This window comes from Hemiscyllium ocellatum, chromosome 31 (genome assembly GCF_020745735.1).
Source record: "Hemiscyllium ocellatum isolate sHemOce1 chromosome 31, sHemOce1.pat.X.cur, whole genome shotgun sequence".
Classification (NCBI taxonomy): Eukaryota; Metazoa; Chordata; class Chondrichthyes; order Orectolobiformes; family Hemiscylliidae; genus Hemiscyllium; species Hemiscyllium ocellatum.
The window spans coordinates 4,637,560-4,709,648 of record NC_083431.1 but is presented as its reverse complement, the minus strand read 5'-3'; the positions used below and the strand labels follow the sequence as shown (position 1 = coordinate 4,709,648).

At 48.5% G+C, this 72,089-nt stretch overlaps 1 protein-coding gene and 1 long non-coding RNA gene across 2 annotated transcripts; one reads left to right on the top strand and one right to left on the bottom strand.

Annotated features, from left to right (window-relative positions):
• Window positions 1–12,072: 12,072 nt before the first annotated feature.
• eral1 (Era-like 12S mitochondrial rRNA chaperone 1) lies at window positions 12,073–31,944 on the top strand. The gene is made up of 11 exons (XM_060847930.1): window positions 12,073–12,188; window positions 17,464–17,622; window positions 22,125–22,252; window positions 23,444–23,521; window positions 24,463–24,509; window positions 24,594–24,655; window positions 24,748–24,860; window positions 25,843–26,301; window positions 26,990–27,139; window positions 28,374–28,454; window positions 30,528–31,944. Exons 1-11 carry the CDS (start codon window positions 12,113–12,115, stop codon window positions 30,648–30,650), a joined length of 1,476 nt encoding a protein of 491 aa, XP_060703913.1. The 5' UTR covers window positions 12,073–12,112; the 3' UTR covers window positions 30,651–31,944.
• A 14,519-nt stretch (window positions 31,945–46,463) lies between these two features.
• Window positions 46,464–50,204, bottom strand: LOC132830546 (uncharacterized). Its single transcript, XR_009646385.1, has 3 exons — window positions 50,108–50,204; window positions 49,959–50,020; window positions 46,464–47,131 (listed from the first exon to the last, which is right to left on the bottom strand). It is a non-coding gene; the product is annotated as an uncharacterized LOC132830546 (long non-coding RNA).
• Window positions 50,205–72,089: the final 21,885 nt, after the last annotated feature.

Below are 72,089 nucleotides of genomic sequence, written 5' to 3'. Positions count from 1 at the left end.
CATCACCACCTGAGGAAAAAGGCTTTCATTGGCCACCCTATCTAACCCTCTGATTATCCTATATGTGCAAATTAAGTCACCTCTCAACTTTCTCTCGAATGAAAACAAACTCGTGTTCCTCAGACTTTCCTCATAAGACCGTCACTCCAAACCAGGCAACATCCTGATAAATCTCCTCTGAACTCTTTCCAAAGCTTCCACCTTTCTACAATGCAGTGACCAAAACTGTACACAATACTCCAAGTGCAGCCACATCAGAGTTTTATACAGCTGCAGCATGACCTCATGGCTCCAAAACTCAATCCCTCTAACCAATAAAAGCCAACACACTGTATGCTTTCAGAACAGCCCTTTCAACCTGGGTGGCAACTTTCAGGGATCTATGTACATGGACACAAGATTTCTCTGCTCATCTACACCACCAAGAATTAGCCCAGTACTCTGTATTCCTGTTGCTCCTTCCAAAGTGAATCACCTCACACTTTTCCGCATTAAACTCCATTTGCCACCTCTCAGCCCAGCCCTGCAGCTTATCTATGTCTCTCTGTAACCTACAATATCCTTCGTCACTATCCACAACTCCACCGACCTTAGTGTCCTCTGCAAATTTACTAACCCACCCTTCTATGCCCTCATCCAGGTCATTTATAAAAATGACAAACAGCAGTGGCCCCCAAACTGATCCTTGTTGTACACCACTAATAACTGAACTCCAGGATGAACATTTCCCATCAACCACCACCCTCTGCCTTCTTTCAGCTAGCCAATTTCTGATCCAAACCGCTAAATCACCCTCGATTCCATACCTCTGTATTTTGTGCAATAGCCTCCCATGGGGAACCTTATCAAACCCTTTCCTGAAACCCATATACACCACATCAACTGCTTTACCCTCATCCACCTGTTTGGTCACCTTCTCAAAGATCTCAATAATGTTTGAGAGGCACGACCTACCCTTCACAAAACTGCGTTGACTATCCTGAATCATTTTATTCCTATCAAGATGATTATAAATCCTATCTCTTATAACCTTTTCCAACACTTTAGCCACAACCGAAGTTAGGCTCACCAATCTATAATTAGCAGGGTTGTCTCAACTCCCCTTGTTGAACAAATATAATGCCTTTAACAATACTAAGACACCCCAAGCTGTTACATGGAAGCATTCAAATACATCACCTGGGAGCAGATGTCCCTCAAACCTACTCTGTGCTTCAATAAAATGATGGCTGGTTGTTTGTGTTTCAAGTTCCACCTTCCCATTTACATCCAAGAACTTTAGATTCACCTTCTGAACAATATATCTACCATTGCCTTGAAAATATTCAATGATTCCCTCCATCACTTTCTGAAGCAAAGGCTTCCAAAGTGAAAATCCTCTGAATGGAAAAATTTTGAAAGGGTGACCCCTGATTTTAAACCAGTGCTCCCTCCCTTTAGACTCCCCTGAAAAGGGAGCATCTGAATACAGGAAAGAGATGGAATGCTTGCTGGTGTGGGCCAAAGAGAACAATCTACCCCTCGATGTCAGCACAGTGAAGGAGCTGGTCATTGACTTCAGGAAGCAGAGTGGAGGGCACGCCCCTGTCTATCAGTAGTGCTGAGGTGGAGATGGTTGAGAGTGTCACGTTGCTAGGAGTGACGGTCACCAACAATCTGTCCTGGTCCACCCACATTGATGCTGAACTCAAGAAAATGCAACAATGCATCTACTTCCTCAGGAGGCGAAGGAAATTCAGCACGTCTGTCAAGGGGGGAGACAATGGGATTATCAAGTGGTATTACCACTGGACTATGAATCCAGAGACCGAGTTAATGTTCTGGGGACCTGGGTTGAAATCCTGCCATGGCAGATGGTGGACTTCAAGTTCAATAAAAATTCTCGAATTAAAAACCTGCTGATTGTGAAGTTATTGTTGATTGTTGGAAAAACCCATCTGGGTCACGAATGTCCTTTATGGAAGGAAACTGCCCTCCTTACCTGGTCTGGCCTACATGTGACTCCAGACTCTCAGCGATGTGGTTGACTTTTATCTGCCCTCTGGGCAATTCAGGATGGCCAATGATGCCATCATCCCATGAATGAACAAAAAAGAACCTCTTACCAATTTTTGGAGATGCACCAGAGGAAGCATTCTATTCGGCTGCATCTCAGCCTGGTACCGGCAACAGCTCTGTCCAGGGCCGTAACAAACTACAGAGAGTGTGAACACAGCCCAGACCATCATGGAAGCCAACCTTCCATCTACTGACTCCATCTCCACCTCCCACTGCCTCGGGAAGGCAGCCAACATCATCAAAGACCCCTCCCACCCCGGTTGTAATCTCTTGAACTTCTTCCATCAAGCAAAAGATACAAAACCTTAATCACCTGTACCAACAGATTCAGGAGTAGCTTCTTCCAGGCTGTTAGCAGACTGCAGAACAGACCTCTCCAATTTCAGATTTAATGTTGATCTCACTCCTTGAGCACCTTCCCTGAAGCTGTAACCTGATATTCCTTGCTCTGTTCTATTACTCTAATACAAATTGTATGGTAATGATCTGTCTGCACTGCAGGCAAAACAAACTTTCCACTGTACCTACATGTGGCAATAATAAATCAAATCAAAATCATTTCCACATCAACCTTGCCAAGACCATTCAGCACCATATCCACTTCCATCAACACACCTCTCACACTTTTGAATTCCAATTAAGACAAGTCCAGCCTGTATAACCTTTCCTCATGAGATTACTTTTTTTTAGATTAGATTACTTACAGTGTGGAAACAGGCCCTTCGGCCCAACAAGTCCACACCGACCCGCCGAAGCGCAACCCACCCATACCCCTATTACCTAACACTACGGACAATTTAGCATGGCCAATTCACCTGACCTGCACATCTTTGGACTGTGGGAGGAAACCGGAGCACCCGGAGGAAACCCACGCAGACACGGGGAGAATGTGCAAACTCCACACAGTCAGTTGCCTGAGTCGGGAATTGAACCCAGGTCTCTGGCGCTGTGAGGCAGCAGTGCTAACCACTGTGCTACCGTGCCGCCCAAATCCCTCCTTCCTGGTATCAATCTTGTAAACCTCCAGTGAACGACTCCCACCCTGTTCATATCCTTCTTCCAACAAAGGTACCAAAGCTGCACACAGTATTTAGGATGTGGTTCAACCAATGCCCTTTACAGCTGGATGAGAAGGTGTTCAATTCCTCTTGTGATGAAGGATAGGGTTCCAACAGCCTTCCTGATGACATGCTGTACTTGCATACCAGCTTTTAGTAATTCAGACAGTGGGACACCCAGATCCCTCTGCACCTCAGAATTCTGCAGTTCATCTCCTTTTAGATAATACTCTGCTTTTTAAAAAACTTTTCATGCCAAAGCGTACAATTTCACATTTCCCACATTATACATTGGGAGAGTCCAAATCTAGATGGCATGGGTTAAAGGTGAGAGGGCAAGGATATAAAAGGCAATGTTTTGAAGCATGTGATGCGTACGTGGAATGAGCTGCCTTGGTGGAGGCTGGTACAAATACAGCATTTAAAAGGTACATGGATAGATAGCATTTGGATGGATATAACTCAAATGCTGGCAAATGGGACTAGATTAATTTAGGATAGCTGGTCAGCATGGACGAGTTGGATGGAAGGGTCTGTTTCTGTATTCTCCAGCTCTATGAATCTATGTGTCATTATATCTGAGCAATGAAAGACCATGTTTGACTGACAGCCAGATTGATGCATGGAATCTATTCCCTTTTTATTTGGAGTCAGAAGGCTGGTACGGACTTGTTAGGTCAGGAAAAGCAGGATTGTGGGACAGAGCAGTTGGAAGTGGGAGGCCATGTGATGTGGTCTCCAGGAACATGTCCAACAAGAGTTGGGAACCTAGTTATAATGTAAGGAAAACAATCCGAAAAGCATCTAATTTAAAATCTTAAAATAGATAATGTTATGATTATTTTAGTCCGAAAATAACAGTCCACAAATTCGGGTGAGTCATACGTATTGTGAGAATTCAGCTCGAGTGGTTTATGCTCAGAGATTAAATCCTGTGATTGAAAGCAGCACCTCTCACTCACTCCCAGCACCTCTCACTCACTCCAAGCGCCACTCACTCACCCCCAGCACCACTCACTCACTCACCCCCAGCACCACTCACTCACTCACCCCCAGCACCACTCACTCACTCACTCCCAGCACCACTCACTCATCGCCAGCACCACTCTCATCCCCTGCACCACTTACTCACCCCCAGCACCACTTACTCACCCCCAGCACCATTCACTCACTCACCCCCCAGCACCATTCACTCACTCACCCCCAGCACCATTCACTTACTCACCCCCAGCACCACTCACTCACCCCCAGCACCATTCACTCACTCACCCCCAGCACCATTCACTCACTCACCCCCAGCACCACTCACTCACCCCCAGCACCACTTACTCACCCCCAGCACCACTTACTCACCCCCAGCACCACTCACTCACCCCCAGCACCATTCACTTACTCACCCCCAGCACCACTCACTCACTCACCCCCCAGCACCACTCACTCACTCACCCCCAGCACCACTCACTCACTCACCCCCAGCACCATTCACTCACTCACCCCCAGCACCACTCACTCACCCCCAGCACCACTCACTCACCCCCAGCACCACTCACTCACTCACCCCCAGCACCACTCACTCACTCACCCACTCCCAGCACCACTCACTCACTCACCCCCAGCACCATTCACTCACACCCCCAGCACCACTCACTTACTCACCCCCAGCACCACTCACTCACTCACCCCCAGCACCACTCACTCACCCCCAGCACCACTCACTTACTCACCCCCAGCACCACTCACTCACTCACCCCCAGCACCATTCACTCACTCACCCCCAGCACCACTCACTCACTCACCCCCAGCACCATTCACTCACTCACCCCCAGCACCACTCACTCACTCACCCCCAGCACCACTCACTCACTCACCCCCAGCACCATTCACTCACTCACCCCCAGCACCACTCACTCACCCCCAGCACCACTCACTCACTCACCCCCAGCACCACTCACTCACTCACCCCCAGCACCACTCACTCACCCCCAGCACCACTCACTCACTCACCCCCAGCACCACTCACTCACCCCCAGCACCACTCACTCACTCACCCCCAGCACCACTCACTCACTCACCCCCAGCACCATTCACTCACTCACCCCCAGCACCATTCACTCACCCCCAGCACCACTCACTCACTCACCCACTCCCAGCACCACTCACTCACTCACCCCCAGCACCACTCACTCACTCACCCCCAGCACCATTCACTCACCCACCCCCAGCACCACTCACTCACTCACCCCCAGCACCACTCACTCACCCCCAGCACCACTCACTCACCCCCAGCACCATTCACTCACTCACCCCCAGCACCACTCACTCACTCACCCCCAGCACCATTCACTCACTCACTCTCAGCACCACTCACTCACCCACTCCCTGCACCACTCACTCACCCACTCCCTGCACCACTCACTCACCCACTCCCTGCACCACTCACTCATCCCCTGCACCACTTACTCACTCACACCCAGCACCATTCACTTACTCACCCCCAGCACCATTCACTCACCCACTCTCAGCACCACTCACCCACCCACTCCCAGCACCACTCACTCACCCACTCCCTGCACCACTCACTCACCCACTCCCTGCACCACTCACTCATCCCCTGCACCACTCACTCATCCCCTGCACCACTCACTCACTCTCAGCACCTCTCACCATCTCCCAGCACCACTCACCCACTCCCAGCACCACTCACTCACACCCCAGCACCATTCACTCACTCAACCCCAGCACTACTCACTCACTCACTCACTCACCCCCAGCACCACTCACCCACCCCCCCACACCATTCACGCACTCACCCCCAGCACCATTCACTCACTCACCCCCAGCACCACTCACTCACTCACCCCCAGCACCACTCACTCACTCACCCCCAGCACCACTCACTCACCCCCAGCACCATTCACTCACCCACTCTCAGCACCACTCACCCACCCACTCCCAGCACCACTCACTCACCCACTCCCTGCACCACTCACTCACCCACTCCCTGCACCACTCACTCATCCCCTGCACCACTCACTCACTCTCAGCACCTCTCACCATCTCCCAGCACCACTCACCCACTCCCAGCACCACTCAACCTCTCCCAGCACCACTCACTCACTCCCAGCACCACTCACTCACTCCCAGCACCACTCACACACCCCCAGCACCATTCACTCACTCACTCCCAGCACCATTCACTCACTCACTCCCAGCACCATTCACTCACTCACTCCCAGCACCACTCACTCACCCACTCCCAGCACCACTCACTCACCCACTCCCAGCACCACTCACTCACCCACTCCCAGCACCACTCACTCATCCCCTGCACCACTCACTCACTCCCAGCACCTCTCACCATCTCCCAGCACCACTCACCCACTCCCAGCACCACTCACCCACTCCCAGCACCACTCACCCACTCCCAGCACCATTCACTCACTCACTCCCAGCACAACTCACCCCCAGCACCTCTCACTCACTCACCCCCAGCACCATTCACTCACTCACCCCCAGCACCATTCACTCACTCACCCACTCCCAGCACCACTCACTCGCTCACCCCCAGCACCATTCACTCACTCACTCCCAGCACCATTCACTCACTCACCCCCAGCACCATTCACTCACTCACCCGCAGCACCATTCACTCACTCACTCCCAGCACCATTCACTCACTCACCCGCAACAACATTCACTCACCCACTCCCAGCACCACTCACTCACCCATTCCCAGCACCACTCACTCACCCACTCCCAGCACCACTCACTCATCCCCTGCACCACTCACTCACTCCCAGCACCTCTCACCATCTCCCAGCACCACTCACCCACTCCCAGCACCACTCACCCCCAGCACCTCTCACCCACCCCCAGCACCTCTCACTCACTCACCCCCAGCACCATTCACTCACTCACCCCCAGCATCATTCACTCACCCACCCCCAGCACCATTCACTCACTCACCCCCAGCACCATTCACTCACTCACCCCCAACACCATTCACTCACTAACTCCCAGCACCACTCACCCACTCCCAGCACCACTCACCCACTCATCCACTGCCAGCACCACTCACCCACTCCCAGCACCACTCACCCACTCCCAGCACTACTCACCCACTCACTCACTCCCAGCACCACTCACTCACTCACTCCCAGCACCACTCACCCACTCCCAGCGCCACTCAGTCACTCTTTCCAACACTACTCACTCACTCCCAGCACCTCTCACTCACTCCCAGCACCATTCACTCACCCACTCTCAGCACCACTCACTCACCCCCAGCACCACTCACCCACCCCCAGCACCATTCACTCACTCACTCCCAGCACCACTCACTCACCCCCAGCACCACTCACCCACCCCCAGCACCATTCACTCACTCACTCCCAGCACCACTCACTCACCCCCAGCACCACTCACCCACCCCCAGCACCATTCACTCACTCACTCCCAGCACCTCTCACTCACTCCCAGCACCACACATTCACTCCCAACATTCTGTTCTCCTTTATATCGAGAGAGCTGACCATTGGTTTCTCGCTTGAGTTTCTCATGTTGCTGAGTCAGCAGTTTATTGCTTTGCTGCTGTTGGGTGTTCTGATGTTGTCTGCAGATCAAGTAAAAACGAAAACAGCTTGCATTTATAGCATCTCTAGCATATCCAACACTGAGGAGGTATTTCACAGGAGCGAAAAATTGACACAGTCACAACAGACAATCAACAGCGTGGTTGAACAGCTGGATTTGAAGGAGGTATCCAACAGGTGGAAGGTGATGCTGAGAGATGTAGGGTGGGTATTCCTGAGATTGAGGTAATTTAGAAAATACAAATTTTCTAATTTGTTTCCACCACTCATTGGGACCACAGTAAACCTGTCCTGTTGCTCATTCTCCTGCCTGGTCTCAGAACAATCCAACCAGACCCGAAATGTTAACTCCCGTTTCTCTCTTCATGGATGCTGCCAGACCTGCTGAGTATCTCCAGCAATTTCTGGTCGTGTTTCAGATTTCCAGCATCTGCAGTTCTTCATTTTATTCCTGTGTTCATTGGTACTCCCTGGCACGACTGGATTGCTCTCAGGTTTCCAGGTGTTCAGCTGAACTCCCGTCTGCATCCTCCATGGGCTGAGAAACCCCCATGTCCACCAGCTGATGGGTGACTCTGTAACTCACTGCCCCACTGAGATCGTAGGAGGGAGCTTGATGAACACAAAGAGAAGGGGATAGAAAGAAATATTGATTAATCAGAATAAATGATTTGGAGATGCCGGTGTTGGACTGGGGTGGACAAAGTTGAAAATCCCACAACACCAGGTTATAGTCCAACAGGTTATTTGGAAGCACTAGCTTTCATTACCAGTTGATGAAGGAGCAGTGCTCTGAAAGCTGTTGCTTCCAATTGAACCTGTTGGACTATAACCTGGTGTGTGATTTTTAAGCAGAATAAAGTAAGGGTGGGAGGGCCACCACTTCGGATAAATTGCCTGTTTCTGAAATATTCATTCTGATGCTGTTATAACAATGAAACCATTCAGAACGAGTTCCTTCCTGATGATGCGCTCAAAAGGAGCCCTGCGCCTGCCTTGTTCATGGTGAAGGTGTGACAATTCCCATTGGTTTTATAGCCTGGGAATATCCCACAGAACAAAATGTCATCTGTAAACAGCAAGCTCCCACACACACCAGTGTTCGAAGTGACTATCATTATGGTGGGCCAAATGGCCTCCCTCTGTGCCCTAACGATTGGGTACTGTCCCCTCAGGTTGGCACAGTGCCTCACAGCGCCAAGGACCCAGGTTCGAGCCCACCCTTCCACGACTAACTCTGTGGTGGTTTACATTTTCTCCCTGTTTGCTTCCGATTCCTCCCACAGTCCAAGATTTCTCGGTTGGGTGGATTGCTTGTGCTAAATTGCTCCTCTTAGCCGGGTCGGTGTGCACTCAATGGGCTGAATGGCCTGTTTCCACACTGTATGTCTTCTATGATTCCAACGATTCTGGGATTGTGGCCAGAGCAGGGTGGGAGAGGAGGAGGGTGGGGGGTGACAGAGGGCCTCCCAGGCCTGAATACTATTACTCCCTTCAGGTATGATGCCTGTTACCACCCCCCCCCCATCCCCCCCCCCCCACCCCGCCACACACACACACACACACACCGTGCCCCCTCTCAGATACATCCCTACTTCCTCAGAGCTGTGTGATATTCCCCCCTCCCCCCCAAGAACTGTGTGACATTCCCCCCCAGAGCTGTGTGACATTCCCCCCCAGAGCTGTGTGACATTCCCCTCTCCCCCCCAAGAACTGTGTGACATTCCCCCCCCAGAGCTGTGTGACATTCCCCCCTCCCCCCCAAGAACTGTGTGACATTCCCCCCCAGAGCTGTGTGACATTCCCCCCTTCCCCCCCAAGAGCTGTGTGACATTCCCCCCCCAGAGCTGTGTGACATTCCCCCCTCCCCCCCAAGAACTGTGTGACATTCCCCCCCCAGAGCTGTGTGACATTCCCCCCTCCCCCCCAAGAACTGTGTGACATTCCCCCCCCAGAGCTGTGTGACATTCCCCCCTTCCCCCCCAAGAACTGTGTGACATTCCCCCCCCAGAGCTGTGTGACATTCCCCCCTCCCCCCCAAGAGCTGTGTGACATCCCCCCCCCAGAGCTGTGTGACATTCCCCCCTTCCCCCCAAGAGCTGTGTGACATTCCCCCCCCAGAGCTGTGTGACATTCCCCCCTTCCCCCCCAAGAGCTGTGTGACATTCCCCCCCAAGAGCTGTGTGACATTCCCCCCCCAGAGCTGTGTGACATTCCCCCCTTCCCCCCCCAGAGCTGTGTGACATCCCCCCTTCCCCCCCAAGAGCTGTGTGACATCCCCCCCAGAGCTGTGTGACATTCCCCCCCCAGAGCTGTGTGACATTCCCCCCTCCCCCCCAAGAACTGTGTGACATTCCCCCCCAGAGCTGTGTGACATTCCCCCCTCCCCCCCAAGAACTGTGTGACATTCCCCCCCCAGAGCTGTGTGACATTCCCCCCTTCCCCCCAAGAACTGTGTGACATTCCCCCCCCCAGAGCTGTGTGACATTCCCCCCTTCCCCCCCAAGAGCTGTGTGACATTCCCCCCCCAGAGCTGTGTGACATTCCCCCCTTCCCCCCAAGAACTGTGTGACATTCCCCCCCAGAGCTGTGTGACATTCCCCCCTTCCCCCCCAAGAGCTGTGTGACATCCCCCCCCCAGAGCTGTGTGACATTCCCCCCTTCCCCCCAAGAGCTGTGTGACATTCCCCCCCCCAGAGCTGTGTGACATTCCCCCCCCCAGAGCTGTGTGACATTCCCCCCTCCCCCCCAAGAGCTGTGTGACATTCCCCCCCAGAGCTGTGTGACATTCCCCCCCAGAGCTGTGTGACATTCCCCTCTCCCCCCCAAGAACTGTGTGACATTCCCCCCCCAGAGCTGTGTGACATTCCCCCCTCCCCCCCAAGAACTGTGTGACATTCCCCCCCCAGAGCTGTGTGACATTCCCCCCTTCCCCCCCAAGAGCTGTGTGACATTCCCCCCCCAGAGCTGTGTGACATTCCCCCCTCCCCCCCAAGAACTGTGTGACATTCCCCCCCAGAGCTGTGTGACATTCCCCCCTCCCCCCCAAGAACTGTGTGACATTCCCCCCCCAGAGCTGTGTGACATTCCCCCCTTCCCCCCCAAGAACTGTGTGACATTCCCCCCCCAGAGCTGTGTGACATTCCCCCCTCCCCCCCAAGAGCTGTGTGACATCCCCCCCCCAGAGCTGTGTGACATTCCCCCCTTCCCCCCAAGAGCTGTGTGACATTCCCCCCCCCAGAGCTGTGTGACATTCCCCCCTTCCCCCCCAAGAGCTGTGTGACATTCCCCCCCCAGAGCTGTGTGACATTCCCCCCTTCCCCCCCAAGAGCTGTGTGACATTCCCCCCCCAGAGCTGTGTGACATTCCCCCCTTCCCCCCCCAGAGCTGTGTGACATCCCCCCTTCCCCCCCAAGAGCTGTGTGACATCCCCCCCAGAGCTGTGTGACATTCCCCCCCCAGAGCTGTGTGACATTCCCCCCTCCCCCCCAAGAACTGTGTGACATTCCCCCCCAGAGCTGTGTGACATTCCCCCCTCCCCCCCAAGAACTGTGTGACATTCCCCCCTTCCCCCCCCAGAGCTGTGTGACATCCCCCCTTCCCCCCCAAGAGCTGTGTGACATCCCCCCCAGAGCTGTGTGACATTCCCCCCCCCAGAGCTGTGTGACATTCCCCCCCCCAGAGCTGTGTGACATTCCCCCCTTCCCCCCCAAGAGCTGTGTGACATTCCCCCCCAAGAGCTGTGTGACATTCCCCCCCAGAGCTGTGTGACATTCCCCCCCAAGAGCTGTGTGACATTCCCCCCCAGAGCTGTGTGACATTCCCCCCCCAGAGCTGTGTGACATTCCCCCCTTCCCCCCCCAGAGCTGTGTGACATTCCCCCCCAGAGCTGTGTGACATTCCCCCCTCCCCCCCAAGAACTGTGTGACATTCCCCCCCCAGAGCTGTGTGACATTCCCCCCTTCCCCCCCCAGAGCTGTGTGACATTCCCCCCCAGAGCTGTGTGACATTCCCCCCTCCCCCCCAAGAACTGTGTGACATTCCCCCCCAGAGCTGTGTGACATTCCCCCCCCAGAGCTGTGTGACATTCCCCCCTTCCCCCCCAAGAGCTGTGTGACATTCCCCCCCAGAGCTGTGTGACATTCCCCCCTCCCCCCCAAGAACTGTGTGACATCCCCCCCCAGAGCTGTGTGACATTCCCCCCTCCCCCCCAAGAGCTGTGTGACATCCCCCCCTCAGTGTGGAGTGGCCCCGCCCCCAGTGATGGAGCTGCAGTACCTCCTCCCCTGCTGCAGATGGCGCTGTTGTACCCAGGGGTACCCCATCCCGGCATGCCGCGGTCCATTCCCACAATGCCCGGCGGGGTGTCATGGCGGCGGTGACGGAGTGACAGCCGGCGGCTCAATGGCTCGGATCTTGGGCAAGGCCTGGCTCAGCGTGGTGTGTGTAGGCCGCGGGCCCTGCACCGCCCGCCGAGCAGGTAAGTGCCGGGGACACAGGGCGGGGCTGCAGGGCCGATGTGCGGCCTGGGAATGGCGCAGGAGCAGGGCCCTGGCCCTCCGCCCTGTATGAGTACAGAGTCACAGAGATGTACAGCACGGAGACAGACCCTTCGGTCCAACCCGTCCATGCTGACCCGATATCCCAACCCAACCCAGTCCCACCTGCCAGCACCCGGCCCATATCCCTCCAAACCCTTCCTATTCATATACCCATCCTAATGCCTCTTAAACGCTGTAATTGTACCAGCCTCCACCACATCCTCTGGCAGCTCATTCCACACACGTACCACCCTCTGTGTGAAAAAGTTGCCCCTTAGGTCTCTTTTATATCTTTCCCCTCTCACCCTAAACCTATGCCCTCTAGTTCTGTACTCCCCCACCCCAGGGAAAAGACTTTGTCTATTTATCCTATCCATGCCCTTCATAATTTTGTAAATCTCTATAAGGTCACCCCTCAGCCTCCGACGCTCCAGGGAAAACAGCCCCAGCCTGTTCAGCCTCTCCCTGTAGCTCAGATCCCCCAACCCTGGCAACATCCTTGTAAATCTTTTCTGAACCCATTCAAGTGGTTCTGTTATGGTCCTGTTCGCCGAGCTGGGAATTTGTGTTGCAAACGCTTCGTCCTCTCTCTAGGTGACATCTTCAGTGCTTTGGAGCCTCCTGTGAAGCACTTCTGTGATCTTTCCTCTGGCATTTGTCGTGGTTTGAATCTGCTGCTTCCGGATGTCACCTAGACAGTGGACGAAATGTCTGCAACACAAACTCCCAGCTCGGCGAAAAGGACCACAACAACGAGCACCCGAGCTACAAATCTTCTCACAAACCTTGAACCTTTCAAGTTTCACAATATCTTTCCAATAAAAAGGAGACCAGAATTGCATGCAATATTCCAATAGTGGCCTAACCAATGTCCTGTACAGCCGCAACATGACCTCCCAACTCCTGTACTCAATACTCTGACCAATAAAGGAAAGCATACCAAATGCCTCCTTCACTATCCTATCTACCTGCGACTCCACTTTCTATGCGCGATGAACCTGCACTCCAAGGTCTCTTTGTTCAGCAACACTCCCTAGGACCTTACCATCAAGTGTATAAGTCCTGCTAAGATTTGCTTTCCCAAAATGCAGCACCTCGCGTTTATCTGAATTCAACTCCATCTGCCACTTCTCAGCCCATTGATCCATCTGATCAAGATCCTGATGCAATCTGAAGTAACCTCCTTCACTGTCCACTACACCTCCAATTTTGGTGTCATCTGCAAACTACTTATGCTCACATCCAAATCATTTATGTAAATGACAAAAAGTAGAGGACCCAGCATCAATCCTTGTGGCACTCCACTGGTCACAGGCCTCCAGTCTGAAAAACAACCCTCCACCACCACCCTCTGTCTTCTACCTTTGAGCCAGTTCTGTATCCAAATGGCTGGTTCTCCCTGTATTCCATGAGATCTAACCTTGGCGGCACAGTAGCTCAGTGGTTAGCGCTGCTGCCTCATAGCACCAGTGCCCTAGGTTCAATTCCAGCCTCGGGTGACTGTCTGTGTGGAGTTTGTACATTTTCCCTGTGTCTGTGTGTGTTTCCTCTGCGTGCTCCGTTTTCCTCCCACAGTCCAAAGATGCGCAGGTTAGGTGAATTGTCCATGCTAAATTGCCCACCGTGTTAGGTGCATTAGTCAGAAGGAAATGGGACTGGGTGGGTTACTCTTCGGAGGGTCAGTGTGGACTGGTTGGGCCAAAGGGCCTGTTTCCACACTATAGGGAATCTAATCTAATCAGTCTCCCATGGGGAACCTTGTCGAACGCCTTACTGAAATCCATACGGATCACGTCTACCGCTCTGCCCTCATCAATCCTCTTTGTTACTTCTTCAAAAAACTCAATCAAGTTTGTGAGGCATGATTTCCCATGCACAAAGCCATGTTGACTATCCCTAATCAGTCCTTGCCTTTCCAAATACATATACATCCTGTCCCTCAGGATTCCCTCCAGCAACTTGCCCACCGTTGACGTCAGGCTCACCGGTCTATAGTTCCCTGGCTTGTCCTTACCGCTCTTCTTAAACAGTGGCACCATGTTAATCAACTTCCAGCCTTCCAGCACCTCACCTGTGACTATCGATGATACAAATATCTCAGTAAGAGGCCCAGCAATCACTTCCTTAGCTTTCCACAGATTTCTAGGGTACACCCGATCAGATCCTAGGGAATTATCCACTTTTATGTGTCTCAAGACGTCCAGCACTTCCTCCTCTGTAATCTGGACATTTTTCAAGATGTTGCTGTCTATTTCCCTACAGTCTATATCTCACATGTCCTTTTCCACAGTAAGTACTGATGCAAAATACTCGTTTTGTATCTCCCCCAACTCCTGCGGCTCCACACAAAGGCCGACTTTGAGGGGCCCTATTCTCTCCCTAGTTATCCTTTTGTCCTTAATGTATTTGTAAAAACCCTTTGGATTCTCCTTAACTCTATTTACCAAAGCTAGCTCGTGTCCCCTTTTTGCCCTCCTGACTTTTCTCTTAAGTATACTCCTACTGCTTTTATATCTTCTAAGGATTCACTCGATCTATCCTGTCTGTACCTGATATATGCTTCCCTGTCACCCTGACAGGAATATACTTTCTCTGGACTCTCATTATCTCATTTCTGAAGGCTTCCTATTTTCCTGCCGTCCCTTTACCTGCCTCCAATCAGATTTTGAAAGTTCCTGCCTAATACCGTCAAAATTGCCCTTTCTTCAATTTAGAACTTCAACTTTTAGATCTGGTCTATCCTTTTCCATCACTATTTTAAAACAAATAGAATTATGGTTGCTGGGCCAAAGTGCTCCCCCACTGACACCTCAGTCACCTGCCCTGCCTTATTTCCCAAGAGTAGGTCAAGTTTTGCACCTTCCCTAGTAGGTACATCCACATACTGAATCAGAAAAGTTTCTTTTAAACACTTAACAAATTCCTCTCCATCTAAACCTTTAACACGATGGCAGTCCCAGTCTATGTTTGGAAAGTTAAAATCCCCTACCATAACCACCCTATTATTCTTACAGATAACTGAGATCTTACAAATTTGTTTCTCAATTTCCCTCTGACTATTATGGGTCTATAATACAATCCCAATAAGGTGATCATCCCTTTCTTATTTCTCAGCTCCACCCAAATAACTTCCCTGGATGTATTTCCAGGAATATCCTCCCTCAGCACAGCTGTAATGCTATCCCTCCTCTCTTGCCTCCCTTTCTATCCTTCCTGTAGCATTTGTATCCTGGAACATTGAGCTGCTAGTCCTGCCCATCCCTGAGCCATGTTTCTGTAATTGCTATGATATCCCAGTCCCACGTTCCTAACCATGTCCTGTTGTGTGTCTTTGGAACTCATTGCCCCAGAGAGCTGTGGGGGCAGAGTCCTTGTGTATATTTAAGGGTGAGCTCGGTTCTTGATCAGCCGGAAAATCAAGGGTTAGGGGGCAAGGGCAGAAAAGTGGACAAGAAGAGTGTTGGATCAGTCATGATCCGATTGGTGAGTGGAGCAGGCTTGGGGCTGAAAAACCTACTCCTGTTCTGCTTCCTTATGGTCCCTGTATATTTACTAAGTTAACCCGTATTCAGTAACCAATCATTTGCAATTATACAGCATTCATTACCTGGGATAACATCCCAAAGTTCTTCACGTGACTTTAATTCAACAAGTAAGTTGACACCAGGATAAAAAATATTGGATATAATATGCAGCAAATGCTGGAGATACATGGCAGGCATAGCAGCATCTATGGAGAGAACAGGTGACCAGATATTTGATCAGAAAGGTTTAAAGATCAGGAACAAGCTTTGGGGTGGGAATTTCAGAGATTCAATAATAATTCTCCATCACCCTTGCAGTTTTTCTTATTCATTGGGTGCATTTCCATGTTCAGGCTGGTATTTATTGTGTAGTCCAGGACTATACTCAGACTGCAGGATAGGATTGTGAACATATCGTCATGAAGAGTCATTCAGATGAGAGGATAAACTGGCAACTTGCTTGTGGCTCAGGTGTTGGAAGATTTCATGACACCCAAAACATAACTTGCAGTCCATGGCCACTTTTTCTCTCCTTTCAGCACTGCTCCCCCAGAATTATCACTGTCCTGCTACTGTTTTATATCCTATAACTGTAAATTGCAACTGTGCTTATGTGCTATATGCAATTTTGCAATGTAAAGTTTGGTTCTTTTTTAGGAGGTAATCAGCATTTGGTTGAAGCACCTTGTTTGCGGTTATCATTATTAAAAATAAATGCTGGCACTGTAGTTTGTAATCTGTCTTCATTAGACATTATGAAATTTTTTGCCGTGACCTAATCACATGGCCTTCATAAGATTCACACCCATTTTAGCAGCGACTGGAGTTATTTATTTTTCACAATCAGATTTTTAAAGCCAAAATGATAAATTTACCCTCAAATGATCAAATTATAAATTAATTCAAGGCTTTATCCCAAAGATGAACATGACTTGGATGAAGATTATGAACAGGTAGTTTTAAGTAATATATATATTTTTTAAAAATCAACTGTTACTTAAAATAAGTTGTGAATATGATCGCTGGTCATTTTTTTGGGGTTGAGAGATTCCCAAAATAAAGTCTATTGGACTAAATTATGGTGCATTCACCTGATTTAAATGTTGTTTCCAGCTTTGAGGTGCTTTATTGGGTGATGTCTACAATGAAACAGGCCTGAGAAAAGCTGTGACTTATAGAAGAAGCCATGTATTTAACTCAACAATCAGTGCAATGGGGCTTCAGTAATATCAGAGAGGACCAGTGGAGCATCGAATGCATTGGTTGATCTCCTTTCTAGCAAGATGCAGAATTTCTACAATTCTATTTGAAAGCATGTATGGGGAGCTGAAGTGGAAGTTTTATAGCTGAGTGGTTAATCCACACCATGTGATGAGATAAGATGAGCATGGGTTAACGATGGGGGAAGCTCTCGTGCCTGCCAGGTGACTTTGGTTGCAACCTTTTGTTATCAATCCAGTATTATGTTGTTTTGACAAAAGAACACAAAATACTGCAAGTACTCAGGTCAGCAACATCCATGCAGAGAAAAAGAACTGTTCATGTCAAGTGAGTTAACTTTAATCAAAATTCAAAGTTAGAAAATTAATAGGTTATATGCAAGTGAACAGGAGACACTTGGAGAAAGATGTGAAGGTTGACTGTTAGAGCTGTTCTTTGTAACATTGTCAGCTGCTTTTTTGATTCTTAGCATTTGCTTTTCTGCAAACTGACTGGCTTCCCAGAGTCACCCGCTCACTTGCTAGTCACCAGGGCCGTACTTCAGCTTTACGAAGTATCTATGGTGTTCCGAAACAAGAAACTGAGGATGTCGTTGGAGAATACCCACCTGCTGTCGCTGTGAGTAAAGGTGAGCTCTGTTACTTGTGCTGGGATTCTTTTTAAAGTTGGATGACCTGTACGTTTTTTATCCTACTCATCTAAATGGTTTTCCACAAGCAATTTTTATCAAATTGGGTATACCATGATTGACAAGTTTTAAACAACTGCAAACTCCCAAGGCCTGGTACAAATCCATCTTTTGAAGAATGGGAAAGACAGTAATGTATAATAAATTACAGACTGAGACCAGTATGATGCACGTTTTCCTGTTCTTGCACACTGCTCTCAGGGTATGGTGGCATGTCTGAAACTAGGACAAAGTGAGGAATACAAATGTTGGAGATCAGAGTCGAGAGTGGTGCCGGAAACGCACAGCCGGTTGGGCAGCAGCTGCGGAGCAGGAGAATCAAGGTTTCAATCGTTAAGTCCTTCATTGCTGATGACGGGCTTATGCTAGAACCATCTATTCTTCTACTGCTCAGATGCTGCCTGACCGGCTGTGCTTTCCCAGCACCACACTCTTCGACTCATACCTGAAACTAGTTTGCTTGCCATTGCCAATTTGTATAATTATGATCAACTTGCTCCGACAAGATCTTTACACAGCTCAGTTCTGAGAAAGTTAGCACTGCAACATGAGTCGTCTTATGCTGGGTCTAAGACTCTCTGGAGGTTTTACTCTGCCTCATGTTGGACTTGTAGTGGAATATTTGTCAATGTTCCTCACCATCTTTGCCTGCATCATGTTATGTATAAGTATTCATTAGAAGAAATATAAGTTGAAATATTTTGAGAAGTTCAAGAGTCTACACATTACCAGTGAGTTATTTTTTAAAGTAGTGATGTATGTGGTTTAGATTAGATTAGATTAGATTACTTACAGTGTGGAAACAGGCCCTTCGGCCCAACAAGTCCACACCGACCCGCCGAAGCGCAACCCACCCATTCCCCTACATTTACCCCTTTCCTAACACTACGGGCAATTTAGCATGGCCAATTCACCTGACCCGCACATCTTTGGACTGTGGGAGGAAACCGGAGCACCCGGAGGAAACCCACGCAGACACGGGGAGAACGTGTGGAGTTTGCACAGTCAGTCTCCTGGTGTTGGTGTATGTTTGCATCTTGGAACAAAGAGAGATTATTCACCTACAGAATGTGTTCTGTAATATATTTGTCATGACTGACATGTACCTCAACTGGTTTTTCTCCAAATCCTGTCATACACAGCCTGTCCATACCTTATACGTTACTAAACTCAGGACAATTCAAGCTTATTCGATCCAATTTGTCTTCATAATTTAACCTTCTCACCCCTGGTGTAATTGTGGTTTAAATGCACCCTCCCCTCCCCCTTAGTATAGTAATGGAGAGAGACAGGAGCAGACAGTATGGGTAAGTGATTAATTGAGGGAAGGGGAAATTCAAAAGCAATTAGGCAGGAACTGGGGTACCTAAGATGTTGTCTGGGCAATGTACAACAGAAATGTGGAGGTTGTTTAGGGAGCACTTGTTGACAGGTCTATCCCACTGAGGCAAGGAGGGGGTGGTAGGGTGAAAGAACCCAGGGTGACAAGGGATGTGGAACATCTAGCCAAGAGGAAGAAGGAAGCTTACTGAAGGTTGAGGAGGCAAGGATCAGACAGGACTCTAGAAGGTTACAAGGTAGTCAGGAAGGAACTGAAGAATGGACTTAGGAGAGGGAGAAGGGAGCATGAACAAACTTTAGCAGCAAGGGTTAACAAAATCCCTAAGGCATTCAACACTTGTATGAGAAACAAGAGGATGGCCAGAGTGAGGGTTGGACCAATCAGGGATAGCGGAAGTAACATCTGTGAGTCGGAGGAGGTAGGGAAGGTCCTTAATGAATACTTTGCTTCAGTTTTCACGACTGGGAGGGACCTTGGAGTTTGTGAGAGCAGTGTGAAACAGACCAGTATGATCGAACGGGTTGACGTTCAGAAGGAGGATGTGCTGGAAGTTTTCAAAAACATAAGGATGGATACATCCCCAGGGCCAGATGGGATTTACCCAAGGTTACTAAAGGAAGCAAGGGAAGAGATTGCTGCATCTTTGGCGATGATCTTTGCATCCTCACTGTCCACTGGAGGGTGGCAAGTGTTATTCCCTTGTTCACGAAAGGGAATAGGGATAATCTTGGGAACTACAGACCAATCAGCCTTAAGTCACTGGTGGACAAGTTATTGGAAAGGATTCTGAGAGACAGGGTTTATGAGTACTTGGAAAACCATGGCTTGATTAGAGATAGTCAGCATGGCTTTGAGAGGCAGGTCATGCCTCACCACCCTTATTAAATTCTTTGAGAATGTGACAAAACCCATTGATGAAGGTAGAGCAGTGGATGTGGTGTACATGGATTTTAGCAAGGTATTTGATAAGGCTCCCCATGGTAGGCTCATTCACATAGTAAGGAGGCATGGAATACAGGGAAATTTAGCTGTCCAGATAGAAAATTGGCTGGCCCAGAGAAGACAGGGTGATGGTAGATGAAAAGTATTCAGCCTGGAGCTTGGTGACCAGTGGGTGTTCCACAGGGATCTGTACTGGGACCTCTGCTCCTTGTGACTTTTATAATTGACTTGGATAAGGAAATGGAACATTGGGTTAGTAAGTTTGCTGATGACAGGAAGGTTGGTGGAGTGGTAAATAGTGTGGAGGGCTGTTGTGGGTTGCAACAGGACATTGACAGGATGCGGAACTGGGCTGATAAGTGGCAGACGGAGTTCCCACTGGAAAAGTGGGAAGTGATTTGCTACAGAAGGTCGAATTTGAATGCACAATACAGGGATAAAGGCAGGGTTTTTGGCAGCATGGAGGAACGGAGGGATCTTGGGGTCCATGTCTATAGTTCTCTCAAAGTTGTCACCCAAGGTGATTGGGTTGTTAAGAATGCATATGGTGTGCTGGCTTTCATGAGCAGGGGGATTGAGGTTATGCTGCAGCTCGATAGAGCCCTGGTTAGACCACACTTGGAATATTACGTTCAGTTCTGGTCGCCTCACTATTGGAAGGATGTGAAAACTTTAGAGAGGGTGCAGAGGGGATTTACCAGGAGCTGCCTGGACTGGAGGGCATGTCTTAGGAAGAAAGGTTGAGGAAGCTAGGGCTTTTCTCATTTGAGTGAAGAAGGATGAGAGGTGACTTGATAGAGGTGTACAAGATGATGAGGCATAGATAGAGTGGATAGCCAGAGACTTTATAGACAACAGGTGCAGGAGTAGGCCATTCGGCCCTTCAAGCCAGCACCACCATTCATTATGATCATGGCTGATCATCCACAATCAGTATCCTGTTCCTGCCTTATCCCCATAACCCTTCATTCCACTGTCTCTAAGAGCTCTATTCATCCTTTTCTTGCAAGTATCCAGAGACTGGGCCTCCACTGCCCTCTGGGGCAGAGCATTTCACACACCCATCACTCTCTGGGTGAAGAAGTTTCTCCTCATCTCTGTCCTAAATGGTCTACCCCGTATTTTTAAGCTGTGTCCTCTGGTTCGGCACTCACCCATCAGCGGAAACATGTTTCCTGCCTCCAGAGTGTCCAATAACCTTATATGTCTCAATCAGATTCCCTCTCAGTCTTCTAAACTCAAGGGTATACAAGCCCAGTCACTCCAATCTTTCAGCGTAAGATAGTCCTGCCATTCCAGGAAATGACCTCGTGAACCTACATTGCACTCCCTCAATAGCCAGAATGTCTTTCCTCAAATTTGGAGACCAAAACTGCGCACAGTACTCCAGGTGTGGGCTCACCAAGGCCCTGTACAGCTGCAGAAGAACTTCTTTGCTTCTATACTCAATTCCTCTTGTTATGAAGGCCAGCATGCTATTAGCCTTCTTCACTACCTGCTGCACCTGCATGCTTGCATTGTCTGGTGTACAAGAACACCTAAATCTAATTGTACTACCCCTTTACCTAACTTGACTCCATTTAGGTAGTAATCTGCCTTCCTGTTCTTGCCACCAGAGTGGATAACCACACATTTATCCACATTAAACTGCATCTGCCATGCATCCGTTCACTCACCTAACCTGTCCAGGTCACCCTGTAATCTCCTAACATCCTCCTCACATTTCACCCTGCCAGGGCAGAAATGGCTATCACAAGGGGGCATTTTAAGGTGATTGGAGGAAGGTTTAGGGTAGATGTCAGAGGCATGTCTTTACACAGAGTGGTGTGGAATCCCCTGCCAGCAGTGGTGGTAGAGTCAGATACATTAGGGATATGGAAGACAGTACAATGAAGGGGATGTAGGTTAGTTTGATCTTAGAGTAGGATAAAAGGCCAGCACAACCTCAAGGGCCGAAGGGCCTGTACTGTGCTGTTATGTTCTGTGTTCTCTGTACCCTTCCTGAGGCCTGTATGACTATTGAGCTGCAGTGTCCGATGCAGCTTTTGTCGATTGGCCTAAACAGTTTCTCTTCAGAGATTCATTCCTGACTCTGCCTGGCACTCTGCTCACAAGATTCCGTTTCCTGAATGATGAAAGCTGTGGTTCTGTCCTTCAGCTGAGCAGGATGACCTCCTGCTCCTTCAGCCAGACCAGCCTGGCAACCCCCGTGTGCTCCGGGTCGCCATCATCGGGGCTCCGAATGCTGGGAAATCCACCTTGTCCAACCAGCTGCTTCGCAGAAAGGTAATCACAGCTTACTGTTTGGAAGGAAGACTTGATGCTCTTGATTTGATCTGGATATTATCTGAAAATATTGGTAACATTTAGCAGGTCAGACAAGGACGAAACAGTTAATGTTTCAGGTCAATGACCTTGTATCAGGACTGGAAAACGTTACAGCTGAAACAGGTTCCTGTCAGTGGAATGGCAGGGAGGAGGTGAGGAAGAGTGGAGACCAGGGAAGAAGTCGGTAAGGCAGGATGGGGGCGATGGTAAGTGAACAGGAGTAACTGGACCTCGGACTGAAGTCCCCGTTACCTGCCCACCCTCCAGTGACACTGAGGAAGATTCTGAGCTTTCACTCGATGTAACTCGTGGCAGCAAGTGTTAGAATATAGATTAGATTCCCGACAGTGTGGAAACAGGCCCTTTGGCCCCACAAGTCGACACAGACCCTCTGAAGAGTAACCCACTCAGACCCATCTTCCTATGACTAATGTGGCTAACATTATGGGCAATTTAGCACGGTCAGTTCACCTAACCTGCACGTCTTTGAATTGTGGGAGGAAACCCACGCAGACATGAGGCGAATGTCTGTGTGGAGTCTGCACAGTCAGCCGAGGCTGGAATCGAACCTGGGTCCCTGGTGCTGCGAGGCAGCAGTGCTAACAACTGAGCCACTGTGTTACCCTGCTGGCATATTGTGAAATATTGAGACTCGGTGGCTCAGTAGTTAGCACTGCTGCCTCACAGCACCAAGGACCCGGGTTCGATTCCAGCCTCGGGGGACTGTCTATGTGGAGTTTGCACGTTCTCCCCGAGTCTGCGTGGGTTTCCTCTGCGTGCTCTGGTTTCCTCCCACAGGATGTACAGGTTAGGTGAATTGGCCGTGCTAAATTGCCCACAGTGTTAGGTGCATTAGTCAGAGGGAAATGGGTCTGGGTGGGTTACTCTTCGGAGTGTGAACTGGTTGGGCTGAAGGGCCTGTTTTCACACTGTAGGGAATCTAATCAAATGTACACATTTCTCAATAAAATAATACAATCAAACATTTGTTAGTGAGGGGTGGAGATATCTTGAGATAGTTTTAGAATTAAATAGGTGAGTGTGATGTTTAGCAGGATATGAACTGTACCCTATCTTTGCCGGCTGGCTAGAACAGTGTGCCTGAATTGGTTTGCTTGTTGTTAATGTTTTCTGCTTATTATGTTGTAGGTCTTTCCAGTTTCGAGCAAAGTTCACACAACACGCTGTCGGGCTCAAGGAGTCATCACTGATGGAGAGACACAAATTGTATGTGCCCACCTTTCTCCTGAAGTACCTTGTTTTCAGAAGCTTTTAGCTCCGTCTGATTGAATGTTGTTTTGGATGAGGTGAAGGTTTGAGTGAAGTGAGCAAGCTTGTTTTGGATGGGAATGTGAGTGGCCCAGGCCGTTTGTATTTGCCTGTTACGCTTGTTGCCCCTTGCTGGGGTATGACTCTTCATGGGAATGCGAACCCCTGAAAGTGACTGTTTCAGCCATTGCAGGGAAGGATAACGGAGTGTCCATTCGCGTTTACGACACCACTCTTAGTGACTGGTTCCACAGCGAGGAAATGGCTAGCAGTCTGTGAGCAAGTCCAACTAACTAGCTCCTTAAACCCTGCTGATCTGTGTATTACACCAAGTGCAAGCAGCCCATGGACTTTGCCACGAAAGGTTGACCCCATCGTTCAGCTTCTTCCCTCGATCCAGCAAAGCACTGACCGCCCAGCTTTGCTTGTGACTGTAGCCCGCCTTGCTGGAGTTTCCCTTGCATTTCTCGGAGTCGGACTTCTCTTTGAGACCTTGTCCTCAATTCAGTTTTCATAAGTGTGCTGACCATTCAGTTTCCCGACTTGTAAAATAGTCCTCTTGGGTAAACCTGAAACCTCGAGTGTCCAATCCTTCGCAGCAGAGGGCTTGCAGATTATCACCACCTCTCTGATTTCTCTTGCCTCTCAGCTCCTTGCTGTTGGATCTGTCACATATGCCAGTGCAGTCAGACGCTTTCTCCTAAATTCCTATTCTTTGCTTTATCCGTCGCTTCCTTATCCCCTTCCCAAGATGCTCAAGTCTTAAAATTAAGTCACTGCTTCATTTCCCAAATGCCATTTGATAAGCCTGGAATCATTGTAATGTGCTCGGTCGGTGCAGATTCATGTTCATTTTCTTGCTGCTCCTGATTGAATTCTCTGTCTCACTTTCTGTTCAGATTCTTCTGGATACTCCTGGTATCGTTCCTGCCATCAAAGGAAAAAGGTTCCACAGGTTTTCTCTCTCTTTATTTCATATTTTACGATTTCTCAGATCTGTTCAGTAAGTTACCTTTCCGTTCTGGCCCAGGCACAACCTGGAGACATCCTTACTGGTTGACCCTTGGCACTCAGTGAAAGAAGCAGACTTGGGTGAGTGAGAGAGAACTTTATCCTGATCCAGACAGTTCAGTGTGCCTGGACCTGCTGACTGAGTGTAAACCTTCATTGTGTTTGCCTCCCAGTGCTGGTTTTAGTCGACATCGCAGACCACTGGACACGCAGCAAGCTCCACACTGAATTGTTGAAATGCCTCACAACGTATTCCCATGTCCCAGCAGTTCTGGTCTTGAACAAGGTAAGAAACTGTGACATAGAGTCATAAACGTACAGCACGGAAACAGACCCTTCAGTTTAACCCGTCCATGCCAACCAGATATCCCAACCCAATCTAGTCCCACCTGCCACCACCCAGACCAAATCCCTCCAAACCCTTCCTATTCATATACCCATCCAGGTGCCTTTTAAATGCTGTAATTGTACCAGCCTCCACCACATCCTCTGGCAGCTCATTCCATACACACACCACCCTCTGCGTAAAAAAGTTGCCCCTTAGGTCTCTTTTATATCTTTCCCCTCTCACCCTAAACCTATGCCCTCTAGTTCTGGACTCCCCCACCCCAGGGAAAAGACTTTGTCTATTTATCCTATCCATGCCCCTCATGATTTTATAAACTTCCCAAGCTTCTCATTCCCTAACTCACCACTGTTTTGGGAACTTAGATATCCTTCCAGAAGGACATATCTTGGAAATTAAATAAACAATGTAAGAGACCTCGTGAAATAAAACCATTTCTCGAGAGTGTAGCACAACTCTAAATGAGAGGAGTGGGCCCCCATCTTCTGCAGCTGCTGATCTTGCTGCAGGCTTGTGGAGTGTGGCACAGGCAGAGCTATCGATGTGAGTTTCCTCAGATGGACTTAAAAGATCCCACCTTAACATTTCTAACAAGTGTTGTAAAGTTCTCCTGTGTTTCCCTGATAAACATTCATCCTACAAGTAATATCTGTTTACTGCAAAAAGCCATATGTTCTAATATGTTAATGTGAATTAGCTGCTGTGTTCCCGGCATACACAAGTGACTGCACAGTAAAGAGCTTCGGGTCCTTGTAAGAACGTGCAAGCTGCTATGGAAATGCAAGTCTTCCATTTGAAGAGGGAACATTAACAAGATGAATGCAGTGGGCTACATGTCAATGAAATTAGCACTATAGAACACACACACACACACACACAAGCCAGCCAATTGATTGTGTTGCTGTTTGTTGGTTGGTGCTAGGTGGACGGATTAAAGGATAAAGGCCTCCTCCTGGAATTGACCGCCAAGCTGACTGAAGGATTCGTGAACAATAAGAAACTGAAAGTAAAATCCAAGTTCAATTCTTCGCTGAAGCAGAATGCACAGACTGGAAATTTGTCTGGAAAAGGTAGAACTGGGAGGAAAGAGTGTGGGACAGCAGTTGAATCTGGAGCCATGGACAACACGTCTGTTACGCATAAGAGAGCCCCCACTGGCTATAGGCAGAGAAACCTGGAGGTACCCCATACAGACCAATCTCTTGATCACCTCTGTGATGGTGAGAGCAGCTCACAGCAATCAGCAGATCCAGAGCCCAGCGAGCAGGAGAAGCCATTAGCTGAGCGGTGCAGGGATTTGAAGAACCAGCAGGGCTGGCCTCACTTCACTGAAGTGTTTATGCTTTCAGCTATCAACGGGGAGGAAGTGGAAACTCTGCAGGTAGGCAAAACCATTTTCAATTGCTCAGTAGCATGATGGGTGCAAAACATAACAGCAAAGTTCATGAAATATTAGCTTTTAGTTCCCAGACGATCAGCATTGTGAAGGGGTTAAGTTATTTTAGAGTTAATTAAAACTTTAGAGAGAAAACAGTTGGTGTAACTGTGTTCAGTCCTTGCACTGTCTCTCAGATACAGATATGATGGTTTTGGAGCAGTGCAGCACAGATTCAGCAAAATGGTACCTGGGCTACGCAGGTTAAATTAGAAGGACAGACTGCATAAGGGGAATTTACTGTCCTTTATAGGCAATTAATGGATGATTTAATTAAGATTTTTAAAATAATTAAAGAAGTCATTAGGATAGTTAAAGACAATCTCTTTCCTAATTCCTTTGGTGTGTTCAGAACTTTAAAAGTCATGTTTGAAAATCCATTCAGGCTGTATAGGGAATGCTAGTAAGTAGTTCAGTAATTAATACTTTTATGCAGCATTTTTTAGTGTCATATGATGTTCAGAGACACTATCAAATGTTATTGATGTCAATAAATGTGGGCAGTTTACAGAAGGAGCTATTGGAGTAATTGGGGAACGTCACTGAAATAAAGTGTCAGTGGGTTCAAGGATGTGTTTTTATGTTCCCAAAAAAATCTTGAAATCCTACACCATGAACGTTTTCCTGTATCCAGCGGTACCTGATATCACAAGCCAAGCCCGGATCCTGGGATTATCACAGTGCTGTCCTCACTGACCAGTCACCCCAGGAGATCTGCCGGAATCTGATCCGAGAGCGACTCTTGGAATACCTGCCTCAAGAGGTGCCATACAACATCACTCAGGTAATGGTGGGCTGCACTGGCTCTTAGCAGGCCTCTCTGGTGTCAATCTGAAAGCCTCTGGGCAGCTGGTACTGAAGTGAGTTTCAGTATTCTTCATCCATTACTGAGCCATTCAGACAAGATTCTGTCTGTCTCCAGGTGGGTGACTATGCTTCTTTGGCCCCATTGAAGGAGATTTTGGTGTTTTGGCCATGGTTGATCATTTCCCTGTTGTGAGAGAGATCTTGGCTGTCCTGTTTTCTCTTACACTTGTGGTACATTTCTGAATGGCTCACTGACTGTGAAGCTTTGAGAAATGTTTCTGCCGATCTATCCCTCTGTTGCTTTTGGATCCCAGCTCACTCACCAAGATGACAAGCAAGGGGGATGAGATGCTGTGCACTGTTGTTTTCAGAAGTTGCTTCTCTGTGTATAGAGAATGCTAAAGATGACCTGAACATATTTTGTGCCAATACTAGGGATCTGAATATCTCCCTTTAATGAGGGGCAAATTTATTCCGATGAGGGCATTTTATTTTTCAGTTGCCCACCCCTGTCTCCTTTGCACCAACACTGCCTCCCATCTCTTCCTGTCGTCTGAGTGGATGATACTGACCCAATCTTGGCTGTGATACCCTCAAACCTGTTGATCTGGGTCAGCGCAGAAACTGATGACTTGGTTAAACCTTTATATGCAGTCTCCATGGGAGAGTTGTGTAAATCAGATCTGCAAGGAGTGCCAGAGTTGAGCATGAGGGGCAAAACAGTTTTAACAAATTGCATGGCCAACACTTTAAGTGCTATTTGTGTTGTGTGATTCTTGTCTAACACTGGAATGTGATTATTGACTTATCGAAGAAATGACTGTATTTGTAATCGGAAGGTTAAAAAATAGATAAAGTCTTTTCCCTGGGGTGGGGGAGTCTAGAACTAGAGGGCATAGGTTTAGGGTGAGAGGGGAAAGATATAAAAGAGACCTACGGGACAACTTTTTCACACAGAGGGTGGTACGTGTATGGAATGAGCTGCCAGAGGATGTGGTGGAGGCTGGTACAATTGCAACATTTAAGAGGCATCTGGATGGGTATATGAATAGGAAGGGTTTGGAGGAATATGGGCCAAGTGCTGACCAATATGACTAGATTAGTTGAGGATATCTGGTCAGCATGGACGAGTTGGACAAGAGGATCTTTTTCTGTGCTGTACATCCCTATGACTCGATAACAGCCAGATTAACTGCCTCTTGCTCTTTCAGAGCACTGAACTGTGGGAAGAAGGGCCGAGCGGGGAGCTCCGAATTCTCCAGAACATCACCGTCGCCAAGAAGAACCATGCGGTCAGTATCCATTCGGGATAGAGGCTGTGCTGTAATCAGGGCCTAGCCGGATTCACGGTGTTGTTATTCAGTTTCTGAAAGAGTTAATGACAGCTCTGCTTATAAAGAAGCTGCCCACCTTTCTCTACCATACAGTCACACATGTACCATGTAAACATGGGCAAAAGTCAGAGTGTTACAGTTCCCTTTCCATATGTCCCTTTTAAAGTAGGGGTGTCCAAACTGCTGGCCAATCTGAACTCAACCCGAAGCAGTTCTCTTTGTAACAAAACAAAGATTACCGGAGAAACTCAGCGGGTCTGGAGAGACAAGTTAACATTTTGTGTCCAGTGACCTTTCTCCAGAGTTGACTCTAACTAGGGAAGTGTGTATATATGTTGAAGGTGGGGAAGGGAAAGTATAAACGATAGGTGGAGATGGAACCTCGAGAGATGGCGAGAGAGAGAGAGCAGCAGTCAGGCAGATAATGGAATTGGTCATGCTGAGCTGGGGAGAGAGATAGAAGCTGCTCATGGAGACCATTTGTGAGTGAAAATTGGTTGCCTTTGAAAGCAGCCATTGTGATGACCAGGCCGGAGGTGTGTGGGGGTAAAGGTAATGGAGGAAAGTGCTCAGGCCCTAACCTTCCTGAACTCAATATTGAGTCCTGAAAGCTGCAGGGTTTCCAAATGGAGACTGAGGTGCTGGAGCACTGCAGCAAACCTGAGCCAGGGAACACGGTGGCAGGCAACAGGAAGCTCAGTCTGTTTCTGCAGCCAGAGCCGATGTATTGTGCACACCGGGCCCCCAGTTTGCACTTTGTTTCCCCAGTGTAAGAGGAGGTGACATTGTGAGCAGCGAATACAGTCGACTAGATTGTGTGAAGTACAGATAAATCACTGCTTACCTGGAAGGTGTATCTGGGCATTGGATAGTGAGGAGTAAGGAAGTCAACAGGCAGGTGTTACATAAACTGCAAATGCATAGCAAGGTTCTGTGCAGGTCTGGGGAGATATTGGGAGTAATGGAGGAGTGGACCAAGGTGTCATGGAGCGTAGGTCCTTGCAGAAGGCCAGCAAGAAGGGAAGGGAAATGTGTCTGGTGGTGGCATCCTGCTGGCAAAAGTGGAGGCTAATGATCCTTTTGGTTTGGATGCTGGTGCGATGGTAGGTGAGGACATGGGGACACCCTCTCACTGTTGTGGGAGGGAAGACAGAGGATGAGGGCTGAAGTGTAGGAAATGGGTTGGACGCAGAGTCCGCCTATTAGCAACCGTGCTGGGGAATCCTCGGCTGAGGAAGAAGGTGGATGTTTCAGAGGCTGCACTAGGTTGAAGGTGGCATAGTCAGAGCAGATGCTACAGAGACTGAGGTGGAGACCTTGCAGGAAGCAGGGTGAGAAGATGTACAGTCTAGGTAACTGGGAGTCAGTGGGTTTGTTATGGGGATCAGTGGTCGGCCTATCCCCAGAAATGGAAGCAGATGTTGAGGAAGGGAGGGGAGGACTCAGCGATGGAGCAGGTGATGGTGAGAGAGGGGTAGGAACTGGAAGCAAACTTAATCAATTTTTCCAATTCTAATGAGAGAGGGGAGCAGCAGCGATGATGAAGAGAGAGTTGTGGGGAGGGACCTGAGTAGGACTGGAACGAGGAATGTTCTGTGGACCCCACAAAGATTGAGGCGTTACTGGGGCTCATATGGTACCCATGGCCAGATTCACACGACCAGGAATTAACGCTTCTTTCAAGTCAAGGTCTGTGGGATAGAGGAGGGCATTTGCATTGGTGTTTGAGTAACAGCATGGCGTGCTGCTGGCATTTTATTACAACTGTGCTTTGAAATCTTGAAATGTGTGTTGTATGTAAATAGTTTGGTGTGTACAATTTTGTCTGTCTTTATGTAATAAAGAAGTTTCTGTTGAAACCAGCTCCCAAATCCACAGCACCGTGTGCCTGTGTTTCAGTGAAAGACCACCTTGTTAAAACCAAAACAAAATGACCCATCGAGCGAGGTTTTATTCTGGAGTTTGATTTATCTGTTAATAACAACATTGAGATCATAGCACTTAGTGTGTTTTGAAATTTTGTCTCCACAGAAGTTGTTAATTGGCCAGGGAGGTCAGCTGATCGGTAAAATTGCCCAAGACGTGGGCCAGGATTTAATGAACGTCTTTCTCTGTGATGTGCAGTTGAAGTTGTGTGTGAAGGCGAAGAAGTGACTCTGCTATTCCTTGCTGTCTTTCTGAAGTGACTCCTTGTTGGCCCTGAATCATCAGACACACTATGTGAACCCTACTCTGTGTATACGCTTTCCCCTGGGACTGCGATCTGCTTCTAGTCAACCTCTCACCGTTTGTGAGCCCCACGGCCCGATGTGGAAAGCCCCTGCAGTTTGCTGTGAGCATGGACCAAGGGTCTTATTCTGAGGAGCCCTGTTTTAATAATGTTTTGTTAGCAAGCAGTAATTTATTGCTGGGTAACTTTCCTGAAGCAAGCTGTGGGATGAGGTTGAAAGTAGCATGATGCTGATGGATCGCATAGAGGCTGCTGCTGTTAGGCGTTTTCCTGTGATCGTGTCAGACACAGGGTCCTGAGGAAGGTGTAACACAGTTGGTACGCTGAGCTCAAACCAATATCCTCTTATCATTCACTCTCAGCGTGTGATTGGCATTTACTGTGTGTCTGTAGAAATCTGAGATGGGATTTCAGTTAAAACTGAGGAGTTTTGCTGGGATGCTTCAGCAGGGTTCAGTTAGCTCAGTTAGCTGGATTGCAGTGCAGAGTGAGCGGGGGTTCACTTCCTGCACTGGCTGAGGTTAACATGAAGGGCACACCATCTCGACCTCACCCCTTGACCCTCCAATTAAACCACTACCAGTCGCCTTGAGTGTGCTCTCTCTCCCCTCCCACCCCCCTCACGCTGTAAAGAGAGAGTAGCCCCCTATGGTCTGGTAGGACATTGGTGCCTTTGAGACAGCACTTCAGTGGAGTACATAGGGGTTTGGGGTTGGAGTGAAGTGTGGGTCCCACCTGGGTGAACACTCACCCTGAAAGGCCATCATTAAACTGGCTGGCAACCTGACCAACTCACTGGTGTTATGTAAAAAAAAAACTAGAACTGACTGACTTCTAGAATTTCAAACTGTATTCAAATTCTCGAATGAGATTTAAATCTCTGTGCTCTGATGCAGCAACACAGGCCTGTCCTAAAGTCTAATTTCATTTACCTCCACCCAGTCTCTGTGATATTTACAAACTCTGAGACTTGGCAACAGAATTGATTGTTCAGTAATGAGGTAAAAGGAGTGACCAGGTTGAGGCTTCACACGTAGACTGCTCCTGGACTCTGATTATTTTAACAATTATTGCAGTTGGTATTTAATGGATTGTTTAAAATCTTGTTGATCTGTGTCTAGGTGAGGAATTTGTCACTGTCTGAGCTGTCAGGTTGGGGAGTTTAGTTTGTATTTGATGGTAAAATGTCAGAACTCAATTAAAAGATTTTGAGCAAAATCCTTGTTTTCTGTCTGTATCTGATACACTCCATTCTGGAGAATGAGAGAGCTGAGAATTAGCTCTGAAATAAAAAGTACTGGGGTCCCAGAGGGGTCTTAAGAATTAGGAGCACGAGTAGGCCATTTGGCCCCATCGAACCTGACCTGCTATCCAACCTGATGATGGCTGATCTGCCCCAGGTCTCCACTCTGACTGTCCCAGTTCATCATGGTCCTCGATGCCTTGATATTTCACAAATCTATCCAACTCTTATGATCGAGTCTCCAAGTATCAGGGATAGAGAATTCCAGGCAGTCTTTACTCTGGGAGAAGAAATTCCTTTCCATCTCTGTTTTGAATGAGTGACCCCTTATTATCCAACGAGGGAGATTCCTCCGTGAATGGGAACATGGTCACCATATCTACCCTCAACCTTACTGCGTTCTTTAAAAACACAATAAAGACTTAAACTGTTTTGTGTAAGTCAACCCTTCATCCCAGAAATAGCCCAGTGAACCTCTTGTGAGCTGCCAGCACACCCTTTCTTAAATATCAGGACCAGAACTGTCCATTCCTCCTGATGTGGCCTCACCAATACTCCGTACGGATGGAACATGAATATTTCTAAACTTCAAATCGTTTGCCACAAAAGCCGTAATTCCTTAATTGCTGCACCTCCCGTGCAAACTTTTCTACCATGTTCAAGCACAAGAACATCCACTCAAAGCATCTCTACAGACGCTGGCAGACTTGTTGAGTTCTCCGGCGTAGTGCTTTTAATGAAGGAATTCGTTTGTTCAAGAAGGGGAGGAGAGACATCCCCTGGTAACTATAGACCAGCGAGCCTTACTTCGGTTATGGCTAAAGTGTTGGAAAAGGTTATAAGAGAAAGGATTTATAATCATCTTGATAGGAATAAAATGATTCAGGATAGTCAACACAGTTTTGTGAAGGGTGGGCCATGCCTCACAAACATTATTGAGTTCTTTGAGAGGTGACCAAACAGGTGGGTGAGGGTAAAGCAGTTGATGTGGTGTGTATGGATTTCAGTGTTTGATAAGGTTCCCCATGGGAGGCTATTGCACCAAATACAGAGGTATGGGATTGAGGGGGATTTAATGGTTGGGTCAGAAATTGGCTTGTTAAAAGAAGACAGAGGGTGGTGGTTGATGGAAAACATCCATCCTGGAGTTCATTTACTCGTGGTGTACCACAAGGATCTATTTTGGGGCCACTGTTGGTTGTTGTTTTCATCTATGACCTGGATGAGGGCATAGAAGGATGGGTTAGTAATTTTACGGATGACACGAAGGTCAGTGAAGTTGTGGATAGTGACAAAGGGTGTTGTAGGTTACAGGGGGACATAGATAAGCTGCAGAGCTGGGCTGAGAGGTGACAAATGGAGTTTAATGCGGAAAAATGTGAGGTGATTCACTTTGGAAGGAGCAACAGGAATACAGAGTACTGGGCCAATGGTAAGATTCTTGGGAGTGTGGATGAGCAGAGAGATCTGTGTCCATGTACATAGATCCCTGAAAGTTGCCACCCAGGTTGTATTGGTTAGAGGGATTGAGTTTCGGAGCCACAAGGTCGTGCTGCAGAGGGTACTAGGGGCGTGGGTAGGACATTTAAATGGTCTTTGGATAAACATATGGACAAGAATGGAATGGTGTAGGATAACATCGAGGGCCAAAGGGCCTGTACTGCGCTGGAATGTTCTGTGAAGTAGCTGATCTTGTGGTTGTCGTGCAGCCTCTCCTGGGCGACAAGCCCTTGTCTAACTTCCTTCCAAAGGAGGGGGAGAGAAGTGACCAGCTCGCATTCTGACTGCTTCCCCCAGCTCCCTGCTAGTTTACTAACAGTGAAACCCCTGACAATCTCCACTTCTGTGATTAACATGTTACTTGGCAATTGTGTCATTCAATTCCACTTCTGGGTTTTGCCTGTTTTCAGCTTTGCTCTGCCTGGCAGAGGGGAACAGAAAATGCCTTTTATTCCCTTTCATTCCTGTCATGGGGTGGCAGGCTGTGGAGATCTATCACAAAGGACATGTTGCTGAGCTGGACACTAGGTGTCTCTTGCATTCAGTCAGTGGCACATTTTGACAAAATAAAGTCAATAACTCTGGATACTGGAAGTTTGAAACAAATGACAAAAAAGTGCTGGAGAAACTCAGCAAGTCTCCGTTTGCAAAGAGAAAAAGCATTCATGTTTTGAGTCCACTGACCCTTATTCAGAACCAGGAGCAGCTGGAAAAAGGTGGTACATTTGCTGATGCTGGGAGAGCACTGAACAAGTAGATGGAGATGGGTCCCAGAGAGAGGGAAAAATGTTGAGCAGGCAAAGTGTTTGTTGATGGTATACCAGGAAAGGAGAGAAGCCTGGGAAGGGGTAAATGTAGGGGTATGGGTGGGCTGTGCTTCAGCGGGTCAGTGTAAACTTGTTGGGCCGAAGGGCCTGTTTCCACACTGTAAGTAATCTAAAAAAAATGCTGACTGGGTCTATGAGGAGGCAGGAAGGGATAGTGAAAGGAACTGGAAGGAGATGTTCAACTCGAGATCAGGTCCTGAAGGCTGCAGCCTTCCCAAGCACAAAATGAGGTGCTGTCCGTCCGGCTTGTGCTGAGCTTTACTGGAGCACTGCAGCAATCCCGAGATGGGGACGTTGGCCAGGGAACACGGTGGGCTGTCCAGGCGGCAGGCAGCCGGAAGTTCAGGGGCTTTTATCCTGGCCGAATGTCAGTGGCCTGCAAAGCGGTGCCCCTGTCTACCCTTGGCTTCCCCAAGGGAGAGGGCACCACACTGTGAGCAGCGAAGGCAGTCGATTGGATTGAGTGAAGTGTGGGCAAAACATTGCTTCAACAGGGGGAGTGTGATCGGCCCTTTGGAAATTGAGGGAAGGTGGGAAGGTGCCGGGGGAGCGGTGGGAGATGGAGGAGGAGGAGAAGACCAAGGTGTCTTGGGGGGGATGGGCCCTGCAGATGGCTGGCAGGGGGAGGGGGTGTGTATTTCAGAGGTGCTACCAGACCTGCTGAGTTTCTCGAGCAATTTCTGTTTTTGTTTGTTACACATGTTGACAAAGCACGTTGAAGGTCTCTGCATATGGGAATTTTACCTTTCAAGGCGATATTCCCAGGATCCTGCCTTGATACACTTCCATTGTGTCCCAAAGCACTCTATTATCAATGTAGGATTTTGAAAGTGTAGTGGAATGGGGGGCTAATTTGTACACGTTAAGAGACCACCCCCCCTGAAAAATAAACCGAGGTGATGAGCTAGTGATCTGCCTGCTTTTGTTTTCAGTGCAGGTGAGCAGAAGCCAATGTGAGGGCAATGATCTCCAGTCAGCACGATGTTTCAAATCAGTGGTGATAGGCCACGGGCATGGAGGGCAATAATACTTAACACTGTCTGCGGGATTGGTGAAGACCAAGTCTCTCTGATGAATGTGTGACACCACCCTTGAATGAAGCCCCCATCTGCTTGTGGGCGCGACCAGATATGGGAAGGACTTTACTCTCCACTCCATGAGCTCAGGGATAACTGTCTGATTCCCAACAGCTCTGGTGACATTCTGTAACTCGGTGTGGGGTGCTCACACTCCCCAACAAGCAGCCACCAGTTTTGCTGTCAGGTTTTGTGGCCGCTCCGGGGGACACCGTGTGTTGTCTCAAGTGTTTTCTGCTTTTGTGCCTTTAGCCGTGAATCTCGTTCCCAAACGGGTCTGGCTGCTGTGGGAGAGTGAAAACCAGTTCATCAGGGAGTCGGGATGGGGGTCCAGGAGGGGAACGGTGGGAAACTCACCAGGACTTCAGCCTTGGTCAAGGCTTTGCTCCCTGAGTGCCGCACTGTCGGAGGGTCAGTGCTGAGGGAGCGCCACACTGTCGGAGGGTCAGTGCTGAGGGAGGGTCAGTGCTGAGGGAGCGCCGTGCTGTCGGAGGGTCAGTGCTGAGGGAGCGCCGCACTGTCGGAGGGTCAGTGCTGAGGGAGCGCCGCACTGTCGGAGGGTCAGTGCTGAGGGAGCGCCGCACTGTCGGAGGGTCAGTGCTGAGGGAGCGCCGCACTGTCGGAGGGTCAGTGCTGAGGGAGCGCCGCACTGTCAGAGGATCTGTGATTATTATTTTTCTGATCCGTCACCCAAATGGAAATCTCTGTCCACCCTGTTGAGCTGGTTTAATATCTGTTTGGCCGGAGTTTCACCTTCAGGTGAGATGAATCCTGGCCTATTTAGCTTTTCCTCTCCCACATATCCTCACTGTTTCTCTCTCTCTCTCTCTCTCTCAAACTCACACTACACACACACCAAATACGCACACACACACACACACACACACCCCAAATACACACACACCAAACACACACGCACGCTCTTGCACCAAACATTCACGCTCTGATACACACACAAACATATATTCTGTAGCGATGTTTGATCTGATCTCACTGCGGACAATTTTTTGATGTTTGGATTTATTTTCACAAATGCACAGCAGTAGATGTCTTTTATTGGAGGTAAAGTTAATGTAACAATCACAACAGCAGAGCCTCTGGAAATCCTGCACATCTGTCTTTACCTTCATCACTGGAGAAGTCTTCATCCCACTCTCCTGCTCAGTGTCTTCATCTGTGCAGCAGCTGAGATGAGTTTGGGAGCAGCAGTCGAACCCTTACCAGTACTTAAACAAGTAATGGTAACGGTTTAACCGACACCCCCTTCCTTCACAGTCCAATCAGTCCATCCTGAGTGTGACCACATGGTCAAAGGATAAGAATGAACAGCATCCCAAACTGAGCTCAGGAGGAGATGAGTGCCTCTGGGTTGACCGTGATCCATTTGAACAAGTGGACACTTTCTGCATCAAACACTGAAGGGGGTTTCCGGAACAGCTTTACCTCCAGCACCTGGTTGTCTGTGTTAATACCCCAGTGGAGGTGCTGGCCTTGTCACACGAACAGGAATCGATTACTGCTCTGTTTCCCTTACACTGTTCACCCATTCCCACAGGATTATCGGCTTCAGAAGGGAACACCACGGAATGACTATACAACGGGAAGGAGGTGATTCTATCCGTGCTCACCCATTCTGTTGCCATCTTTGATGGGTGTTGAAAGTGAACCCCAGCATCTGCCTGCTTTTCAGGGTGAGGTTTCGGACTTTCACCTCTGTTTCTGTGAAGATTTCCTTTCTGGTACGCCCCAGGCATGACCTTAGTGAAAGACATTGAAAGGTTGTATCTTCCATTCTAGACTATCTCCCAGCGTTCAGGAGTGCTTTCTGGTGAATGGCCCTGATGGATCCTCTAGTCACCTGAAACAGTCACCTGCTTTGTTCAGAGACCTCTGGCTCTCCTGGCTCTGGGGTAGGGTCACTACCACCACACCACAAGAGCCCCTCAACAAAATAATTTGTTCAGTTCACTTCTTTTCTCTTCTGCACCTGATCGATTATAGATTAGCGTGGTGACCTGTCCTTGTCATTTCACCCTATAGACCCTCACAACATTCTCGATGCAGCTTTGTCCTGACTTTGCTTGAATCACATTTACGGATCCTGAACCTTTCAGTTGGTTTGACCCAAGGAAGTCGGGGGGGAAAAAAACCAGCAAAACCCGAGCTTTTCAAATCTCCTTTGAAGCTGATTAGTTGCAACTATTCTCAAGGAAAGAGTCAGTCCAGGAAAGAGTGCACAGTGTACCCTCTCAGACTGCCATCATGTTGGCATCACACACAGACACAGATACACACACACACAGACACAGATACACGCACACACACACACAGATACACACACACACAGATATACACACACACAGATACAGATACACACACACACACAGATACACACACACAGACACAGATACACACACAGACACAGATACACACACAGACACAGATACACGCACACACACAGACACACACACAGACACAGATACACGCACACACACAGACACAGATACACACACAGACACAGATACACACACACACTGACACACATGCCCACACGCATACATACAAGAACAAGGTGTGATCATCAGCCCTGTCATTGCTTTCTTTCGACACAATGTACACTTTGTTTGAGGTTCACCAACAAGGATTTGCCAACCACCCGTTGAGCGATGACTGTGTGAATTTAAAAATAGCTCCACTGCCTTCAAACCCAACGAGTGCAGGCAGGAAGGAACTGAGGAGAACTGACCCAAGGGAAGGCAGAGGGAAGGAATATATCGTTGAACCTGGAAATCGTACGGTGAAGACTGAATTGATTTCTGCTTCCCTTCCAATCTCCCATCTCCTACCCATGACTCTCAGCAGCACTGCTCAACACTAGTCCGTGACCAGTGGTCCTGGTGGACTAATCTCTGAGGGTCCTTCATTCCCAGTGCACCTTGGGCAGGGAACAACACCATCATTGTTTTACACGGCCAGTGAATAACCCACTGGAAACACTCATTCCTTATCCCCTCCCCTGGCAATGAGCAGTCGATTCAGGGCAGTGTCCTGGCCAACAGCTGCACAAAGTGAGGCACATGCCCAGGGGCAGCAGGCTGGAGAGAGAGGAGGGAGCAGGCCTGACCCATTGGGCTGCTGTTGGCAGTAACAGCCAGGCAGGATGGTGAGCAGGGAGAGGCTGCGGAGGCAGTTGTATTAACATCCAGTCCAGATACAAACCTTCAGTAGAAAAGAACTGCGGATGCTGGAAACCAGAAACACAAACTGCTGGAAAATCTCAGCAGCTCTGGCAGTATCTGTGGAGAAAAAGCAGAGTTAAGGTTTCGGGTCTGGCAATCCTCCTTCGCTCCCGGTCTGTGCAGCAGCTGAGATGAGTTTGGGAGCAGCGGTAGAACCTTTACCAGTACTTAAACAAGTAATGGTAACGGTTTAACCGACACCCCCTTCCCTGTTCAGGCATCCTTCCTAGGCACGGGCACAGCGAGAGGGAAGGGGAGGGGAAATGAGAGGGGCTTCATGGCAAACTCTGAGCAGCAGCAACTCCCAGAGGAGTGAGGGATTGGCCAGGATTGGACGGTCTGCACACTCCAACCACGGGGTCAGCCGCACGTCCATCTCTGTGACTCAACATCTTCCTTCCTTTATTGATTCATGGGATACGGGGGGTCACTGGCTGGGTCAGTATTTATTGGGCAGATGGGAGACAACCCCACTGCTGTGGGTCAGGTATCACCACGAGGCCAGACCAGGTCAAGTTGGCAGTTTCCTCCCTAAAGGACATCAGTGAAACAGATGAACAATCAACAAGGAGGAGGAGGTGGGAGTGGGGAAGGGTGGGGGAAGGGCTGGGGAGGTAGGGATGGAAGAGTTGGGGGTGGGAGAGGATGGGTTGGGGAGTTGGAGTTGGGGGAGGATGGGAGGGTTTGGGGTGGAAGAGTTGAGTTTGGGAGGGGTTAGGGAGGTAGAGGTGGGAGAGGATGGGTGGGGGAGTTGGAGTTGGGTGAGTTGAGGGTGTCAGGTTTGATGTGGTGGGGTTGGAGGAGTCTGGGTTCGTGCTAATCAGTCTGGAACCTGATGCTATTTAAATTCAATAAATGAAATCTTGAATGGTGAACCAGACCATGGTGACCATGACAACTATCACTAATCGCTGTCAAACCCATCTCCTTTCGGGAAGGAAGTCTGTCCTTTTCGCCCCGTTTGGCCTCCATGTCACTCCAGGCCCACAGCAATGGTGTTGGTTCTGAGCACCATCTGACAGAGCCCAGCACCGCGGCAAACACCAAATGCTGGTCTGACCAGAGACACCAACATCTGATGAAGGATAAACAGTTTTAAAGAATGGAACCTGATATTTGGGAAGATGTCGATCTCCATGTGTTGGCCCATTTAACACAGAGCACAGAGTTGGTGACATCATGCCTGACTCTTGCGCTGAAAGCTAAGATCATTTCCACTTCCGTCATCGTGATGATTCTGTCAGGTGGTGAACCCGAACCCACTGTTCCTTCAGGTATGAACAAGCACTGAATAGTACATCATCTATACTGTAGTACATTAGTAGTGAACTTACAGTATATGATGATATCCTGCCCAGAGCCAATGGCAGCCACTTAACCTGTGTCCTCCCAAGCTGTAGGAGAGATCGCGTACACAGTGTTAAACTACACAGTGACCCACCGTCACACATCTTCCCACCACCAACAGCCAAGACAAACATTGCAATGTACAACGCACCCCAACTACACTCAGATACTGAGGACTGTAATCCACACCCCAACTACACTCAGATACTGAGGACTGTACTCCACACCCCAACTACACTCAGATACTGAGGACTGTAATCCACACCCCAACTACACTCAGATACTGAGGACTGTAATCCACACCACAACTACACTCAGATACTGAGGACTGTACTCCATACCCCAACTACACTCAGATACTGAGGACTGTAATCCACACCCCAACTACACTCAGATACTGAAGACTGTAATCCACATCCCAACTACACTCAGATACTGAGGACTGTACTCCATACCCCAACTACACTCAGATACTGAGGACTGTAATCCACACCCCAACTACACTCAGATACTGAAGACTGTAATCCACATCCCAAATACACTCAGATACTGAGGACTGTATTCCACACCCCAACTACACTCAGATACTGAGGACTGTAATCCACACTCCAACTATACTCAGATACTGAGGTCTGTATTCCACACCCCAACTACACTCAGCTACTGAGGACTGTATGTCACACCCCAGCTACACTCAGATACTGAGGAGTGTATTCCACACCCCAACTACACGCAGATGCTGAGGACTGTACTCCACACCCCAACTACACTCAGATACTGAGGACTGTATGTCACACCCCAACTACACTCAGCTACTGAGGACTGTATGTCACACCCCAACTACACTCAGATACTGAGGACTGTACTCCACACCCCAACTACACTCAGATACTGAGGACTGTACGTCATACCCCAACTACACTCAGATACTGAGGACTGTATTCCATACCCCAAATACACTCAGATACTGAGGACTGTACTTCACGCCTTAACTACCCTCAGATATTGTGGACTGTACCTCACACCCCAACTACATTCAGATACTGAAGACTGTACTCCACACAAAACTACACTCAGAACCTGAGGACTGTATTCCACACTCCAACTACACTCAGATGCTGAGGACAGTACTCCACACCCCAACTACACTCAGATACTGAGGACTGTATGTCACACCCCAACTACACTCAGCTACTGAGGACTGTATTCCATACCCCAACTACACTCAGATACTGAGGACTGTATTCCACACCCCAACTACACTCAGATGCTGAGGACTGTACTCCACACCCCAACTACACTCAGATACTGAGGACTGTATGTCACACCCCAACTACACTCAGATACTGAGGACTGTAATCCACACCCCAACTACACTGAGATACTAAGGACTGTATTCCACACCCCAACTACACTCAGATACTGAGGACTGAATTCCATACCCCAACTACACTCAGATACTAAGGAATGTATTCCACCCCCAACTGCACTCAGATACCGAGGACTGTACGTCATACCTCAACTACACTCAGATATTATGGACTGTACTCCCCACCCCAACTACACTCAGATACTGAGGACTGTACTTCACGCCTTAACTACCCTCAGATATTGTGGACTGTACCTCACACCCCAACTACAGTCAGATTCTGAGGACTGTATGTCACACCCCAACTACACTCAGATACTGAGGACTGTATTCCACACCCCAACTACACTCAGATACTGAGGACTGTATACCACACCCCAACTACACTCAGATACTGAGGACTGTATTCCATACCCCAACTACACTCAGATACGGAGGACTGTATTCCATACCTCAACTACACTCAGATACTGAGGACTGTATTCCACACCCCAACTACACTCAGATACTGAGGACTGTATACAATACCCCAACTACACTCAGGTACTGAGGACTGTATTCCATACCCCAACTACACTCAGGTACTGAGGACTGTATTCCACACCCCAACTACACTCAGATACTGAGGACTGTACTCCATACCCCAACTACACTCAGATACTGAGGACTGTATTCCACACCCCAACTACACTCAGATACTGAGGACTGTATTCCACACCCCAACTATACTCAGATACTGAGGACTGTATTCCACACCCCAACTACACTCAGATACAGAGGACTGTATTCCATACCTCAACTACACTCAGATACTGAGGACTGTATTCCATACCCCAACTACACTCAGATACTGAGGACTGTATTCCATACCTCAACTACACTCAGATACTGAGGACTGTATTCCATACCCCAACTACACACAGATATTGTGGACTGTACTCCACACCCCAAATACACTCAGATACTGAGGACTGTACTCCACACCCCAACTACACTCAGATACAGAGGACTGTATTCCATACCTCAACTACACTCAGATACTAAGGACTGTATTCCATACCCCAACTACACTCAGATACTGAGGACTGTATTCCATACCTCAACTACACTCAGATACTGAGGACTGTATTCCACACCCCAACTACACACAGATACTGAGGACTGTATTCCATACCCCAACTACACTCAGGTACTGAGGACTGTATTCCATACCCCAACTACACTCAGATACTGAGGACTGTACTCCATACCCCAACTACACTCAGATACTGAGGACTGTATTCCATACCCCAACTACACTCAGATACTGAGGACTGTATTCCATACCCCAACTACACTCAGGTACTGAGGACTGTATTGCACACCCCAAATACACTCAGATACTGAGGACTGTATTCCACACCCCAACTACACTCAGATACTGAGGACTGTATTCCATACCCCAACTACACTCAGATACTGAGGACTGTATTCCATACCTCAACTACACTCAGATACTGAGGACTGTATTCCATACCCCAACTACACACAGATATTGTGGACTGTACTCCACACCCCAAATACACTCAGATACTGAGGACTGTACTCCACACCCCAACTACACTCAGATACAGAGGACTGTATTCCATACCTCAACTACACTCAGATACTAAGGACTGTATTCCATACCCCAACTACACTCAGATACTGAGGACTGTATTCCATACCTCAACTACACTCAGATACTGAGGTCTGTATTCCATACCCCAACTACACACAGATATTATGGACTGTACTCCACACCCCAAATACACTCAGATACTGAGGACTGTACTCCACAACCCAACTACACTCGGATACTGAGGACTGTACTTCACACCTCAACTACCCTCAGATATTGTGGACTGTACTTCACACCCCAACTACACTCAGATACTGAGGACTGTATTCCATAACCCAACTACACTCAGATACTGAGGACTGTACTCCATACCCCAACTACACTCAGATGCTGAGGACTGTACTTCATGCCTTAACTACCCTCAGATACTGAAGACTGTACTCCACACACCAACTGCACTCAGAACCTGAGGACTGTTTTCTATACCTCAACTACACTCAGATACTGAGGACTGTATTCCACACCCCAAATACACTCAGATACTGAGGACTGTATTCCATACCCCAACTACACTCAGATACTGAGGACTGTATTCCACACCCCAACTACACTCAGATGCTGAGGACTGTACTCCACACCCCAACTACACTCAGATACTGAGGACTGTATGTCACACCCCAACTACACTCAGATACTGAGGACTGTAATCCACACCCCAACTACACTGAGATACTAAGGACTGTATTCCACACCCCAACTACACTCAGATACTGAGGACTGAATTCCATACCCCAACTACACTCAGATACTAAGGAATGTATTCCACCCCCAACTACACTCAGATACCGAGGACTGTATGTCACACCCCAACTACACTCAGATATTATGGACTGTACTCCACACCCCAACTACACTCAGATACTGAGGACTGTACTTCACGCCTTAACTCCCCTCAGATATTGTGGACTATACCTCACACCCCAACTACAGTCAGATTCTGAGGACTGTATGTCACACCCCAACTACACTCAGATACTGAGGACTGTACTCCACACAAAACTACACTCAGAACCTGAGGACTGTATTCCATACCTCAACTACACTCAGATACTGAGGACTGTATTCCATACCTCAACTACACTCAGATACTGAGGACTGTATTCCACACCCCAACTACACTCAGATACTGAGGACTGTATACCACACCCCAACTACACTCAGATACTGAGGACTGTATTCCATACCCCAACTACACTCAGATACTGAGGACTGTATTCCATACCTCAACTACACTCAGATACTGAGGACTGTATTCCACACCCCAACTACACTCAGATACTGAGGACTGTATTCCATACCCCAACTACACTCAGGTACTGAGGACTGTATTCCACAACCCAACTACACTCAGATACTGAGGACTGTACTCCATACCCCAACTACACTCAGATACTGAGGACTGTATTCCACACCTCAACTATACTCAGATACTGAGGACTGTATTCCACACCCCAACTACACTCAGATACTAAGGACTGTATTCCATACCCCAACTACACTCAGATACAGAGGACTGTATTCCATACCTCAACTACACTCAGATAATGAGGATTGTATTCCATACCCCAACTACACTCAGATACTGAGGACTGTATTCCATACCTCAACTACACTCAGATACTGAGGACTGTATTCCACACCCCAACTACACACAGATATTGTGGACTGTACTCCACACCCCAACTACACTCAGATACTGAGGACTGTACTCCACAACCCAACTACACTCGGATACTGAGGACTGTACTTCACACCTCAACTACCTTCAGATATTGTGGACTGTACTTCACACCCCAACTACACTCAGAACCTGAGGACTGTTTTCCATACCTCAACTACACTCAGATACTGAGGACTGTATTCCACACTCCAAATACACTCAGATACTGAGGACTGTATTCCATACCCCAACTACACTCAGATACTGAGGACTGTATTCCACACCCCAACTACACTCAGATGCTGAGGACTGTACTCCACACCCCAACTACACTCAGATACTGAGGACTGTACCCCACAACCCAACTACACTCGGATACTGAGGACTGTACTTCACACCTCAACTACCCTCAGATATTGTGGACTGTACTTCACACCCCAACTACACTCAGATACTGAGGACTGTATTCTATAACCCAACTACACTCAGATACTGAGGACTGTACTCCATACCCCAACTACACTCAGATGCTGAGGACTGTACTTCATGCCTTAACTACCCTCAGATACTGAAGACTGTACTCCACACACCAACTGCACTCAGAACCTGAGGACTGTTTTCCATACCTCAACTACACTCAGATACTGAGGACTGTATTCCACACCCCAAATACACTCAGATACTGAGGACTGTATTCCATACCTCAACTACACTCAGATACTGAGGACTGTATTCCACACCCCAACTACACACAGATACTGAGGACTGTATTCCATACCCCAACTACACTCAGATACTGAGGACTGTATTCCACACCCCAGCTACACTCAGATACTGTGGACTGTACATCATACCCAACTACGCACAGTTATTGTGGACTGTACTCCACAACCCAACTACACTTGGATACTGAGGACTGTACTTCACACCTCAACTACCCTCAGATATTGTGGACTGTACTTCACACCCCAACTACACTCAGATACTGAGGACTGTATGTCACACCCCAACTACACTCAGATACTGAGGACTGTATGTCACACCCCAACTACACTCAGATACTGAGGACTGTAATCCACACCCCAACTACACTGAGATACTAAGGACTGTATTCCACACCCCAACTACACTCAGATACTGAGGACTGAATTCCATATCCCAACTACACTCAGATACTAAGGAATGTATTCCACCCCCAACTTCACTCAGATACCGAGGACTGTACGTCATACCCCAACTACACTCAGATATTATGGACTGTACTCCACACCCCAACTACACTCAGATACTGAGGACTGTACTTCACGCCTTAACTACCCTCAGATATTGTGGACTGTACCTCACACCCCAACTACAGTCAGATTCTGAGGACTGTACTCCACACGCCAACTACATTCAGATACTGAAGACTGTACTCCACACAAAACTACACTCAGAACCTGAGGACTGTATTCCATACCTCAACTACACTCAGATACTGAGGACTGTACTCCACACGGGGAGAAAGTGAGGACTGCAGATGCTGGAGATCAGAGCTGAAAATGTGTTGCTGGAAAAGCGCAGCAGGTCAGGCAGCATCCAAGGAGCAGGAGAATTGACGTTTCGGGCATGAGCCCTTCATCAGGAATTCCACACCCCAACTTCACACAGATACTGACATGTCTTTGTGAATGTATAAATCAGCATTGGCCTGTGATTCTGATGAAAATTAAAGATAAAAAAAGGGTGAACTGATGTTTTTATTTGTTTGAAGGGGAATAATTGCAGCTACTTGAATTCGCTTTGTAAAATATTTGCATTTCTGAACAATCCCTAAGACATGCCCAATAATGACATCGTTTTTTGTCACAGTAAGAATCAGGTTTTGTTCTGCTTTTAAGCAGGAATTTTCACGTTGTTGTGTTTCTGGCCACTCTCGCCCCTGGGCTGCATGTTCTGTGTTGTCACAGCTCCCTGAGTTAAAGCCTTCCTCATCTCCTCTCTCTCTCTGGTTGTTTTGCTGCTTCTGACCAGCTTTTGTCCCACTGGTTCGCAATCCTGCTCCTGAAAACCGTTTCCACTTTCTTCCACCATCCAAACCCAGCATGGGTGTCACCACGCAACCTCTCTGCCGTCAGAATAACCTCAACATCTCCTCACCTGCCAGCTACGTGTCGGCTTCACTTACAATCCCGTGAGATTGTCAATCACTGTAAGGCTCTGTTTTAAGCAACAATCAGACATACTCACTTGGGTGTTCTCTGTCTCTCTGTGTGAGTCAGGCTCCACGCGTCGAGTCTCTGAGCTGTGTCTGCATCTCCTGGCCGTTCACGGTCCATATTTCTGCTCTCAAGTTTGAGCTCGTTCTGTCACTTTGGAGGTTGGGGTTCAGACCGGAAAGGAGGGACACTCAGCCTCTCAATTGGCTGGTGTCTCTCCCTCTTTCTCTATCTCTCTCTCTCTCTCTCACACTCTCTCTCTCTCTGTCTCTCTCTCTCCCTCCATCTGCGGAAGACAATTTAACAATTTTTAGTTCAACAGCAGTTGAGTTTTTTTCTTGGAAAAGAGAACTGAAACTCCTTGTATCGAGTGAACATAGCTTTGTTTGAAAGAAAAATAATTAAATATGAATTTATATATGGGAGCGGTAACATTCATGGGCACTCTGCAGCCTGATTAACATTATCCAACATTCAACACTTTGCATCTCATTTGCAATAGCTTGATAGAATTTTTTTTGTATCTTTTAATTTAGCGTTTTACACGAACATTGAGTATGATCTCAGTATATTAAACTTTAAAGAGGAACTCTGTTTGTATACATTCCCACCCAAGCTATAAGAGGGAGATGGATGTGTATCAATGCTCACTCTGTTCCCCAGTCTGTGAAATAGTATTCACCGGGTGGGTCGCAGACTGACTCTGGAAGCAAGTCGACAGACATTCATTTCGATAAGGAGAAAGCGAAGACTGCAGCTGCTGGAGATCAGAGTTGGGATTGTGGTCAGGCAGCATCCGAGGGGCAGGAGAATCGATGTTTCGGGCAAAAGCCCTTCATCAGGAATGCGAGGAAGCTCCAACGTCAGGAATTCTCTTGGATAAGACAGTTTCCCAAATCTCCTTCATTTCACTGTTTTTGATTTTGTTACCCTAATATCAAACCAGTGTTACTGGGACAACACTGCTCTAATCATTCCTGGGTGATTTATATGTTACACAGACTTCAACTGAATGCTTGGGAAGGTTGAGGGGACTGGGCAAGGCTTGGGAGAAAACGCTCGTCTTTTTAAAAAACACCAACACAAATAAGACCAAGTGGGCCCTTCTGTGCTGTCGGGTTTTCTACCCCAATGAGTTTGGCACCCCAGAGACAAAGGCAACTATCAGCTCATGTCTATGCAGCCCTTGTCCTGAGCTGTGGACATCACCATTCTGGTGATGAGAACCTAAGATCATGACCAGATAACCCTGAGGGTGCTGTAACAGGGGTGGACGGAATCCAATATCGAAGCAGACCTGAGAGACATAAAGGGTTTTATCACACAAACTCACACACGGTGATATCTTCACCTTTTCAACTTGTTAATGACCTCTGTAACTATATCTCTGCTTGCTGAGGACACAAATTTTTCTGGTTAGTCGTGCAGACCTGAACCTAAAATCACAGAGAGCTGTTGAGACATTCCCAGCAGACACAGGAAAGGGGCTTTTAGTAAACAGCACGGACTTTCATCAGACAGAGGGAATGGACAGCAATCACCAGGGACGGAGCTGCGGGGATTTCAACACAGGGATTTGTGAAGCTGCCACTGCGGAGCTAAAGAACGCAATTGGAATATTGTTTAAATAACGAGAAACTAAGGAACAGTGAGATTTCATGATCCACGTTTACAGAGAAATAAACTGTAAGGGCCAGGCACAAAACAATATTGGGAAAGGTGAATGGAATGTTGTTCTCAATAATGGGGATTGGGATATAAACCAGGATCTGGGATATAAACCGGGGACTGGGATATAAACCAGGGACTGGGATATAAACCGGGGACTGGGATATAGACCAGGGACTGGGATATAGACCAGGGACTGGGATATAAACCGGGGACTGGGATATAAACTGGGGACTGGGATATAGACCAGGGACTGGGATATAAACCAGGGAATGGGATATAAACCGGGAACTGGGATATAAACCGGGGACTGGGATATAAACTGGGGACTGGGATATAGACCAGGGACTGGGATACAGACCAGGGACTGGGATATAAACCAGGGACTGGGATATAAACCGGAGACTGGGATATAAACCGGGGACTGGGATATAAACTGGGGACTGGGATATAGACCAGGGACTGGGATATAAACCAGGGACTGGGATATAAACCGGGGACTGGGATATAAACTGGGGACTGGGATATAAACTGGGGACTGGGATATAAACCGGGGACTGGGATATAAACTGGGGACTGGGATATAGACCAGGGACTGGGATATAAATCGGGGACTGGGATATAAACTGGGGGCTGGGATATAAACCGGGGACTGGGATATAAATTGGGGACTGGGATATAAACCGGGAACTGGGATATAAACCAGGGACTGGGATATAAATTGGGGACTGGGATATAAACCGGGAACTGGGATATAAACCAGGGACTGGGATATAAACCGGGGACTGGGATATAGACAAGAGACTGGGATATAAATCGGTGACTGGGATATAGACCAGGGACTGGGATGTAAATCGGGATCTGGGAGTTTCGGAGGGGGGGAGGTTTACAGCGTCAGCTCTGAATCCCTTGCTCGACTGTATCCGGAGGAACTGTGTGAGGTTGTAGTCTCAGAGAAAGAGTGGAGCTTCACCAGGCTGTTAGCAAGTGATCCATTCTGAGGAGAAAATACACCAAGTAATCTTGTATTCACTCAAACATATTCAGTGAAGGGATGGTTTGGTGATCGGTTTTAAAGGGAGTGTCAGGATAATTGGGGAAAGAGTTTTCTGCTGCTGTGGGGGTTCAGGATAGCGAGGACATCATCTTAAACATGAGAGCTCAGGGACTCAGGAGAAATATAGGGAATATTTCCCAAATATGGTGACCGAAGGGGGAGGATCAGGCCTTGGCTTAACGTTAATGTTTTGTCTAAAAGCCTGGTGTCTCTGACAGTGTCACACTGCCTCAGCATCACACTCAGGGCTCACTCCAAGTGACTGATAGACCACGCTGGCTCATCCTCCACAGGGCAATGGTAGAGCTTGGGAAACACAGAAATCAGGAAAGACGCAACAGAAAGTAGGGACTGATGTTTTGTGAGGAGATTATTGCACAGATCCTACCTCAGTGCTGACAGGAAAGTCACCCTCTTCAATCAATGTGTTGTTTCTATGTTCAGCTTCTCCTGTTAAAGACATTACACCATCAAGAGCATGTTCCTCCACTCTGCTTGACGTCTTTCTCTTGCTTTCTCTCTCTTTCTCTCACTTACCCTGTCTCTTTTCCTCCCTCTACTTGTTCGCGCTCTCTTGCTTGCTCTACCTCTCTGTCTTTCTCTTGCCGACTCCCTCTCTCTCGCTTTCTCTCTCTCTCTCTCTCGCTCACATTCTCGCTCCCTCTTGCACTGGCTTTATTTACATACCTTTGCCCTCAGAAGAGGGTTCTGTGCTGAGCCAGCTGATTGGCCTCTTGGCTGGCTGGTTGACTGAGATAAGGAGCACTGGGAGGGAGGGTGACGATGGATGTTGCTGTGGTTTGGGTGGTGGGTCTTACTTCACTGCCACCCACCCTGGGGTGAGCTCGCGATAATGAGAGACTCTCTCTATCTGTCTTCACCACGCTGTGCTCACTAACACTGAGACACAGCTTCCAGGGGAAGCAGGGGAACCTTCCAATGGGATCACTGACTGTGTGTGTTACTGTGACAATATCGCTGAGTCAGGTATAGACTGATCTGGGATTGGGTTGAGGTATTGCTTGTATGAGGCTGTCTCCTGAAGGAAGGGATTGACAGTTTGAGACCGTTTGATCCTCCACATAATCCCCTGCTCCAATATCCTTTCACTTCACATTTCCTTCCCATTAGACCGAGCTCATGTCACCATCAAGACCAGGATTCTCTCCCCATCCATCATCTCCTTGACACTGGGTGGTGTGGGTTCTGGTGGTGCATTGCTAATGTCCCTATCTCTGAGCCAGGAGGCCTCGGTTTGATTCCCACCTGCTCCATAGGTGTGTAATAACATCTCTCAACAGGATGATTGAAATATCGACCCTGGGTAGTGAGAGAGGAGCCAGCCATGTTGGAGTGGGACTGGAGTCACAAGTGTACCCAGATTGGGATCTGGTCCTTCTCAAACTGAACCAATCAGAGCAGGAGAAGCCTACCTGGCTAACATTCAACTTGATCCTGGTGGATTCCCTGTCCCGGTCTATCTCCTGCCCTTTCTCCATTTCCCTGAATCCCTAAAAAAAATTTTTATTGATCTCAATGTACAACATTTCCAACAATGAGCAAAGCTCTCAGGTGAAGAATTCTGAAGGTTCACAGCCTCTTCATGAAGGAATTTCTCCTGATCCTGAGCTAAAATGATGCTCCTGTTGTGCTGAGAGGGTGTACGCTCCCAGAGTTTGAGTCACCACAGTATCTCACTGTCTACCCTGACAAACCCCTTCAACATCTCATCCCTTTCACTGTGATCAACATCAAAACCCCAGAAATTGTTGACCTCGTTTACTGAGTCTCTCACCCAGGGATCAAATTAACAAAACCTTCGGTGTGCCCCTCCATTACAAGAATATCTTTTAGTAAATACACAACCAAAACCACACACAGCATTCCAGATGCAGACCCCCAATCTGTATAAAATTGCAGCAAAATATTCTTTAATCCTATACTCCAATTCCCTTGCATTAATGAACAACATCCCTTTGCCTTTCCTACATGTGAACCTTGCATTTCAAGTCTGAATTCACCCAAATCCCTTTGTGCACCAATGTTCACTAGTTTGACACCCTTGTGAATGTATACCCTGTTTTTCTGTTCCTACAGACAATGTGAATAATCTCATGTGTGGGTGCCATGACAGTGCAATCTCCTCACAGCTCTGTGCTCCGTGCCATCAGTAAATCTCCGTACAATACACTCGGCTTTGGAATGAGGATTGTCAAAGACTGAAACGCCCCAACATCTGACCCTGACGGCTCCCCAAGGGTCACAGATAGCTGGCTCAGGAATTCATCATTCTGTTAACCAATCCCCTGCTCACTGGATCCTTCATGTGTTTGGAAATCGAAACACCTATTGGTGACATTCTCAAAAACCTGATGGCTCTTTTGTAAATCCAACATTGACCGTGTGTAATGAGACAATGACATCTCGGGTTCATGCTGCCTGTTTGACGTCAGTGTGTGACTGATCCCTGATGTCAGACACACTGGCTCAGCTTCCTGGTTCCCTCCCTCCCTCCCTGTTTTCAGGAGCTGTGCTACATTTAAATCTACTCTTCCACAATTTGGGAACATTGGGAAATCAGAACTTGTGCATTTGCTATCTCCTCGTTTCGAATCCCGAATGTGAGTTAGAATCATCCAGAACAGAAAAAGCCCTTTTGCCCATCGAGTCCAGGACAGTCAGTTCTCATCTAATCCAAGAGTTTCATTCTCATGTGACCTTGCATTTTAAGAAAATCGCACAATAGCCACACCATTTAATTAATATGTTATAGCCAATGCAGGTGAGGAAAGTTCACATTCTTAAATAATGGGTTTAAATTGCTCAATCGTGTTATCGCCATCTCGCGTGTTAGAGCAGCACCAGCTGTAGGTTTATTTCTGCAGATTGGAATTGTCTTCAGTTCTTTATTTTTACTGATGCTTAATGTCTGAATGTCATCTGGGTTTGATACACACTCTGTTAGAGTGACAATCTAGAAAATTGCCCCTGAATCCCAGAGAAACTGCATTGAGAACAGGCAACATCTCAGGCCGCTTTCCTCCATCACCTTTCCCATTTCAACATCCCTCCTATGAGTTCTGTTTTTACTTTTTTTTCTTTCCTGGCACGTTGCCCTCACCAGCATGACACCATCTCCAATTGCCCTTGGCCTAATTGCCCTTTCTGAGGGACATTGCTGTGGGTCTGGAGTCACGTATGGACCAGTCAAAGTGAGGATGACAGATTTCCCTTTCTCAGGGCCTCAGTAAATTTGGTCGGGATCTTGTGACAATTAGAGATAGTTTCATGGTTACCATCATCGAGACCAGCGGAAATTAAACTCACAGGTGGCTGTGGGATTTGATACCATGTTACATCCACAACTGTTAGCCTGGGTCGTGGAAATGTCACGAGTGTAGAGACATTATCACGATGCTCCAGGCTGCTCCTATAAGACCGAATACAACAGGTGCACCAAAACATCATCGAGACATTCGACAGGAAAACTGTCACCACATGAGAGAGCTTACCACAGACTCCAAACTGGAAATCACACCACAATAACACTGAGGGAGTGCCGCACTGTCGGAGGGTCAGTGCTGAGGGAGCGCCGCACTGTCGGAGGGTCAGTGCTGAGGGAGCGCCGCACTGTCGGAGGGTCAGTGCTGAGGGAGCGCCGCGCTGTCGGAGGGTCAGTGCTGAGGGAGCGCCGCGCTGTCGGAGGGTCAGTGCTGAGGGAGCGCCGCGCTGTCGGAGGGTCAGTGCTGAGGGAGCGCCGCGCTGTCGGAGGGTCAGTGCTGAGGGAGCGCCGCGCTGTCGGAGGGTCAGTGCTGAGGGAGCGCCGCGCTGTCGGAGGGTCAGTGCTGAGGGAGCACCACACTGTCGGAGGGTCAGTGCTGAGGGAGTGCCGGACTGTCGGAGGGTCAGTGCTGAGGGAGTGCTGTACTGTCAGAGGGTCAGTGCTGAGGGAGTGCTGTACTGCCGGAGGGTCAGTGCTGAGGGAGTGCTGTACTGTCGGAGGGTCAGTGCTGAGGGAGCGCCGCACTGTTGGAGGGTCAGTGCTGAGGGAGTGCTGTACTGTCAGAGGGTCAGTGCTGAGGGAGTGCTGTACTGTCGGAGGGTCAGTGCTGAGGGAGTGCCGGACTGTCAGAGGGTCAGTGCTGAGGGAGCACTGCACTGTCGGAGGGTCAGTGTTGAGGGAGTGCCGCACTGTCGGAGGGTCGGTGTTGAGGGAGTGCTGCACTGTCAATGTTTTTATCTTTGAGATGAGCGATGAAATAGTGTCATATTTGCATCAGCTCAATGTGAACGGGGCTATAGCCTGATTTCAAAGAGGACCTGGGGTTTTATACCCTGGTGCCCAGGTCAATGTGGAGTATCTCAGATGAACATACATCTTGTCCTGTGTGGGATCTTGCTGTGTACAAATTGGCGGTGACGCTACTTTGTAAAAGACACTGACTTGATTTGCACTGTCCTTCGTTGGCTGTAAGGAATTTGGGGGTTTTGAGGTAGTGAAAGACAAATGAAGGAATCTCCTATCTCCTGCTTTATACCCAGTGATCAGCATGTGCTGATCTTTAAGCTTTGTGAACCCATGTCCTCCATTCCGTCAGCTCTTCCCCATCACCCCTCCCCACAAAAATGACAACCAATTTCAAACCAGACAGCACTGCCTCACAGTTTAATTTGGAATTCTATTTGCCCCATTTCTTGACCATCCCAATCGGTCATCAGTTTCCCGCTGTGGTTTTCTTTGGAGCCTCAGACATACTGAGTCTCTCTCCTGTCTGAGTGTGGACGCCACTCCGCCCAGTTTTCCAATCTTTGATACACAGTCAACAAAAGTGGTTTCGGAACAGATCCCTGTGGTTCACCACTTCACCGACTCTGAGAAACTGCCCTTAACTCCAAATCTGTCTCTGTTCTGGAAACCAATCCAACGCCCTGGCCCTCACCCTCCAGTTTCCATCCTTCTCCTCCCTTGTTTCTGTCAGGCTCAACTATTCCAAAAATAACACTTTGGCACCACAGAGAGAGAGAGGAGTCATTCAGCCCCTGAACCTGTTACATCCCTTTGAAAGAACTCTCCCGTTTCCTTCCATTTCTTCATTTTCGTCCCGAACCCTGTAAACTCTTCATCCTCAAACATGTGTTAAATTATTCAGGAAACAGCTTCCACCTCGTTGACAGATCATGTTCCAGTCCAACTGTGAGCAAAACCCATTGGCACGACCCCCTTTCTCAATATTTTGTCAAAGATTTCGAGCCTACGACCTCTAAATATTAATCCATTGACCAGAGTTTTTTTTATCCACTCTTTTAAGACCTTGCCACATCTTGAAATTGTCTCCAATAGGTCGCCTTTGTCACCTTCTCAGTTTCAAGGAGGACAGTTTAACCTTTTCCAACCTCTCACAGAGTCATACACTCACAGAGATGTACAGCACGGAAACAGACCCTTCAGTCCACCTCCTCCATGTCAACCAGATATCCTAAATTAATTTAGTCCCACCTGCCAGCACCTGGCCCATATCCCTCCAAACTCTTCCTATTCATATACCCATCCAAATGCCTTTTAAATGTTGCAATTGTACCAGCCTCCACCACATCCTCTGGCAGCTCATTCCATACACACACCACTCTCTGTGTGAAAAAGTTGCCCCTTAGGTCCCTTTCCCCTCTCACCCTAAACCTATGTCCTCTAGTTCTGCACTCCCCAACCCCAGGGAAAAGACTTTGTCTATTTATCCTATCCATGCCCTTCATAATTTTGTAAACCTCTATAAGGTCACCCCTCAGCCTCCGACGCTCCAGGGAAAAACAGCCCCAGCCTGTTCAGCCTCTCCCTGTAGCTCAGATCCTCCAACCCTGGCAACATCCTTGTAAATCTTTTCTGAACCCTTTCAAGTTTCACAACATCCTTCCTACAGCAGGGAGACCGGAACTAATCGCAGTTTTCCAAAAGTGGCTGAACCAATATTCTGTATAGCCACAACATGACCTCCCAACTCCTGTACTCAATACTCTGACTAATAAAGGCAAATGTCTTCTCATAACAGAAATTCCTCATTGTTGTCACATTCCATTAAACCTTTTCTCTACTCTCTCTCATGCCTTTTCACCTTCCTGGAGATGCAATGCCCAGAATTGCTCATGTACTCCAGTGGAGAACTGACAAGTGATTTATAAACTGTGAACGATACAGTGATTTACTTGGTATTCCCATTTACCATCCAATGTTTTTGAGTTGGGTAACTCGACAGTGCAGAGTCCATCGGGGGATTGGGCCTGGATATTTTGCAGCTGATCATTGCTCAGGCTGCTGTGTTGTTCTCAGCTCCTGGCCTTGTGTTCTCTGACCTCTCTGTCCATCTCTCAGGCTCATGTCTGTGCCCTGGGCCTGCTTTTGGTTCAGGGAAGATCATCACACACGAGGGGAACAGGCCCTTTCTGAAATAACTCCACAGAGGCTTCTATCCCATTACCAAGTCACCCTTTAGTTCCACCTGGACAGTCCCTATCACTGATCCAGCGCCCTCAGAGCTAGCTCTCAGAGTGACCACAACCTCTGACACTCCTGCTTACATCTGTCAGCCGGGGCTCTCTGATTGGACCAGGTTAACAGCCCCAATCAGGGAACTCCTCCTGTCTGAGATCCACCTGGCTGACCTCGTTACAATCAAAGACCAAAGAACATTCCAGCACAGGGACAGGACCCTTCAGCTCTGAGCCTGTGCCGAGCCAGATCCTTGATCGAAACCTGCGGCCTACTTCCTAAGGATCTGTATCACTTTGCTCCCTCCCCAATCATGGATCCGTCTAGATGCTGTGACCTCCACTGGCAACACATTCTAGACACCCACCACCCTCTGCGTAAAGAGCTTTATACGCATATCTCCCTTAAACTTTTCCCCTCTCACCTTGAACTCACCTTGTCTATGCCTCTCATGATTTTGGAGACTTCAGTCAGGTCCCTCTCAACCTCCGTCTTTCTAATGAAAATAACCCTAATCTAATCTAACTCTTCATAGCTAGCGGCCTTCATACCAGGGAACGTCCTGGTGCACCTCCTCTGCACCCTCTCCACAGCACCCACATCCTTTTGGTAATACGGCAACCGGAACTATACACAGTATTCTAAATGGAGCCGAACCAAAATCCTGTGTAACTGTAACACAAGCTACCAACTCTTGTACTCAATACCTCATCCGATGAAGGAAAGCATCACAACAGTTTCATGGCAACAGTTTTCTGGACTTCACACTGAGTTTAACAACTTCCTGCTGTCATCTCTGCTTCTGGATTTCCACCAGGAGGCTGTTTGCTCTTTGCTGATGGTCCTGCAGTGTGGACTTTCATGTCTCTGCACCCGATATATCCAACTTGCCGTTCTGACAAAGTGATATTGTCATGAAATGTGACCTCCGTGTCTGTGTCTGTGCACAGGTGGTGCCAGACCTGCACAGTGTTTCCCACTTCGGTTCTGATGGCCCATCCTCTCCTCCCACTTTTCATGCTCCCTCAGTGCTGACCCCCCGACAGTGCGGCGCTCCCTCAGCACTGACCCCCGACAGTGCGGCATTCGCTCAGCACTGCCCCTCTGACAGTGCAGCACTCCCTCAGTGCTGACCACCCGACAATGCGGCACTCCCTCAGCACTGACCCTCCGACAGTGCAGCGCTCCCTCAGCACTGACCCTCTGACAGTGCGGCGCTCCCTCAGCACAGACCCTCCGACAGTGCGGCGCTCTTTCAGTACTGACCCTCCGACAGTGCGGCGCTCCCTCAGCGCTGACCCTCTGACAATGCGGCGTTCTCTCAGCACTGACCCTCCGACAGTGCGGCGCTCACTCAGCACTGACCCTCAGACAGTGCGGCGCTCCCTCAGCACTGATCCTCTGACAGTGCGGCGCACCCTCAGCACAGACCCTCCGACAGTGCGGCGCTCCCTCAGCACTGACTCTCTGACAGTGTGGCGCTCTCTCAGCACTGACCCTCTGACAGTGCGTTGCTCCCTCAGCACTGACCCTCTGACAGTGCTCCCTCAGCTCTGACAGTGCGGTGCTCCCTCAGCACTGACCCTCCGACAGTGCGGCACTCCCTCAGCACTGACCCTCTGACAGTGTGGCGGTCCCTCAGCACTGACCCTCCGACAGTGCGGCGCTCCCTCAGCACTGACCCTCCGACAGTGTGACACTCTCTCAGCACTGACCCTACGACAATGCGGCGCTCCCTCAGCACTGACCCTCCGACAGTGTGACACTCTCTCAGCACTGACTCTACGACAATGCGGCGCTCTCTCAGCGCTGACCCTTCGACAGTGTGACACTCTCTCAGCACTGACCCTCCAACAGTGCGGCGCTCCCTCAGCACTGACCCCTCCGACAGTGCGGCGCTCCCTCAGCACTGACCCCTCCGACAGTGCGGCGCTCCCTCAGCACTGACCCCTCCGACAGTGCGGCGCTCCCTCAGCACTGACCCTCTGACAGTGCTGCACTCCCTCAGTACTGACCCTCCGAGAGTGTGGCGCTCCCTCAGCACTGACCCTCCGAAAGTGCAGCACTCCCTCAGTACTGACCCTCTGACTGTGCTGCACTCCCTCAGTACTGTCCCTCCGAGAGTGTGGCACTCCCTCAGCACTGACCCTCCGATGGTGCGGTGCTTCCTCACACTGATCTTCCAACTGTCCTCAATTTCTCCTAGCCATGTATCCTTGAACTTGAATATGTGACAATAAATCTAATTCTAATTCTATGTTTCAATTAAGCCACGTCTGACCCTCCTAAACTGCAGAGGATACAGGCCTTTTCTCATGGTCATTCCAGGTATGATTCAAAGTAACCTCTGAGCTGCTTCCCGTGCATTAACATCCTTCCGTGAGTACAGTGACACTGTACACAGTATTCCAGATGGTGTCTCACCAATGCCCTGTATCACTGAAGCATAATCTCCCTACTCCACCTTCAATTGCCCAGAGGGGAAGGCAGGGGGACACAGGGGTGACTGTTGGCTGTAGTGTGTTGAATTGAATTGAATTCATTATTCTCCACCCCAGAGGCTCCCTGCCTTCACTCCTAATGAAGGGCTTTTGCCTGAAACGTCGATTTTCCTGCTCCTCGGAAGCTGCCTGACCTGCTGTGCTTTTCCAGCACCACTCTGTTCTCGACACCTATAAAAAGTTAACTAGGTAAAAACAAGGACTGCAGATGCTGGGAACCAGATTCTAGGTTAGAGTGGTGCTGGAAAAGCACAGCAGTTCAGGCAGCATCCGAGGACCAGGAAAATCGACGCTTCGGGCAAAAGCTTTTCATCAGGAAAGAGCTACCTATAAAAGTTGTCAAGGGTATTCGCCGCCATGCCAAATTCCCTCAGCGGCCTGAGGAAGAAGGGACATTGTTGGGCCTTTGTAATCAGTGCATCCACATGAAGAGTCCAAGAAAGCTTATTGTGGATGACCACCCCAGGAGCTTGACACTCTCCATTCATTCCACCTCTCTGCTGTTAATGCCTGGGGTTAGGGAGGTGGGGGTGGGGGTCATGAGTAACATCCCACCAAAATGGGGCAGGAGCAGGCAGGTGGGCCTAGTTTAGTCCAGGATAATGTTCAGCATGGACAGGCTGGACTGAACGGTCTATTCCTTTGCTGCCTGGCTGTATGAGACAACCCCTCAGTTAGCAACAGTAACCGTCCTGGGGAGTCTCGACAGGGGGAGATGAACAGAAAATGTGTTGAAGACAACAGCATGGGGATGGGTGGGTGGGTGTTGAGGGGGTGGAGGGAGTGGCTGTCTGGTTTCTGGTTTGTCATCAGTAATTTGCTGATTTGTTGGTGGTTTCAGTCACCCCCAGGCCCCTGGAGCTGATCATGGACTGATTTCAGGAATGTGAAATGAGGGGGACAGTAGGCAGGTGTTTCAGGGCAAAACTATTAGTGTGTTTATTTAATTACAAAGAGGTGAGTATAATATAAGAAATAAAAAAAACAAATGCAATCAACCATTGAAATTGACACAATTATACTGAGGGTGGTAATTAAATACACTATCAAATTAAACAGAGGTTAAAACATTATTCAAAACTAAACAGCAGTTTTAATCACAGCCATTTTCCTCAGGGTTCCTACCCTTGAAGTCCCAGCACCAGTACCATCCACCTTCCCCTCCCTGCCAGCTCAGTTGGAAACATGGGGGTCTCGGGCAGTTTCAGCTCCCTACTGGGGGAAGCCCAGTTTTAAAGTGTGCTCAGTCACTGAGGTTCTTCCAGTCAGCTCTTCTGGCTTGGAACAGGCTGGTGTCTGGAAGCTCTTGTTCAGAGAGTGCTCAGTTGGCATCCCCCCTCTCGGATGTCCTTTGCTGTGATGATACTCTTGGTCTGTCTTCCTGGTTCAGCCTCTGTGGTTGTTGGTTCCAAAGCTGCATGGCACCTGTGGGGAATACTCCTTCTGCAGGAGCTTGGTGTCAGGAAAAGTTCTCTCTCTCTCCCAGATCAGGGCTAGCAGTTATACAGACTGTATGACCTGTTATCTCCTCTCAAATCTGTACTGCCATTATGTTTCTCATGTTCCCTTTGAGGTCAGTTGGTTTTCCGTTCGGTAAGAGTAGGTGTGAATGTATTTTGATGTGGATGATGTACCTGGTGAAGGAGCAGTGCTCTGGAAGCTAGTGCTTCCTATTGGACTATAACCTGGTGTTGTGTGATTTTTAACTGCATGTGCTTTAATGTAGTGTCTCTGCACATGAATATTTATTTCAGTTGATCTCCCAATGCCCCGTTCAGTCTGGGTTGGATGGGGTTAATTGTTCTTTTAGAGAGAATGTGTGAATTGGATTTTCTGGCTGAACAATGTTTTTTGAAGCAGTTGTCTTTGTGTCTGCAATTCTGTGACTGATTCTGTGTTTTACGATCTTATACTCTACAACCACCTGATGAAGGAGCAGCGCTCCGAAAGTTAGTGCTTCCAATTAAACCTGTTGGACTATAACCTGGTGTTGTGTGATTTTTAACTTTGTCCCTCCACCCCAGTCCAACGCCAACTCCTTCCACAGCGTCTCTGTGTCAGTGTCATTTACCTAGAGTCTAGTCTAGCTGCCTACCCTTGTTCTTTTACTTTTAAATGTTATTTGAAAAGTCTAGAATCTTGGTCCAGTATTTCAGAAAATGGGGATTTGTTTTGCTCCATCCTCCAGGATGTAGGGAAGCTAGGAAAGGAAGATTGGTGTTTTCGTCAGAAAATGGCAGTTGTTTTATATTCTTTCCTGGGATGTGAGCGACACAGCTGGTTGGGCCAGGATTCATTCCCTATCTCTCGCTGGCTCTCTAGGCCATTTCAGAGGGCAGAGAAGGGTCAACCACGTTGCTGTGGGTCTGGAGTCACATGTAGGCCAGACCAGGTAAGGATGGCAGATTTCCTTCCCTGAATCAGATGGGTTTTCACAACAATTAACAGCAATTACTTGCAGATTCGGAATGAATTCAGATCCCACCAGATTCAAATATGGATGCCAAGAACGTGAGTTGTGTCTCTGAATTCACAGGGCGGAGAGAGTACTATGCCTCCACCCCCCACCCCCCCCCCCCCCCCCCCCCCCCCCCCCCCCCACACACACACACACACACACACACCCCTGTGGGAAAGCTCAGGGAGTGAGGGGAACTTTCTGAGAGCGAATGAGGGCACTGACAGCAAGCCACAGCTTAGAGTTGGAGCTGAAACAGACTGATTGGGATGTCTGGCAGCCTGTGGGCACTGGGCTGTGTTGTAACTGTTGGGAGTCTGTCAGTGGCCCATGGTTGAGACTTTGCTGAGTCAACTCCCTCCCCCACTCCACCCCAATGCTGCAAACAAAAATGATGCAACAAGCAACTGTCACCTCACACACAGAAAGAAGAAAGCCAGTGCCTGAGACAGAGATAACGTTATAACTAAAGGACAGATGCAGGGTGAGGCTCGTGTGTTCACTATCGGAGAGCCCATCCTCACAGCCAGAAGCTCCCATCCAGTTCACTTTGAGTCACAGAAGCCGAACCAACACTTGTTTACCTCAGCTCAGCTCCTCTCAGGCAGTATATAACAAACTCACAAACAATTTTTTTAAAAATGAGAGACAAACATAGAAAGTGAGAAATAGATTTTTAAAAAGTGCTCTCTGAGCATTTCCTGACCTCAGCATCTCTCAAAGTACTTCCCAATCAGATAATTTTTAATCATCGTTTAATGTGTGAATTTGACCAATATTCTGTGTTTAAATTTATGTCATGGGAAATCAAAGTGTTGCGTTGTGTTGTTGATTCTCAGAAGGAAGAATCAGAGGAAGAGATTAAAAGAATGATTTGTTATAACGACCCACACAAGAGACTATTGAGACCAGGATTTAACAAGGAACTCAATGAAAACTTGCAGAAAGGCAAAGTTTGAGAAGAGAAGGGTGGGATTACTCTCATCGGCATGATGGGCCAAATGGACTGGGCTGTGGGTTAGAGTAAAGGGAGGCCTTTTAGAATGGAGACAAAGAGAAACTTCTTCAGCCAGAGAGTGGGGAGTCTGTGTAATTCATTGCCACAGAAGGCTGGGTCATTGAGTGTAATTAAGACTGAGAGAGATAGTTTCCTGAGTATCAAGAGGGTCAGGGGTTACGGGGAGAAAGCAGGAGATTGGGGTTGAGAAACTTATCAGCCATGATGGAATGGCAGAGCAGATTCGATGGGCTGAATGGCCTAATTTCTGCTCCTATGCCTTATGGCCTTATGGGTTGAACTTTGATCATTTAATGTCTTGAGTGGTTTAAACAGAACTCTCTCAGCTCTCTATTTTATAAAATATCTGTAAATAATTTGACCAGTTCAGTTGGAAGGTAGCTGACAATGCCCAACCCATCTCTCAATCACATAATTCTGTATCAAACCCAAGAATCTCTCAGTGTAAGAAGAGGCCATTCAGCCCATAGTGCCTGTGCTAGCTATGTTTGAAAGCCCTGATGTGTCCCCAGAATTCTGCCAAACTTGCCCTATCAGTTGTTTATCCAGTTCCCTTGTAATGGTTCCAGTTGGATCTGCTTCCGTTGCCCTTCCAGCACAACCCGTATCACAAATAATCCTCTTTGTCCCTCTCTCTGGTTCTCGAGCTAATTATTTTAACTCCACATCTCTCTGGTTCCCAACTCTGCTGCCACGAGAGATAGTTCAATAAACTCTGATAAAAGCCCTCAGGGAGTTGTTCTGTCCCCGTCCTCCGGAGAACAAGTCACAGAACACTCTCTGCGTGACAATTAACAAGTGGTTATGATTCCCAGTCAGGGATGCCTTACCTATTAGGGGTACAGTCTCCTTCAGCAGCTGGCTGTCAGGGAGCGGGGAGGTGGTTGTCACGGTAACTGTGCTTCAGTCACCGTGAGATCCAGCCTCAACTCTCGCCTCATGGGTTTGATTCCCACCACAGCATCAGGTAGAATTTAAACAAGAACAGTTAAATGTTTGGAGTATGAAGCTGATCTCAGTGATGGTGACCATGACAAACTATCAGGGCCACTTAAAAAACCCACCGAGTTCAGAGGGAGGAAAGCTGCCATCCCTACCCGGCCTAGACAGCAGGAGGCTGGAGGAACACAGCAAGCCAGGCAGCTTCAGGAGGTGGAGAAGTTGACGTTTTGGGTATAAGAGTCTATATCAGAATGGTGCTGGAAACACAGCAGGTCAGGCAGCATCCGAGGAGCAGGGAAATCGACGTTTCAGGCAAAAGCCCTTCATCAGGAACAGAGGCAGGGTGCCTGCAGAGTGGAGAGTTTTGGGTATAACCCTTCCTCAGAGCTGGGGGTGGGTTATACCTGAAACATTGACTTCGCTGCCTCCTGATGCTGCCTGCCTTGCTGTGTTCCTCCAGCCTCCTGCCTGTCCCTCCTGATGCTGCCTGGCTTGCTGTGTTCCTCCTGCCTCCTGCCTGTCCCTCCTGACGCTGTCTGCCTTGCTGTGTTCTTCCAGCCTCCTGCCTGTCCCTCCTGATACTGCCTGCCTTGCTGTGTTCCTCCTGCCTGTCCCTCCTGATGCTGTCTGGTTTGCTGTGTTCCTCCTGCCTGTCCCTCCTGATACTGCCTGCCTTGCTGTGTTCTTCCAGCCTCCTGCCTGTCCCTCCTGATGCTGCCTGGTTTGCTGTGTTCCTCCTGCCTGTCCCTCCTGATGCTGTCTGGTTTGCTGTGTTCCTCCTGCCTGTCCCTCCTGATACTGCCTGCCTTGCTGTGTTCCTCCAGCCTCCTGCCTGTCCCTCCTGATGCTGCCTGGTTTGCTGTGTTCCTTCTGCCTGTCCCTCCTGATACTGCCTGCCTTGCTGTGTTCTTCCAGCCTCCTGCCTGTCCCTCCTGATGCTGCCTGGTTTGCTGTGTTCCTCCTGCCTGTCCCTCCTGATGCTGTCTGGTTTGCTGTGTTCCTCCTGCCTGTCCCTCCTGATACTGCCTGCCTTGCTGTGTTCCTCCAGCCTCCTGCCTGTCCCTCCTGATGCTGCCTGGTTTGCTGTGTTCCTCCTGCCTGTCCCTCCTGATGCTGTCTGGTTTGCTGTGTTCCTCCTGCCTGTCCCTCCTGATACTGCCTGCCTTGCTGTGTTCCTCCAGCCTCCTGCCTGTCCCTCCTGATACTGCCTGCCTTGCTGTGTTCCTCCAGCCTCCTGCCTGTCCCTCCTGATGTTACCTGCCTTGCTGCATTCTTCCAGCCTCCTGCCTGTCCCTCCTGATGCTGCCTGGCTTGCTGTGTTCTCCCAGCCTCCTGCCTGTCCCTCCTGATGCTGCCTGCCTTGCTGTGTTCTTCCAGCCTCCTGCCTGTCTACCTTGGATTCCAGCATCTGCAGATGTTTTTGTCTCATCTCTACCTGGCCTGGCCTCTAAGTGACTCCAGTACACGGTGATGTGGTTGACTCCTAACTGTCCTGCTGGTGAATGCTGGCCATGCCAGCCCAATGAAAGAATAAAGATCAGGACGAAACAGCGAACAGTGGTGGGCTATTCCACCAAGTTGTGCATCACAGTCCAGACTGATGCATCACTCACTGGTGCACAGCAGCATGTTCTGCTCCTGGCCACAGGAACACTCCAACCTGTTAACTCAGGATTAACTCAGACTGACCCATTGTCTCAGTCATTAAACACAGCAGTGCACCCGAACAAAACCAGAACACTGCCCCAAACACTCTGAGACCATGAGACCCAGACGGAGGCCGTTCAGCCTCTGTGTTTGCTTCAGTGTGGTCCTGTCTGGGAGATTGGAGATAACAAGGGACTGCAGATCCTGGAGAGTCAGAGCGTAGATCTGGAAAACCTACAGCAGGTCAGGCAGCATCAGAGGAGCAGGGGAGATGACCAACCGTCCTGACCTGAAACGTTGACCCTCCTGCTCCTTTAGCGCTGCCTGACCTATGGTACTTTACCTAGTGCCATGTTTTATCAGCTCTGCCCAAGAGGGTTAACAAGATCATGGGAACTGTGTGCAGATTCATGTCACCCTGTTATAGGAAGGGTTCAGAAAAGATTCATCAGGGATGTTACCAGGAATTGAAAGTTGGGTTATTAAAAATAGGCTGGAAAGGCTGGGGCTTTTGTTGACTGGAGTGTAGGAGGATGACCTGAAAGAGATTCGTACAATCAGGAGAGGTAGAGATAAGGTATAAATGACAAGGGTTTTTTCCCTACGCTGTGGGATTTCAAAGCTAGGGGGCATATTTTTAAGGTGAGAGGAGAAAGATTTAAAAAAAGGACATGAGGAACAACCATTTTATACAAAGAGTGGTTTGTGTGTGGAATGGACTGCCAGAGAAGGTGGGGCACGTGGCTACAGTTACAAGGTTTAAAAGACACATGGATAGATATATGGATGGGAAAGGTTTGCAGTGATATGGGCCAGGAGCAGGCAGGTGGGATTAATTTAGTTTGGGAACACGCTCAGGGTGGACTGGTTAGGCCAAAAGGTGTGTTTCCATGCTGCGTGACTCGATGACTCTACGAGAAGACCATTCGGCCCCTCGGGCCTGCTGCCCCATTCAATAGCATCATGGCTGACCCAACATTCTGTGCATCCACTTTTCTGCTCTTTCCCTGTGACCCACGATTCCCCGATTGATCCGGAATATTCACAGTGACTCTGCCCCCACAGCTGTCTGTGGCAGGCAGTTCCAGATACTGACTAGCCCCTGAGCAAAGACATTCCTCCATGTCTCTGTCTTACATTGGTGTGCTGTTATCTGAGAGTGGACCCTCTGGATAGACTCTCCCTTGAGGGGAACCATCCTCTCAGCATCGACCCTACCAAGCCCCTGAAAAATCTGATATATTCAATGAGATCACCTCCCATGCTTCTAAATACCAGTCATAGACTCCCAACTGCTTTAACCTTTGCTGATTAGACAAGGAAACACCATGGATGAAGAGGTTGAGGACTTGGGGAAATAAGAGGGGAATACATGGGAGCCATCATTTTGTTTGATTCCTGACACAAACGACAAGGGCTCGTTGTGGTGATGGTCAGGCACGGACAGTAAAAGTCTGACTGAATTAGGCAGGCAGCATAATCTCCTGAGCAGTGATCAAAAGCATTGACCCTGGCTACTATGTTTCCCTCATCGAGGGTCAGTGCTGAGGGAGTGCTGCAATGTCGGAGGATCAGTGCTGAGGGAGTGCCGCACTGTCGGAGGGTCAGTGCTGAGGGAGTGCCGCACTGTCGGAGGGTCAGTGCTGAGGGAGTGCCGCACTGTCGGAGGGTCAGTGCTGAGGGAGTGCCGCACTGTCGGAGGGTCAGTGCTGAGGGAGTGCCGCACTGTCGGAGGGTCAGTGCTGAGGGAGTGCCGCACTGTCGGAAGGTCAGTGCTGAGGGAGCGCCGCACTGTCGGAGGGTCAGTGCTGAGGGAGTGCCGCACTGTCGGAGGGGTCAGTGCTGAGGGAGTGCCGGACTGTCGGAGGGTCAGTGCTGAGGGAGTGCCGCACTGTCGGGGGGGTCAGTGCTGAGGGAGTGCCGCACTGTCGGAAGGTCAGTGCTGAGGGAGTGCTGCACTGTCGGAAGGTCAGTGCTGAGGGAGTGCTGCACTGTCGGAGGGTCAGTGCTGACAGAGTGCTGCACTATCGGACAGTCAGTGCTGAGGGAGTGCTGCATTGTCGGAGAGTCAGTGCTGAGGGAGCGCCGCACTGTCAGAGGGTCAGTGCTGAGGGAGCGCCGCACTGTCGGAGGGTCAGTGCTGAGGGAGTGCCGCACTGTCAGAGGGTCAGTGCTGAGGGAGTGCTGCACTGTCAGAGAGTCAGAGCTGAGGGAGTGCCGCACTGTCGGAGGGTCAGTGCTGAGGGAGTGCCGCACTGTTGAAGGGTCAGTACTGAGGGAGTGGGCACTGTCGGAGGGTCAGAGCTGAGGGAGTGCCGCACTGTCGGAGGGTCAGTACTGAGGAAGTACTGCATGGTTGGAGGGTCAGTACTAGGGGTCAGACTGCTATCTTTTGGACATGATATCAAGACCAGAAGACTACAAAACACAGGAGCAGAAATTAGGCCATTCAGCCCATCGAGTATGCTCTGCTGTTCAATCATGGCTGATTAGTTTCTCAACCCCATTCTCCTGCTTTCTTGCTGTAACCCTTGACTCCCTTGATCCTCAAGAACCTATCTCTCTCAGTCTTAGATGTACTCAGTGACCCGGCTCCCACAGCCTTCTGTGGCAATGAATTCCATAGATTCCCCACTCTCTGGCTGAAGAAGCTTCTCCTTATCTCCGTTCTAAAAGGCCTTCCCTTTACTCTGAGGCTGTGCCCTCAGGTCCGAGTCTCTCCTACCAATGGAAACATCTTCCCAACATCCACTCTGTCCATTCAGTATTCTGTATGTTGCAATTAGATCCCCCCTTATCATTATAAACTCCATTGAGTATAAACCCAGAGTCCTCAAAACGTTCCTCATGTGTTAACTATTAAGTTAACTATATTAACTAACGGTGCTGACTCTTCTGGGATTGATGTAAACGTTCCTGAAACATCAAGGTCTCGATGGCCTGAATGGCCTCTCCCTGATTTTGTTTCTCCAGGTTCTTCCAGGATCCTGGCTGTTCATTAGCCCTTAACCACCGTGAGCAGATTGCAGTTTGTGGGACCTTGCTGTGTGAAACTGGGCTGCTGTTTTTCCTACAATGTAACTGAGCCGAAGTTTCAAACACTGATAGCTGCTGTAGTGCAGATTGCAATGTCCCGCTGTTGTGAGCAGTGCGAACAAAGCTTTTGTTGAGTTCTCCAAGTACTGGCACAGTTTCAGCAGTTGAAAATGTGTTGTTGGTTAAAGCACAGCAGGTCAGGCAGCATCCAAGGAACAGGAAATTTGACGTTTCGGGCATAAGCCCTTCATCAGCCCTTCTGCAGATGCTGGAGATCACAGTTGAAAATGTGTTGCATGTTAAAGCACAGCAGGTCAGGCAGCATACTGATGAAGGGCTCTGGCCCGAAACGTCGAATTTCCTGTCCCTTGGATGCTGCCTGACCTGCTGTGCTTTAACCAGCAACACATTTTCAGCTCTGATCTCCAGCATCTGCAGACCTCACTTTTTACTTGACAGTTTCAGCAGTGACCAGCAGAGGGTGGGTAAACTAGTGCAGAATCCGTGTACAGGAACTGGTTCACAGGCCACAGCAGAGAATCCTTTAGCAGGAGTCTACAGAAAAATAACTTCCATTTACCTAGCACCTTTCAAAACCTCAGGACATCCCAAAGCCATTTTATAGTCAGTTTCGATGTATTTTATTTGTTGTAGGAAATGCAGTAACTAACTTGTCCAGGTGAACTTATAGATTTGGAATAGCAGTAGGCCACTCTGCCCTCACTCTGCCACTCAGTACTACCCTGACTGATCTGATTACTCCATATTAATGCTCACCTGCGATAACCTTTCACCCCTTTATCAACAATCTATCTCCCTCCACTTCAAAAAATTAAATGACTTTGTCCCCACTGCCTACTGACGAACAGACTCCGTGAGAAACGTTCCTGTCTGTCCTGAACGGGAGACCCCTTGTACTGAAACACTGTACACAGCAAGATCCCATTACCAGCACGAGGATAATGACCAAATAATCTGTGTCTGAATTAGGTTGATTGTGGGATAGATATTAGACAGAGTTCTGAGAAATTCTTATGGTGTACTGGTAGCATCCCTACTACTGAGCCAGGTGACCTGGGTTCAAGTTCTACCTGCTCCAGAGGGGTGTAAGAATATCCATGGAAAATATCTGGACAGGATTTTGGTGATAACTTCCCTGCTCCTCTTTTATCCTGTGGGTTCTTTGACACCTTTATAATGAGGTAGCTGGGTCCTTGATAGAACATTCCCTCACAGAATGGTTACTGTGCAGAAGGCCATTTGGCCCATCATGCCCACACTGGTTCTCTGTGAGAGCTACATCACTGGAAGGTTTTCTTTGTCGATAATTATGGCTTTTGAAGGCTGCGATTGACCCTGCTCCCCCCACGTCCCCCCAACCTCCCCCCACCATCACAGGCAGAACAATCCAGACCCAAGCCACTCACTGTGTGACAAAGATTGACCTCAGATCAATTGCACTTCTTTTACTAATGACCCAAAACAATCTGTGCCCTGGCATTCTCGATCTTCTCATGCGTTGGAACATTTTCTCCCACTTTACTCTGCTCTCCCATGATTTTGACTACTTAAATCAGGTCTCCTTTCTCTTTAAGAGGTATTTAGATGTGCCAAGGTATACAAGATGTGGAGGTGTTGGTGTTGGCACCTATCATCCTACTCCAGTAGCTACCTGATCAAGGAGCAAAGCTCCGAAAGCTTCCAAATAAACCTGTCGGACTATAACCAGGTGTTGTGTAAAGGTATACAAGGCTATAGGTTAAGTGCTGGAGCACGGGATGAGAATAGATGGGTAGTTGTTTTTGACCAGCACAGACTCAGTGGGTCGAAGGGCCTTATTCTGATCTATAAATCTCAATGGCTATGAAGCTGACCCTTCCCTTCCCTGAGAAAAACAGGCCCAATTTCTCCATTCTAACCTCATAACTGACCAGGAGACGCCGGTGTTGGTCTGGGGTGGGGACAAGGTTAGACATCACACCACCAACAGGTTTATTTGGAAGCACTAGCTTTCGGAGCGCTGCTCCTTCATAAGGTGCTTATGGACTATAAGATCATAAGACACAAAATTTATAGCAAAAGTTTACTGTGTGAGTTTACAACTGCAATGACATATGGAAAAAGACCTGGATTGTTTGTTAAGTCTCTCGTCTTCTAGAATGACCATGTTGGTTTTAGTTCTTTCATATGTAAATCTCAGAACTTTTTAAAAAAATTGTTACATTCTCAAGTGAACTTTAACAATAAGTGCCATGTCAGCTCAGATAATGCATTGAAGGTGTGAGGTGCCCTGTGTGAGGCTGTCTGTGCCCCAATGGTCAGACTGATTCTAATCTAAAAAAAGGGATTTACAGAACCTTACATGGATTCATGCAGTTTTTGAGCAAAATAAAATGTAATTCTGCAAGTACAAATTCACCACACAAACTTATGTGTGTGTGTGTGTGTGTGTGTGTGCGCGCGCGCGTGCGGGGTGGGGGGCAGGTATGAGTGCCTGTGAGAGATTGTGTGTATGTGTATGAGAGCGAGTGTGAGTGTAAAGGTGTATAAGTCTGTGAGAGGGTGCGTGTGTGGGTGGAAGTGTATATGTGAGCATATGAGAGAGAGCTTGTGTATAAGAGAGGATCTGTGTGAGCGTGTGGGTCGATAGGTGTGTGTGTATATGTGTATGTGTGTGTGTGTGTCTAGTGCAGTGGGGTCACCTGTAGTGTGACATGAACCCAAGGTCATGGTTGAGGCCGTCCCCATGGATACTGAACTTGTCTATCAGCCTCTGCTCGGTCACTTTGCATTGTTTCAGGAAAACACCATACCACCTTGTCACAGTGGAAGCTGCAAGATGTGTCAGAGCGTCAACTTGGACACTACCGTTACATGTGGGGACCTCCCACCATGTACATGGCAGGTACTCACATGACTTGGCCAACGTTGTCTATCTCATACGCTGCAGGCATGGTACATTGGTGAGACCGAGCAGAGGCTACGGCAACGGATGAATGGACACTGCACAATAATCAACAGGCAGGAGTGTTCCCTCCCAGTTGGAGAAACTTCAGCGGTCTGGGACATTCAACCTCGGACCTTCAGGTGACCGTCCTCCACGGCAGACTTCAGGACAGGCAGCAATGCGAGGTGGCCAAGCAGAGGCTGATAGTCAAGTTTGACCCGTGGGGATGGCCTTGACCAGGACCTTGGGTTCATGTAGCACTACATTGCACTATATGCACGCACACGCGCGCGCGCACACACACACACACACACACACACTCCTATAGACTCATGCAGAACCTCTCTTATACACATGCTCTCCCTCATACGCTCACTTATACACATCCACACACGCACCCTCTCACAGACTTATATCACTTTACACTCTCACAATATCTCACAGACACTTATGGCACCCCCACCCCTACACACACACACACACACCCATACATATATGTTTGTGTGGTGAATTTGTACTTGCAGAATTACATTTTATTTTGCTCAAAAACTGCATGAATCCATGTAAGGTTCTGTAAATCCCTTTTTTAGATTAGAATCAGCCTGAACATTGGGGCACAGACAGCCTCACACAGGGCACCTCACACCTTCAACACATCTGGGCCAACATGGCACCTATTGTTAAAGTTCATTTGAGAATGTAACTTTTAAGAAAAGTTCTGGGATTTACATATGAAAGAACTAAAACCAACATGGTCATTCTAAAAGATGAGAGACATAACAAACAATCCAGGTCTTTTTCCATATGTCATTGCAGTTGTAAACTCACACAGTAAACTTTTGCTATAAATTTTGTGTCTTACGATTTTAGACTCCACAACCACCTGTTGAAGGAGCAGCGCTTTGAAAGCTAGTGCTTCCAAATAAACCTGTTGGAGGCTTTTGCCCGAAACGTTGAATTTCCTGTGCCTTGGATGCTGCCTGACCTGCTGCGCTTTAACCAGCAACACATTTTCAGCTGTTGGACTATAACCTGGTGTTGTGTGATTTTTAACTGTGAACATGATCCAAACTGAAATTCCTCATCCTCAAGGCATTCTCGTAAACACCTTCTGCACTCTCTACAAAGCTCCACATCCCCCTAATGCCTGGCTCCCAGAACTGTGCACAACCCTCCAGCTGGGGTCTAACCAGTGGGCATTATGTAAAGTCACCTGAAACTCCTTGCTCCTGGATTCTATTGTACTATTACTGAAGCCCCTATTACAGTCTTGTAAGCTTTACTAAGTGTCCTAGCACCTTGAATGACTTGGGCACCAGATCTGTCTGATGCAAATCCTTTTGACTAGTAACCTTTGTTTTACACTGTCTCTCCATGTTCTTTCTACCTATCACCTCTTCCTTCGCTGTATTGAAACTCATCTATCACTTACCAGCCCCCTCCACCAACTTGGCAATGTCTTTTGAGAGTTCCACACTGGCCTCCGCAC

What these genes read in the sequence shown, in the direction of transcription:
- eral1 (XM_060847930.1), top strand. Translation starts at nt 12,113, where the DNA reads ATGGCTCGGATCTTGGGCAAGGCCTGGCTCAGCGTGGTGTGTGTAGGC. An exon ending in CTGATGGAGAGACACAAATT is followed by an intron (nt 23,522 to 24,462) that starts GTATGTGCCCAC and finishes CTTTCTGTTCAG; the next exon opens with ATTCTTCTGGATACTCCTGG. An exon ending in CAGTTCTGGTCTTGAACAAG is followed by an intron (nt 24,861 to 25,842) that starts GTAAGAAACTGT and finishes GGTTGGTGCTAG; the next exon opens with GTGGACGGATTAAAGGATAA.